Source organism: Pangasianodon hypophthalmus, chromosome 4 (genome assembly GCF_027358585.1).
Source record: "Pangasianodon hypophthalmus isolate fPanHyp1 chromosome 4, fPanHyp1.pri, whole genome shotgun sequence".
Lineage (NCBI taxonomy): Eukaryota > Metazoa > Chordata > Actinopteri > Siluriformes > Pangasiidae > Pangasianodon > Pangasianodon hypophthalmus.
In genome coordinates this window covers 33,247,128-33,319,216 of record NC_069713.1, presented here as the reverse complement: position 1 = coordinate 33,319,216, position 72,089 = coordinate 33,247,128, and the positions used below count along the sequence as shown (strand labels likewise).

The 72,089-nt window shown below is 40.2% G+C and overlaps 1 pseudogene and 5 gene segments (V, D, J or C); all 6 read left to right on the top strand.

Moving 5' to 3' along the window:
• The first annotated feature begins 5,169 nt into the window (after nucleotides 1-5,169).
• LOC117596945 (T cell receptor alpha variable 12-3-like) lies at nucleotides 5,170-5,659 on the top strand (annotated as a pseudogene).
• A 25,556-nt stretch (nucleotides 5,660-31,215) lies between these two features.
• LOC117596948 (T cell receptor alpha variable 12-3-like) lies at nucleotides 31,216-31,706 on the top strand (the record flags this gene model as incomplete). The annotated part of the segment is given in 2 exon segments: nucleotides 31,216-31,255; nucleotides 31,411-31,706. Coding segments are annotated over 2 exon segments (336 nt in total), but the record flags the coding sequence as incomplete, so codon positions are not given.
• An 11,030-nt stretch (nucleotides 31,707-42,736) lies between these two features.
• LOC128318170 (Ig heavy chain V region 1B43-like) lies at nucleotides 42,737-44,543 on the top strand. The segment is given in 3 exon segments: nucleotides 42,737-42,776; nucleotides 42,942-43,249; nucleotides 44,247-44,543. Coding segments are annotated over 3 exon segments (645 nt in total).
• An 8,077-nt stretch (nucleotides 44,544-52,620) lies between these two features.
• On the top strand, nucleotides 52,621-53,130 carry LOC117597127 (T cell receptor alpha variable 12-3-like; the record flags this gene model as incomplete). The annotated part of the segment is given in 2 exon segments: nucleotides 52,621-52,660; nucleotides 52,826-53,130. Coding segments are annotated over 2 exon segments (345 nt in total), but the record flags the coding sequence as incomplete, so codon positions are not given.
• A 4,181-nt stretch (nucleotides 53,131-57,311) lies between these two features.
• LOC117596951 (T cell receptor alpha variable 12-3-like) lies at nucleotides 57,312-57,812 on the top strand (the record flags this gene model as incomplete). The annotated part of the segment is given in 2 exon segments: nucleotides 57,312-57,351; nucleotides 57,505-57,812. Coding segments are annotated over 2 exon segments (348 nt in total), but the record flags the coding sequence as incomplete, so codon positions are not given.
• A 5,610-nt stretch (nucleotides 57,813-63,422) lies between these two features.
• LOC117597135 (T cell receptor alpha variable 21-like) lies at nucleotides 63,423-63,933 on the top strand. The segment is given in 2 exon segments: nucleotides 63,423-63,465; nucleotides 63,581-63,933. Coding segments are annotated over 2 exon segments (396 nt in total).
• The last annotated feature ends 8,156 nt before the right edge of the window (nucleotides 63,934-72,089 follow it).

Sequence of the window (72,089 nt, the reverse complement as noted above, 5' to 3'; positions counted from 1 at the left end):
CTAGTCTGGGGGCGCACACTACAGGAACATGATGAGCGATTGAAACAGATACTTCACAAAATCCGTGCCTGTAACATGAAATTAAACCCTGATAAGTGCCACTTTCGTGTCACCTCTGTCTCCTATGTAGGCCACCTCCTGACTGCTGACGGCATTAAACCGGACCCTGACAAGACTACAGCTGTCCGCCAAATGCCAAAGCCTGAGGACAAACAGGCCCTGCAACGGTTTCTCGGCATGACCAACTACTTATCGAAGTTCATTCCACACTATAGTGACGTCACAGGCCCTCTACGTGAACTGTTAAAGCAAGATGTGGAATGGTCATGGCATGATCTGCAGAATGCTGCCTTTCAAAAGCTGAAGGATGCTGTATCCAGTCCCCCTGTTCTGCAATACTTTGACGTCACTAAACCCCGCTGACGCATCCCAACATGGACTGGGCGCCGTATGTCTTCAGCAGGGTGCTCCTGTTGCTTTTACCTCACGCGCTTTAACACCTACTGAATCTCGGTATGCCCAAATTGAAAAGGAAATGTTAGCCTTGGTATTTGCAACTCAGAAGTTTCACGACTTCATCTACGGTCGACCCGTGACTGTGGAAACAGATCACCAACCCCTCATCACAATCTTAAAAAAGCCATTACACACTGCGTCAGCACGTCTTCAAAGCATGATGCTCAAGCTCCAACGTTACAGTCTTGATGTGATCTACAAACGGGGCAAGGAGCTCTTTGTCGCTGATGCCCTATCACGTGCTCATCTCCCTTCCACTGAGCCTCCCCTTTCGGATGACTTGCTAGAGGTAATGACGCTTCAAGTTCTCTCATCGCGACGGACAGAAGAGCTCTGATCTGTAGTTAAATCTGATCCCACATGCCAAAGACTTGTTCACATGATAATGCGTGGCTGGCCAAGCTCTTTCAAAGAGCTTTCACATGATCTCCGCCCATTCTTTGCCATGAGAGAGGAATTTGTTGTTGAGGATGGACTGATTTTTCGTGGACAGAGACTCCTAATACCACCATCGCTACAAAGTTACTATGTGAGTCAGCTACATCAAGGCCATCCAGGTCTGGTGGCCACAAAACAAAGGGCAAAAGAAACAATGTACTGGCCCACGATGTATGGTGATATAGAGAGAGCACTCTTTCGTTGTGCTCCTTGCAATGCCCTCAAGCCCCATCACTCAAGAGAACCTATGCAGCTGCACAATGTTCCTGACCTCCCCTGGATGTTCACTGCTGCAGACATATTTGAATGGCATGGTAAAATGCACTTGGTTCTAGTAGACTCGTTCTTTGGTTGGTTCGAGCTCGACCATCTACCTGACATGAGGAGTATCACGGTAATTGCGAAACTTAAGAGACACTTTGCAGTCCATGGCATTCCCCAGACGCTCATGACAGACAATGCACGGCAGTTTGTATGCAGTGATTTTACAGATTTTGCACGTGCATGGGATTTCGAGCACATTCGGAGTAGCCCTCACTACCCTCAGTCTAATGGCCTCGCAGAGCGTGCCGTGCGATCCGCCAAACATCTGCTGGAGAAGTGCCATAGGGAGCACAGTGACATACAGGCTGCTTTACTCCATCTGCGTAATATTCCACGTGCTGACCTGCCATCTCCTGCCCAACTCCTCCTCTCTAGGCGTACAAGAACTTTTCTTCCTGAGTTGAAAGACAGAATGACACCCTCTGTATGCCGTGGCGTTAAGACAGTGCTGACCAGGAGGAGAAAGGAAAGCAAAGCATACTATGATCGCAATGCCCACACCCTTCCACCTTTACAACAGGGTCAGACAGTAAGGATGCAGACAGCTCGGGGTTTCGATAAACTGGCAGTCATACAGGGCGCTGCCTCTCAACCTAACAGCTATGTGGTAACCTCTCAGGGCAGACAGTGCACAAGAAATCGACGTCTCCTTCCCCATGTTCAAGAGCCTGCACCCGCTGAAGGTGCGGAGGATGATTATAGGCCCCTTTCACCAGCTCCACCTCCTTCAACCCCCCTGTCACCTGCAGTGATGCCATCTCAGGGTGAAGCACCTGCCACTGGTGCTGCTGCTGCAATTGCCCAGCCTGTAGTGACTCGTTCAGGAAGAGTTAGCCGTCCCAATCCCCATTATCAGGACTATTTCACTCGTTAAGGACAGTCTTTTTAGTTGTCCACAATGTTACGTTATGTTGTACTTATTCCTTAGTTAATTTCGAATACTATGTTTGTATGTTTAGTCTCCAAGTGTTATTTAAGGGAAGGGATGTAGAGTTGTTAAATGTTGCCATAGCCCTTTAAGGTTGGTGTTATACGGGAGGAGGCGGGTCGTCAGGTTTTAGAAAAAAAGGGACACAGGCAGACAGGTGTAAAAAAAGGAGAGTAACCAGAAGGAAATAAACAATACGTTCTGTTGGCAATCCTGTTCTGCGTTGTATCAGTTCTTAAAACAATTTACAGTGTGTTTCATACCATCTGAAGAGCTTGTTTTCCTACAAGGGATTTTCTCAGTTCCTCATCACTTCTGCAGTTATAGATTAAGTTACGATACGTAACATAAGTTGTGATCCGGTGAGGTAGCGTGGTGAAGGGGAATGGAGCTATGGCAGAAGCACACGTCCCGGAACAGTACTTCGGGAAATACAGAGAGAGCTGGAGGGAAACACACACAACACAGCAGATTAGTAACAACTTGGAAACCAACAGAAGAACAACGAGCAGGTAAGGGTCTGTAGCCTAATAGTAGGTCAGACGCTGACTGAACGGAAACATGTGCTTATATGTGGTGCTGATTGGGCGTGATGACAAGTGACTGGTTAGAACTCTGGCGATGGTGGGCGTTGACTAGGGAACGGCTCCGGTCACTCCGTGACAGTACCCCCCCCCCCCATGGCTCGCTCCTGAAGGCCAAGGACCCCAACGTCACAGTGGCCTACCTCGACATCTGGGTGCTGGACTATGTGGATGTTTCTGATGGAACTAGTGGAGGAGCATGGGGTCTCAGGATGAACTCTTCATCTGGTATTGGAGCAACAGGGGGTTCTGTACTGTCAATGGGATCTCTGGATGAAAGAGACACAGGAGAGTGGTGAGGTTTCAGGAGGGATACATGAAAAGAAGGGTGAATCTTGAGGTGTGCTGGGAGCCGGAGTTCATATGTGACAGGGTTAATTTGCCTTACGAACTGGAACGGACCAATGTACTTGGGACTCGGCTTTCGGCAGGGCAGACAGAGCCTGATGTCCTGGGTGGAGAGCCATACCTTGTAACAGGGCTGGTAGGTGGGTGTTTCGTTTCTACGAGTGTCGGCATGTCTCTTATGGCAGCGTACTGCCCGCTGCGGCTGGTGATGGGCCTCTTCCCAGACTCTCTTGCTCTCCTGGAACCAGTGGTCCACAGAAGGTACCTCGGATGGTTCACCGGACCAAGGGAAGAGAGGAGGTTGGAAGCCGAGTACACACTGGAAGGGAGTGAGGCCGGTGATGGATTGTCGAAGTAAATTCTGTGCATACTCGGCCCAGACGAGGTACCGGTTCCAGGAGTTCTGGTGGTCATGGCAGTATGTTCAGAGGAAGCAACTGATCTCTACCTCTGTACGTTCCTCTCCGTCTGTCCATTGGCTTGGGGATGAAAGCCCGAGGTGAAGCTCACGGTCACACCTAGGAGAGAGAAAAAGGCCTTCCAAACACATGAGATGAATTGCGGTCCTCTGTCAGAAACTATGTCTTCAGGACATACCAAATTTACCAACATTTCTAAATATCTGGTTGAACAGGATTTCTGCAGCTTCGAATGCCATGGGAAGTCCCTTGAGTGGGATCAGCTTGCACGCTTTGGAGAACCTGTCATCAACAGCTGGTATGCAGGTGAAGCCATCTGAAGCCAATCTACCTCTAGGTGTGACCAAGGGCGTCGAGGAATGGGTAGTGGGAGCAGCTTTCCCTGAGGTAGATGACGTGGAACCTTGGAGATCATGCATTCTCTGCATCCCTTAACAAACCTCTGAATGTCAGAACGAATGCCAAGCCACCACTAACAGTCTTGTAGTAGAGGGGGTATGATCGATCCCCGGGAGACCAGTGTCCAAGGATGTGTGAGCTGCTTGAATCAGTTGGGTCCCGAGTTGTGCGGGGACACACATCACTCCAGCTGGGCATTCCGGCGGAGCAGGATCTGTAAGAGAAGCGGCAGCGATGAGGTCTTCCATATTCCACTGTATTGCTCCTCCGGTGAGAGTTTCTTTGAAAAGAAGGCACATGGAAGAAGTTTGCTGAGGTTATCCTGCTGCTGTGAGAGCACTGCGCCTACTCCAGAGGTGGAAGCATCGACCTCTACCACAAATGGCTTTGTGCGATCAGGGTGGACGAGGAGTGGCGCAGTGGTGAAGGTGTTTTTTAGGCATTGGAAAGCTTGTTCTGCTTCTGGGGACCAGGAGAGGGACTTAGGACTAGCTTTTAGTACCAAAGTGAGTGGAGCTGTGATCATGCTGAAGTTCTTGATAAACCGTTGGTAGAAGGGAAGGCCTCCGGTGAATCCGTGACAGTCAGGTTTACCAGGACAGGAACATGGACCCACTGGACACTGTGGATCAGAACCCCAGTAAACACTCTGTTCTGGACATTCTTGCAGCATTACAGCTACAACATTACTGCTACATTTGATTTCTTTGCTCTATTCTAGTTTGATGGAATCTGAAAAACACCTAGAAACAAAAATACAAAGCAGACTGTGTCAGATTGACTAGTTTTAAATGTTAGGTTTAGCAATGTAGAAACTAGTTTAAATTTAAATGGAACAGTTCCACTAGATGTAGAGACACAAATGATAACAAATATATCATGTGTAATTAAATTATTGACTCATTTCATTTTATATTGTGATTTAATACTTATTTTTTAAATAATTAAATTGTATGAAATATATTTTTGTGATTATTATCTTTTATCAGCAGTTCCTGCTTGTAGTTAGTGTTTTTGCTTAAAATATATTTAGGCCAGTTTCCCTAACTGCTGCTGAATGTAAAGCCAGGATGCTTCAGTAAGAATCAACAATCTGTCAGTAACATTGGTGACACTGTCATGTGATGCTGTGGGGCGGAGCTTCAGCAACCTTTATGATGTTAACATATCAGAGTACAGAAAGAATATTTTCATTCAGCTAAGACCATTCATCATGTTCACTGTTATATTCATGTGTCTGTGGCTTTCACTAGGTGAGTTCCACATTGACTTTTATTTCAGAAATTATTAATTAGTGAATAAGGATTAATTATTCTGTGTGGTGTTAAAAAATAAAATAGTATGATTTATGTAACATTATTATTCCTTATCATTTAAAATACATTACGTTCTCTTCTCTATGACAGGCGAATCCACGGCAGATCCAATAGAGCCACTTGTTACTTCTAAAGTTGGAGATGAAGGTGATGAAGTTACTCTGTCCTGCAGCTACAAAAAATTCAGTGGTACCGTAAACAACCTGCAGTGGTACAGACAATATCCAAAATCTAAACCCGAGTTCCTTCTTTATATTTTTGAAAGTGGAACTCTGAGTCCCAACCCTCCCCCAAGAATGTCTGCTAAAGTTCCTGGAGAATAACCGAGTGGATCTGCTCATCTCCTCTGCTGCTGTATCAGACTCTGCACTATACTACTGTGCTCTGCAGCCCACAGTGACAGGAAATCCAACTGCACTGTACAAAAACTTTAACACAGTTTTGTTCTACTGAATGTAGAGCAAATGCAAAGCTCAATAATTTACACCCCTTCAAACCTCTCTATCTCTGTCATCTTTCCTCTCTTTCTATCTGTTAATTATGACACAGTTTTGTTAAGCTGGCAGACAGAAGCCCTGCTGTTTATTCTTTCTTTCTTTCTTTCTCTGAAAATTTTCCATAGACACACTATGATGGAAATATCTTTACAACATCTTCAAATACATTAAATTACTGGTTATGGAAAAGTAAATATTTCACAGAAATAGCAAATGTTAATATGTATGAGCGAAGCTCCTCTGTGCTTTTAAAATGACAAACAATGCTCTCAATGCCCTCTAAGCCTCCACTGCAGATAATCAACTCACACATTTCAGGTGAAATAAAACAGTTACAGCAACATAACCTCATGTACAGATTATCACAGTACATCCCTCCACTCGTCTAATGTTAGCTACATCAAAGATACATTGATAGATTGTGTCTCACATTAATAAACCAAAAATATTATATCTACAGAACCCAAGGTGTTAGAACCTCACCCTGAGCAAGTATAAAACCCGGGTTTTCTGCATGCAAGACTGGAGTTTAGCTACTTTGTTTTTGGGGATGATGAGAACATTTTAGATTAAAATGCAGATGTCAGGAAATGATTCTAGACCAGTTGTATAAAAGTTCTTAAATCTTTTACTTAGAAGACAAATGTCCATAATCAACAAAAAGTGAGAAAAAAGAGATTAGTCTTATATTAAAAAAACTGTTGATGACATGAAGCATAAGCAAGCATGCAAAAAGAGAGTGAAAAAAATAAATCATAAACAAAGCAAAAGAAAGCAAGCAAGTTTATCTGCAAAAGATGTGGAAGTGACCATGGTACACTACTGACTGGCGTATGGAAAACAGTGTAAGAACTGTGAGAAAATGAATCAGATTGCTAAGATGTGCAGATCTAGTAAAGTGCATGCAGTTGATGACAATAACAACACAGAGTCTTTGTCATCAGAGGCTTTACAATCTTTGAATAATCTCAAACCTGCGCAAAAAGCCAAGGAAAGACTTCAACTCTTTTAAAGTTTGGGGTTTTGGCCAGGTCTTCAATGGCTTTGCTTTTTCTGGGTTTGTTTCCTATCCTTTGCGTGATCCAGTATGGCCTAAATAACACACCAAAGTCTGAAAGAAGCAGAATTTCTCAGGCGATAATGTGAGGCCATATCCCCTCAAACTGTTTAAAACATTTCTCAGCACTACCTCATGCTCCTCAAATATTGTGGAGAAGACAATCAAATCATCCAGGAATACCAGCACTTTGTTCAAATTTATATCTCCCATGCACTTCTCCATTAAGCACTGGAATGTGCTTGGGGCATTTGTGATCCGTTTTTGGCATACGATTGCATTCCCAGAATCCTAGGGGGCATATAAAAGCTGGAGAATCCTGACCTGAGGTACATCACCGAGAACCACTGAGACCCGCTGAGTGCAGAGAAAGATTCTTCCAGGTTAGGTGAAGCATAGGCATCTTTAATGGTTTGTGAATTAAGTTTCTGATAATCAATGCATAATCTCACGTCGCCATTCTTCTTGCGTACCACCGCGATAGGTGATGAAAACGGAGACTCGGACTCTCGGATGATGTCTGCATCTGGGAGGGATTGTAAGTCTTTCCTAACAGCCTCATAATCTCATGGATGCAGGGAATGGGAACACTGCTTGAATGGTGTTTCATCTGACAATTTGATTCTGTGATTGACCCTTGTTGCATGACTGTAATCTAGATCATGGTGTGCAAAAACATAAGAATAACTGTTCAGTTCGACACTCCGCATTCTCCACTCCTCCGAAAGAGGAGACTCTCCAAAGTCAAACTTCAAGTTTGAACTTGTGTATGCATTTTGCTGACTTGAACAAGCTGCTGTTTTCATTTGGTCAAAGTGGATATTTTGGATTATGTCTTGTGGAATAGTTAACTCAGCAATTACATTGTTAATAGGAATTATTATGTCATGGTCCATCTCGTTTCTTACTTGCAGAGATTTTAAAAGGGGAGATCTTTGGTAAGGAAATCAAACAGCTATCAGTGAAGATTCCACCAGGTAAGGAAGAAATTGATGGCTGCTCCAGGAATGCAAATTGTTCATGACCTGCAGATTTTATGTTCACACAGCCTTCAAGAACTTCTTTCTGACCAGCAGGAACAACCTTTGGCTCACGGCTTTTAAGCCTTGCTATTCCAAGGTTAACACTTGACCTCTGTTGGTGCCTCAGCTGTAGAATTTGAGGATTTGGGCATAATCATAGAATGGGGTGCTTTTGGAAGAGGTAATGTCAGTATTGCTCGTAAAGGGAATCCAGAGTATTTGTACAGTACAGTACAGTGTGATGAACACAGTGCTCATTGAATGCTGCATGAACTTTAGGCCTCTGATTGGAGCTTATCTGTTGTCTAGTTCCTGTCAGCTAATGCAAAGTTCAAATATTTTACACCCCTTCAAACCAGAAAACAGGAGAATTGCTACTTTTGGATGCTCTCTCTCTCTCGCTCTTTCTTTCTACCTGTTAATTTATTTACACTATAGACGTCACACAGTCTATAAGATTTTCATCATCACATAACAGGGGGAAACCGATCGTCTTTACAGCATCTTCAAATACATTCAATCACTGGTTATGGAAAAGTACAAATTTTCTTTAAATTAATTTTAGGGAATTCTGCATATCAGGAAATGTTAATATGTATTAACAAATTTCTATTGTGCTTTTAAAATGACATAAATTTAAAAACCTGGGTGAATTACAGATGCTCTCATTTTCCCCTCTAAGCCTCCACTACAGGTGACCAACTCCCACATTTCAGATGAAATAAAACTGTTACATCAGCATTAACACATGAAAAGAATATTACTGTAAATCTCTCCACTATATATATAGTCTTTGCACTATTACTAATTTATTAAAGAAGTATTCGTCCAGTCCTATCCACACAGGCCGCTCAGGTGTTTTTTTTTTTTTTATCATTTCGGGACTGGACTACTGCGACTCGCTCCTGGCAGCTCTGCTTCTGAGCTCCATTCGTCCTCTGCAACTGATCCAGAACGCAGCTGCACCACTGGTTTTCAACCTTCCTAAGTTCTCCCACACCACCCCATTGCTACGCTCCCTCCACTGGCTTCCTGTAGCTGCTGCATCAGATCTAAAACACTGATGCTCACCTACAAAGCCAAAAACAGACCAGCACCCACTTACCTCAAAGCTCTTATCACACCTCGCACTGCACCACGCTCCCTCTGATCCTCTAGCACTGCTCGACTGATCCCTCCATCTCTCAGGGTACAAGGAAGACCTGCATCAAGACTCTTCTCTGTTCTGGAGCCTAGATGGTGGAAGGAATGTCCCCAAGATGTCCGAACATCTGAGTCTCTGGAATTTCTTTACTGAAGGAGAATAACGATTAATCAATAACAAAAAGAAATGCACCTGTTATGGTGCAATAAGGTGCAATTTCATGTTTCAAGTATTTTAAAGTTGATAGTCTCTAAATAAAACAAGGCAGAATGTAATAACTTAGTATTAGCTAAGCAAAATTTAGACTTTAACATGTATCCATTTATCCAGTGGGATACTGGCTAATTTGGCCCATCAGATACATTTAGCAATGAATTTTGTTCTAAATTAAAACCATGTTGTGGAAGTAATTGAATGAAAAGATTCAGAAATAAAAGCACTCGCCTCTGTTATTCCACTAGGGGGCAAAATAAAGCAATAAACTCAGCTACTGAGAGAAAGGTGCTACTTTCCCTCTGCAACCATGTCTCTTTTTAAAGAAAGAAAAAAAAACAAGAAAAGTTCAAGAAGTTGAACAATTATAAATTTTGTACTCAAAATGTGGATTTTAATTTTTTTCCCCAATGAACTGCAGTCTATTTATCTGTTCTGTAGGTGATGTATTCATCTGTACACTGAGAATAAAGCTTTCAGAAAGATGCTGATAAATAAATGAACACATTTAAGAGTTGTTGTTGATGTTTTATTGGTCACTAAACTGATGACTGAATGTAATGTCAGGATGCAGCAAGTCAACAATCTGTCAGTAACATTGGTGACACTGTCATGTGATGCTGTGGGGCGGAGCTTCATCAACCTTTATGATGTTAACATATCAGAGTACAGAAAGAATATTTTCATTCAGCTAAGACCATTCATCATGTTCACTGTTATATTCATGTGTCTGTGGCTTTCACTAGGTGAGTTCTACATTGACTTTTTGTTCTTTCAGAAATATTAAGTGTTGAATTAGTGATTAATTATTGTGTGTGGTGTTAAGAAACATCAGAATGTGGGTGTGACTTATGTAGTTCTGGTTTGATTGTGTAAAGGTTAAAAACATTATGTTCTCTTCTCTATGACAGGTGACTCCATGGCAGATTCAATACAGCCACTTTTCCCTCGTGAAGTTGTAGATGAAGGTGATAATGTTACTCTGTCCTGCAGATACAACACTTCCAGTGCTGCAGCAAGCACCTACCTGCAGTGGTACAGACAATATCCAAAATCTAAACCTGAGTTCCTACTTTACATCACTGCAAGTGGATTTAAAAGTGACCCTCTTCCATCACGTCTGTTTCCTAAAGTTGATGATAAAAATAAACAAGTGGATCTGCTCATCTCCTCTGCTGCTGTATCAGACTCTGCACTATACTACTGTGCTCTGGCGCCCACAGTGACAGGAAATCCAACTGCACTGTACAAAAACTTTAACACAGGTTTATTATATTGAAAGCATGAACGAATGAAGACATTCTTTCACAATATGAGTGCAGAGCTTGAAGGGATCTTTGAGAAAAGGTGATGCAATCTTAATTCCTAGGGCATTGACTGGACAGAAGACGGGCTTTCTACAAGTTAGTTGTGGTTAACTTCAACTTTACCAGCCTCAGAGCAGGTTAGATGTGTAGAGTAAGTGATCTACTACAGCTAAAAAGAGAGCCACCTTTATGATACAGATAAGCCAGAGTTTAACCCAAAGTTAGCTCGCTAACCCTGAAATCCTGCTTCATGGTACAGCCCTCAGCATAAACAATTACTGAATATGAATGAGTGTGCAGTTCCCTCTGAAAGTATTGGAACACAAAGCCAGTTCATCTGTTTTTGCTCTATACTGAAGACATTGGCGTTTGAGATCAAAAGATGAATATGCGTTGATAGATCAGAATTTCAGCTTTGATTTCCTGATATTTACATCTAGACGTGTTAAACAACTCAGAACAAGGCATCTTTGGCAGCAGACTGCCCAGGTTTTAGGTGAGCAAAAGTATTGGAACAAAGAGTCTTAAAGTAAATGAAAGTAAATAACTCAATGTTTGGTTACATAATTCTTGCTTGCAATAACTGCATCAAGCCGGTGACCCACTGACATCACCAAACTTTTGCATTCTTCTTTTGTGATGTTTTCCAGGCTTGTAGCACAGCTTCTTTCAGCTGTTGTTAGTTTTGGGGGGTTTCTCCCTTCAGTCTCCTCTTCAGGAGGTGAAATGCTGCTCAGTTGGGTTAAGGTCTGCTGATGGACTTGGCCAGTCTAAAACCTTCCACTTTTTCCCCTGATGAAGTGCTTTGTTGTGTTGCAGTGTGCTTTGGGTCGTTGTCTTGCTGCGTGATGAAGTTCCTCCCAATTAGATTGGATTCATTTCTGTGTAAATTGGCAGACAGAATGTTTCTGTAGACTTCTGAATTCATTCTGCTGCTACCATCATGAGTTCCATCATCAATAAAGATTAGTGAGCCTGTTCCAGAAGCAGCCATGCAAGCCCAAGCCATGACACTGATCAATTTTCCCTCTTTTCCCAATTTCTAAATGGCTTGCTTTTCTCCCATAGACAGCTCTCTGGTCTTCATGTTGGTTTATCTTTTTTAACAACAAATGCAGTCTTCACAGCCAAAACCCAGGGATCAAATCAGGAGTAGACATTCACAGCTATTAATTGTTTCAACAATCAATCTAACAGGGCACACCTGGTCAACAACAAACACCTGCCAGTCACATGTTCCAGTATTTGTGATGACATTAAAAATGGGTGGGTTCTAACAAAAGGTGCCATGTTCTAAGTTGTTAAACACACCTAGATGTACACAACAGCACCAGGCTTATATTTTTGTATTGATTTTTAATCTTGAGCCACAACACAGGCCTCTAATTACAAAAGAGATGTTTAAGAGGTGAAGTGGGATGCAGTGTGTTGATCAGCAACAGTGGAATAGTTGTGTGTTGTATTGGTGACTCAGTTCACTGTCACTGATACTGTGAAGTGATGATCTGTACAAAGTTATGCTACAACAGCAGCACTTCCTGGGTGTGGCCTTCTAGAGACGTGTTCCCTCATGTGTAAAGTTCAGCACATACAGCACTATTATACAGAATCCTCACAGAGCTGTGTTCAGAAATGGCTCAACTATACAACTTACTGTACATAGTGAGATACACACCACTGATTCTCACTCTAGCTACAGGTAATTCACTTTCATTAATAAATTAATTAATATTAATTACTTCCCATATTTGAAGCATTAAGATAGTTATTTCCTGAGATAAAGTTTTAACTCGTTTACAAAAATACTTCACAGATTTATTTCTTTATGTTCTTCTCTACAGCAGGGAGTTTTGCAGATAAAATTTGGCCGACGGATGAAGATACCAACATTATCAGGAATGAAACAGACACTGTTACTCTGAAATGTTCATATGAGACAAGCGATGAATACATTTGGCTTTTCTGGTACAAACAATATCCTAACAGCGCACCACAGTTTTTACTGTATAAAGGCGCAAGGTCACAACGTGGAGAGCACAAACCCACTGACACTCGATTAGAGTCAAAAACAACCAGAGACTCTACTGAACTTACTATCAGAGGTCTAAAGCTCTCAGATTCTGCACTCTATCACTGTGCACTCAGAGTAGCAGCACAGTAACACAGAGTCAATGAAAGGCTGTACAAAAACATAACAATGGTTTATATGAAGTTTCTAAAACCACGTCAAAGATACTCCCTTTACCAACTTGTTATCAGTTAACCACAGACACAAACAGCATTTGTGGTAACATATGCAGTTGAAAGAAAGAGAAACTAAAATAAAGAGCATTTAAACATGACAACTACACATTAAATCACACTAAATTCATAAATCTATATTTTTCATGCTCCAAAATATATTTTAAGAAAAATATCACAACTATTGTGACTTATACTAATAAAGTGCTTTCTTCCCCCTCGTGAAGTTGTAGATGAAGGTGTTAATGTTACTCTGTCCTGCAAATATGACACAAGAGCTACAAGAAGCACCAACCTGCAGTGGTACAGACAATATCCAAAATCTAAACCCGAGTTCCTTCTTTATATTTTGGAACGTGGAGCTATGAGTCCCAACCCTCCCACCAAGAATGTCTGCTAAAGTTGATGACAAAAATAAACGAGTGGATCTGCTCATCTCCTCTGCTGCTGTATCAGACTCTGCACTATACTACTGTGCTCTGCAGCCCACAGTGACAGGAAATCCAACTGCACTGTACAAAAACTACACTTTTATTATACAGTGTTGAGCCTCATCAGCAGAATGAAGAGTCTACACACAGAGAGAAGGTCGGATTTGTTTAAAGTGAGAATGTGAAATAATGATTTAACATTTCAGTTTTCTTCCTTTCATTTTATAAAGTATATTTCTGATGCTCATTTGGCAGCTTATTCTCCTCTCAAAACAGTTCTTCCTGATTTTAGTCTGGTCCTTACTTAATTCTGACATCATCTCTATCATAGTATTCTGAAATTACATTCAAGCGTTCTGAAAGCGTCAAACATTATCTTAGGAGATCTTTCGTTTATTTTGAGGAGTTGAAAGTTCTGCAGTGTTCTGCCTAAAATGTTCATGTGAAGATGCCTTAATGTGAAGCTTCAGTGAAGCAGAGGTACTGACAGCCACACATTTTATTACTGCGATGTACTTTACAAAAAGATATAGGGATACTGAAAAGATATGGGGACACTGATCTTATTCTCCAAATCGTTGTATTGTAAGGCTACAAATAAAAATACCAGACAACCACAAAAAGGAACAAAAATGAGAAAAACTAAAACAAGGGACTAGACGGAGGCGAGGCAAAGAAAAGAAAACTCAACATGAAAACAAAAACCACTCACACTGCAAATAACACACCAGCAGCCACACCAACTACACACACAATGCTGCACAACTAAGGAGGGAAAACACAGAACTTAAATAGGGAAACTAATTAGAGGAACACAAAACAGGTGAGCACAAACAAGGAAGGAAGTGGGGCAGACAACAAAAGAAGAATTTCAAAAAATGTGAGTAAGGGAGTCCTCTGGTGGTCTGGAGGGGAATTGTCCATGGTGGACATGATAAACTGAAAATCTGCATAACTGAGAATTGTGCAAAAATAAAAAACAAAATATAAAACACAATGTCCTCCACACAAGAAGGTTGGGTCTGCTTACACACACCAGCTCACAGTGCAGCAGCTGCAAAGGAAACAGAAACAAAGAGACAGAGACAAGCAACACTGCATGCAGAACCACACCAGTTAAGAAAGCACATTACCTGCCTGAAATGTAAATGATTTCAAATGACATGTACATGTTATATCTACCTCCATCCATGTGGTATTTCAGTAACTACAGGGAATGGAGAAGTATTATGGCCCTGTAAAATGCCTTCAGGAGGCAGTAAATATGCTCAGAGCTCATTTACTCTTCATCTTGGTTGTGACCAAGATGGCGGCGCGTGCACAACGCGAGGCTCAGCCTCTCTTCAGTTTTTGCAAATTGGCAGCGATATTCCTTCTCATTTCGGGTTTGTTCATTCAGAACAGCTTCTCTTTAACATCCTACACCCGACAAGAGCTTTTGGATATTAGATTGCAATATTCCGACGGTTTTATCAGCAATCTTCGTCTCATCCCTGAGCTCAGTAGAACACCCGACGCTACGCAGGCTACCCGGCCGACCGGAAGCGCTCGAAGGCGGCGCAGAGACCGTAAACAAAGACGGGGGAAGCGTGGAGGTCTAAGAACTAAGCTAAAGCTAACACCACACCGGCTTTCTCTTCCCAGCATTTTCCTCGCTAATGTGCGGTCACTGGCAAGCAAAATGGATGTTACGACTTCGAATCACCAACAACAAGAGACTTATGGACTGTAACGTCATGTTATTCACGGAAACATGGTTACACAGCGGAATACCCGACAATGCTATTGAGCTAGCCGGACGCCTCACTCTCAGGGCAGACAGAACAGCAGAACTTTCCGGTAAAACAAAAGGCGGTGGTTTGTGCATTTATGTCAACAAGGCTTGGTGTACAAACTCTGTCATTGTTGGAAGACACTGCTCAGCTAACCTTGAGTTTCTCATGGTGAAGTGTAGACCATTCTATCTGCCGAGGGAGTTCACTTCAACTATAATAACAGCTGCATATATTCCCCCGGATGCTAATGCTAAGCTTGCCGTGAACGAACTGCATGTGGCTATTAGCAAACAACAAACTGCACACCCAGAGGCTGCATTTATTGTGGCGGGTGACTTCAACCACTCCAACCTCAAGAAAGTACTTCCCAAATTCTATCAGCATGTCTCCTGCCACATGAGAGGGGATAAAACTTTGGACCATGTCTACACCAATATTGCTGGAGCCTACACAGCAACCCCCCTCCCCCACCTGGGACAATCTGATCACCTCTCTTTGTTTCTCACCCCCAAGTACTCTCCACTCATCAGCCGTGTGAAGCCATCAGTGAGGACCATCAAAGTGTGGCCAGCAGGGGTGGACTCCGTACTCCAGGACAGGTTTAAAGACACAGACTGGAGTATGTTTGCTTCTCAGGCTACCTGTGGCTCTCACACAAACATTGAGTCTTACTCCCACTCAGTACTGGAATATATCTACACCACAATTGACAGTGTAACAACGGAGAGACAGATCACCACGTACCCCAATCAGAAGCCTTGGATGAACAAGGAAGTGCGGCTCCTGCTGGAGGCCCGTAACAATGCATTCAGATCAGGTGACGCACAGGCCTATAGTACATCCAGAGCGGACCTGAAGAGGGGCATCAAGAAGGCCAAGCTAGACTACAAGCTGAAGGTGGAGGAACACTTTGCAATTCCGACCCCCGACACATGTGGCAGGGCATTCAGGCCATCACAGACTATAAGCCCAGTAACTCCACACCGGCAGTCATGAATGTGTCCTTCCTCAACGAGCTAAATGACTTTTAAGCCCGCTTTGATAAGGGCAACAAGGAAAAGGCTGCCTATACAGAACCCTCTGATGACCATCAGACCCTCACACTCTCCTCCGCTGACGTCCATAATGCACTGAGCAGAATCAAAGCACGCAAGGCTGCTGGCCCTGATGGCATACCTGGACGTGTGCACAGAGCATGCGCTGAGCAGCTGGCAGGCGTCTTTACAGACATCTTCAACCTGTCCCTTGCCCAGACAGTAGTACCAGCGTGCTTCAAGACCACCTCCATTGTGCCAGTGCTGAAACACTTCTCTCCAGCGTGCCTAAATGACTATCGCCCTGTAGCACTCACACCCATTGTGATGAAGTGTTTTGAGCGACTGGTCCTGGCTCACCTCAAGACTTGCCTGCCCCCCACACTGGACCCTCACCAATTTGCCAATCGAAGCAATAGAAGCACAGAGGATGCTGTGTCCACAGCACTGCACTGTGTGCTCTCCCACCTGGAGAACAAGAACACATATGCAAGGATGCTGTTTTTTGATTTCAGCTCAGCATTCAATACAGTCATTCCCTCCAAGCTAATCACTAAGCTTGGGGATCTTGGCATCAGTCCCTCCCTCTGCACCTGGATCATGGACTTCCTGACCAACAGACCTCAGAATGTTAGGTCAGGCCACAACTGCTCCACCACCATCACAGTCAACACTGGCGTACCCCAGGGCTGTGTGCTGAGGCCGTTCCTCTACTCCCTGTTCACTCATGACTGCAAGCCTGTGTATGGATCTAACTCCATCATAAAGTTTGCAGATGACACCACGGTGATTGGGCTCATCAGTGACAACGACGAGTCTGACTACAGGGCAGAGGTGGAGCACTTAGCTGCATGGTGCGCTGACAATAACCTGCTTCTCAACACTAGCAAAACCAAGGAGCTCATTGTGGACTTCAGGAAGGAGAAGAGCGTGCCACATGATCCCATCCACATCAATGGCATGGCTGTTGAACGTGTCTCCAGCTTCAAGTTCCTAGGGACCCACATCTCAGAGAACCTGTCCTGGCCAACCAACACCTCCAGCCTGATCAAGAAGGCCCATCAGCGCCTCTTCTTCCTGAGGACACTAAAGAAAAACCGCCTCTCCGCTGACATCCTGAGCAACTTCTACCACTGTCCGATTGAGAGCATCCTTACCAACTGTATCACAGTCTGGTATGGGAATTGCTCTGTTGCAGACCGGAAGGCACTGCAGAGGGTGGTGAAAACCGCCCAACGCATCACAAAGACTCCACTACCTGCTATTGAGGTGGTCCAGAAGAAACGCTGTCTACGCCGGGCACGCAACATTCTTAAGGACTCCTCCCATCCTGCCCACGGTCTTTTCCAGCTCCTCCCCTCCAGGAGGCACTACAGGAGCCTCAAGACCAAAACCAGCAGGTTTAGGAACAGCTTTTTCCCTACAGCTGTCTCCCTACTGAACTCTGTCCCCCACTGAACTGTATATAACTTTATCTAACTGTATATACATATCTGTATATATTGTTCATACCTCATCTCTGTACTTGTACATATTGTTCTTACCAGGTCTTTCAATTGCCCATCTGTACATTAGTATAGCACATCTGTAGATTAGTTCATACTACATCTGCATATTAGCATTAGTATAGCACACCTGTATATTGTACATATTACATCTGTATATTCTTGCACTATCTTAATTTAATTCCACTTATCTCTCACTGCCCTTGTCTGTACATAACTGCTCTTAACTGTACATTCTGTTTATTTACTACTGATTATACATTCCGTTTATTTACTACTGTTTATATTGTACATTCCGTTTATTTACTACTGTTTATACACACTGTTTATACTGTACATACTGCATTTGCTGCTTTTTGCACTACTGATTAGATGCTAAACTGCATTTTGTTACTCTGTATTTATACATGTGTAATGACAATAAAGTTGAATCTAATCTAATCTAATCTAATCTCAAGTGACATCAATGAAATCTACAATATTTACAAAGTCATAACATGAATTAAAGAGACCAGACACCAGATTTATTGTTTTTTTATGCCCATATATTAAGAAATGTAAGTGAGTAACAGCACAATAATAAACTAAATCACATTCCAAAGCATTTCACTGCACATTATACTCTGTATGGTTGCGTGTGAGACCAATAAAATCTGATTTGATTTGATTCATCTGACCTGCAGGCTTCTGTAAGCACATTAAATGTTTATATTCATGAGAGAACAATCAGAAAAAAGACTGAACAAGTATGACTTTCATGGAAGAATGGCTAGGAAAAAGCTGCTTCTCTCCAAAAAGAATATGGAACGGGACTTAGGTTTACAAATTTGCATCTGAACAAAAAGCAAAAGCTCTGGAACAATATCCTGGACTGATGAGACCAAGGTGGAGATGTTTGGTCATCATGCACAGCACCACGTTTGGAGAAAACCAATCACAGCGTATCACCACAAACACCTCATACCAGCTGTGAAGCCTGGTGGTGGAGGGCTGATGATTTGGGCTTGTTTTGCTCCAGAGGACCTGGGAAACTTGCAGTCTCCACTCCACTTTATACCAGAATAAAATGAGATAAATGTGAGTCCATCTGTCCAGCAGCTTAAGCTGGGCTGAAACTGGGTCATGCAACAGGACAATGATCCCAAACACACCAGCAAATCAACTGAATTTCTGAAGAAGAAACAAATGAAAGTGTTGGAATGGCCAAGTCAAAGTCCAGACCTCAACCCCATTGAGATGCCGTGGTGGGATCTTAAGAGAGCTGTGCATAAACGAATGCCCTCAAACATCAATGAACTGAAGCAATGCTGTAAAGAAGAGTGGGTTAAATTTCTCCAAAACCATGTGAGAGACTCATAAACTCCTACAGAAATGTTTACTTCAAGTTATTGTTGCTGAACCTGTTTCCACATGTTACTGAATTAGAGGGTGTACTTATTTTTTCCCATCTGGATTCTGAATGTTGGTTTATTTTTAGGGAAAAAACGACTGCATATTGAAATCTGTTGTGTTTTGTTGTTGTGACCTGAGGTTACGTCTTTGTGTATAGAAGTTGGTGAGGAACACACAATTATCATTTAGGCTCTGATCAATAAAAACACAGAATTGAAGCAGGGTGTACTTTCTTTTTCCCATGACTGTAGGTATTATAGGCTGTCCATGTGTAATTCTCATCCCACCGTGTGAACAGCCAGGTATTCGGAGGTATGATATACCTATAGATATACCTACTGCTGCTACACTACCAAATAGTTTATAGTTTACAGCCCATGTTCTGTGTATTTACTGTTCTGTGTATTTATTGTTCTGTGCATTTATTGTCCTGTGTATTTATTGTTCTGTATATTTACTGTTCTGTGTATTTATTGTCCTGCGTATTTATTGTCCTGCTCTTGTCTCACATGTTGTGTGGCTGCACTTTGTGTAGTCTTGTGTGCTGTTGTGTGTTGCACCATGATCCCGGAGAAACGGCATTTATTTCCAATGTATACAAGCTATATAGAGGAATGACAATAAAAACTAACTTGACTTGACTTGTATGGTTTGCATGTTTAACACCTACAGCTGTTTAAACACCAGTGTTTTATTATTTGCCTTTAAAATTAGGCTAAGGACATTAGACAATGAATTTGTGATGGCAATCATGAAGAAGCCGTATATATTTTGAATGTTGGTTATTGTGACAGTGGGGACATTTTCAAGTGCCGGCTGTGCATGGGAGGACAGAGAGAAGGAGCGGGTAAGGAGCGGGTAAGTGGCTTTTGGACCCATGAGAGAGAGAAAGAACCAACACAGCAGAGCTGCCAGTGAACTTGTCTGTGATCAGGCTGGAGGAAGAAAAACTGCTGAAAAGTGCAAAAATAACAATAAGTAAATAAAAAGTCATCATCGCTCTTTCCGAAGCCTTCCTGCCATGTCCTCATTCCCTTCATTGCCTCCCGGGGTTTTCCTGTTAGATATGTTATGTCAGCTTTCTGCCTGTCTTTATCAGCAAAGGCAACAAAAATATGACCACATTCCTTGAGGCCTTTTTGCAGGTTTGCAGGTTAAAGCTGTGAAATAACTTTTTTTCTGTAAAAGTGAACTTGCTAGTCAAGCCAGTTTTTATGTCTGAGTCAAAATAGCACACATAATTTGGCTAAAATAAAATGTCATATTAGTGTTGGCCAATTTAAATTTAAACACCTACACTAATACACATGCTTATATTTTTGTATAGAGGTTTAATCTTGAGCCACAACACAGGGATCAGCAACAGTGGAATAGTTGTGTGTTGTATTGGTGACTCAGTTCACTGTCACTGATACTGTGAAGTGATGATCTGTACAAAGTTATGCTACAACAGCAGCACTTCCTGGGTGTGGCCTTCTAGAGACGTGTTCCCTCATGTGTAAAGTTCAGCACATACAGCACTATTATACACAATCCTCACAGAGCTGTGTTCAGAAATGGCTCAACTATACAACTTACTGTACATAGTGAGATACACACCACTGATTCTCACTCTAGCTACAGGTAATTCACTTTCACCAGTTAATTCTTTGTGTTAATTTCTACTCATGTTTTTATTAATCTAGTCATTTCACAAGTCAATATTTTGTTTACAAAAATACTTCACAGATTTATTTCTTTATGTTCTTCTCTACAGCAGGCAGTTTTGCAGATAAAATTGGGCCGAAGGATGAAGATACCAACATTATCGGGAATGAAACAGACACTGTTACTCTGAAATGTTCATATGAGACAAGCAGCAATGACATTCGGCTTTACTGGTACAAACAATATCCTAACAGCGCACCACAGTTTTTACTGTATAAAGGCGCAAGATCAGTATCTGCAGAACGCAAACCCACTGACACTCGATTAGAGTCAAAAACAACCAGAGACTCTACTGAACTTACTATCAGAGGTCTAAAGCTCTCAGATTCTGCACTCTATCACTGTGCACTCAGAGTAGCAGCACAGTAATACAGAGTCAATGAAAGACTGTACAAAAACATAACAATGGTTTATATGAAGTTTCTAAAACCACATCAAAGATACTCCCTTTACCAACTTGTTATCAGTTAACCACAGATACAAACAGCATTTGTGGTAACATATGCAGCTGAAAGAAAGAGAAAAGAAGAATAAAAATTAATCAGAGTAAATTTGGTAAACATTTTTTTATGCTCTAAAATAATTTTTAATGACAGTAAAAGAGGCATTGTGTCAGGTGTTACTGGTGCATACAATATGAACTTAAATTTATTCTCCTTTTCTCACCAGTTTTCTCCATGATTCATTGTAATACATTTTCAGTAAATTAAATAATTACGTAAAAGTTAATACATTTTATAATTCATTCATTCATCCATGTGTTTATTATGCATGTACGTACAGATGCATGTTACTCTGCTGGATGTGAGCTAAGGCAGCGGCCTTTTACGAACACTCTGACCAGATGTGAGTTTGATTGTACAGATACAACAAAGATGAAATGGATGAATAAGGAAACTATGGGTGGAACGTTGGATGTCAGTTTAACTGCATACAACTTTCATGATAAAGGGCCTAAAATGTTTCTTTTCTCTAAAACATGATTGTGGGATTATGGATGTCTTAGCCTTTGAGTTAACACTATTCTGTTCTCACTAGAACTGTGACATTCAGGATTTCCTGACATCAGATTTTTATAGGCCAGCATTAGTTAGGTTGCAGCTGCAGGCCAGTAAGCAGCAGTTTATGTTGTTTATCTTTATCTCCAAGATCCTAGGAAAGGTTGTAGCACAGCAGCTATGCTCATACCTACATAGGAATATAACTCATGAAATGTACGAGTCATAGCACAGAGACAGCGCTGGTTAAAGTGGTAAATGACCTCCTACTGGCGTGTGATTAGGGTTGTGTCTCCTTGCTTGTGTTGCTTGACCTTAGTATCGCTTCTGCACAGTTGTATGTTTCAGCAAAGCCAGATGACAGACACCAGCTTAATAAAGTTGAGGAATGTGTAAAGGACATTAGAAACTGGATGCTTATTAACTTTCTCTTACTTAATTCTGACAAGACAGAAGTACTTGTACTAGGATCACATGCAGCTAGAAGTAAGCTTTCTGATTACATAATAACTCTGAATCATTCATTTGTGAATGAAAAAAGACTTCTTATTCCCAGCATCCCCTTTTTAGTGCAAACTGGGGCATAGTGGTAGGGTTCAGTTAAAAAACCAACAAAGAAAACTCTTGGTGTGTTAAAGTCTTTCTCCTTTCTCCACAAGATGGCGTAGTCAGTTTTCTTATTGTGGGCCAAGTACTAGAACCCTGCTCACATCCCCCAGAGATGTTGACTTCTTTGATTATGAATACTACTTTGTGCAATAATATAGACTCTACAGTTCTTCAATCATACAGACATATATGTTTGCATTGCATAAAACCAGAGATTGTACATGATTTGTGATCTTATTGCAGTCTTGAACCAATCTTTGAAGCATCAGTAACATCTCTGATTATTTCTGATTCATCTCTGATTCATTAATAGAATGACTTGTTTCTTTTAATTAATAAAGAAAACTGAAATTGCAATAGGGCTATAAATACAATTTCTTAATAATGTGTGATAATATATTTGTCTCCTGCATGAACAAGCACATTACTGCTGCAATGAATAAAAGCAGCTCTGGACAGGTGGCACAAAAGGTAAGAGGGTACAGATGCAAATGCAGAGAAAGAGAGAGAGAGAGTTAGCAACAAATCAGCAGCTTGGTAAGTCAGGTACAGACACACTGAGCATTACTTCCCAATGAGAATGTGAACCAGAGTCCTATAAATACTGCAAGGTGTGATTGTTCTCAGGTGTGGGTGATTACTAATCAGGTGAACATGACCGAGGTACTATTTACTAGTAACTGTTATTATGATAATAGTAATAATAATTTGCTATACTAAATTATTTATCATGACCGATACTTGCTCACAGCAGTTTCTGATGTGGCTGAATCCCCTAATGCAGCGACACCACTTATAAAAACAAATATAACCGGAAATTAAAATATTTAATCATTTAATTAGTAGATTATATTTTACAGACTAGAATGATTCATTTTTCTTAATTATATTAATTCTGTACAAGACACAAAAGCTACACAAGACCTCGCTACAATAAAGCCCAGGGAAGAGAGACGCGTCAGCTGATCCAGGGAGAGATTCATGCAGAGGTGGAAGAGGAACGCTGTAGTAGGACAGTGGCTCTGCGCAAGCAGAGAGCTTGGACTAATTGGGACCATACAGCTGCCCATAAGATCACCTGGGCAGAGCTTTGGAAGTCAGAACCAGCTAGACTCAAGTTTCTGACCCAGTCAGTGTATGATGTCCTCCTAAGCACATCCAACCTGACCAGGTGCTGAAGGCCGTAGCTGACACCATCTGCACCGGAATCCAATAGAGCAAACATCAACTCCCAATAAGACACAACATCGCCTTTGTCAGAGCAGGAGAAAAACCTCAGCTGGAGATCAGGGCCTCAACTGGGCTGCTAGCCTCAGCTTGTGACTGGCAGCTGAAGGTTGACCTAGGGAAGCAGCTGAAGCTTCCGGAACATGTTGCAAGGGCGACACTCAGATTTGGTCTTAACACCTGACTATTCTAAGCAAGTGGTTATGTTGGAACTAACTGTCCCCTGGGAAGATGAGACAGAGGAAACCCAAGAGCATGAGAAGGCCAAATATCTCGAACTGAATCAGAATCAAAATCAGAATAAGCTTTTTTTGCCATGTGTGCTCACACACAAGGAATTTGACTTGGTATGAAGCTTCCAGAACACACATACCAATAAGATGGGAAGACATATAATAATAAAATTTACAAATAATAATAATATGAGAGAATATCTAACACTCTACAGTAGACACAATAGGCTTAAACGGAATAGATTATATGTACAGACATAATACAGCTATGTGCAAGGTGAAGGCAAAGAAGCATTAAGGATATGTGTACAGGTAATATAGCAAAAAATGAATTTAAATATTGCACAAAAATTGTTTCCACAGAGAGGTAATACACTAAGAAGGACCTAGAAGTAGTTTCATGAGGGAAATGGCTTGTGGGGAAAAAACTGTTCTTGTGCCTAGTTGTTCTAGTGGTCAGGGCTCTGAGGCGCCGGCCAGAGGGCAACGGTTCAAAGAGATTGTGGCCTGGGTGCAAGGTGTCTGAAATGATTTTACCTGCCCGTTTCCTCACTCTGGATGAGTATAGGTCCTGTAGGGTGGGCAGGGGAGCACCAATCATCCTCTCTGTGGTTCGGACTGTCCATTGAAGTCTTCTTATATCTGATTTGGTAGTTGAACCAAACCAGACAGTAATTGAGGTGCACAGAACAGACTCAATGACAGCTGAGTAGAACTGGGTCAGCAGCTCCTGTGGAAGGTTGAACTTTCTCAGTTGGCAGAGGAAGTACAATCTCTGCTGGGCCTTTTTCAAGATGGAGTTTATGTGGGTCTCCCACTTCAGGTCCTGTGAGATGGTAGAGCCCAGGAACCTGAAGGACTCCACGGTGGTGACAGTGCTGTCCAGGATGGTGAGCGGGGGCAACGCTGGGGGGTTCTTCCTGAAGTCCATGCTCATCTCTGCTGTTTTGAGCGTGTTCAGCTCCAGGTTGTTTTGACTTCACCAGACAGCCAGCTGCTCAACCTCCCTTCTGTATGCAGACTCATCACCATCTTGGATGAGGCCAACTACTGTGGTGTCATCTGCAAACTTCATGAGCTTAACAGAGGTGTCTGAGGAGTTACAGTCATTTGTGTAGAGGGAGAATAGTAGTGAGGAGAGCACACATCCCTGAGGAGTGCCAGTGCAGTGCTGACTGAGCAGGTGCTAGATGTGAATTTTCCCAACCTCACTAGCTGCTGCCTGTCTGTCAGGAAGTTGGTGAGCCACTGACAGATGGAGGTGGGCACAGACAGCTGTGTTAGTTTGGTCAGGAGGAGATCCGGGATGATGGTGTTGAATGCTGAACTGAAGTCCACAAACAGGATCCTTGCATAAGTCCCTGGTCTGTCGAGGTGTTGCAGGATGTAATGCGGTCCCATGTTGACTGCATCATCCACAGACCTGTTTGCTCTGTAGGCAAACTGAAGGGGGTCTAGTAAGGGTCCAGTGATGTTCTTCAGGTGGGTCAACACTAGTATCTCAAATGACTTCATGACCACAGATGTTAAGGCAACAGGTCTGTAGTCATTCAGCCCGGAGATCTTGGATTTCTTTGGGATGGTGGAGTGTTTGAAGCAGGAAGGGACTTTGCACTGCTCCAGTGATCTGTTGAAGATCTGCATATCAAGATGGGGGTGGGGGTGGGGGTTACAGGAGGTGTAGATGGTTGTGTGGAGAGATGTTGGTCAGAGTGGGTGTGGGGTGTGAGATTGCCTCTTTCAAATCTGCAGTAGAAATGGTTCAGATCGTCAGCCAGTTGTTGATTCCCAACAGATTGAGGGGATAATATCTTGTAGTTGGTGATGGCTTTCAGGTCGTTCCACACTGATGCAGGGTTGTTGGCTGAAAACTGTTTTTTTCATCTTTTCAGCTTTTTTTTAGCTACTCTTATCTCCTTTATCAGTCAGTTTTTGGCCTGATTGTACAGCACTTCGGTAAGCATCTTCTTTGGCTTGTCGAAGCTGTCTGAGTTTGATAGTAAACCATGGTTTGTCATTGTTATAAGTTAAATAAGTCCTGGTGGGAACAAACATGTCATCACAGAAACTGATATAGGATGTCACAGTATCAGTGAGTTCATCCAAATCATCAGCTGCAGTTTCACAAACACTCCAATCAGTGCAGTCGAAACAGGCTTGTAGATCCTGTTCTACTTCATTAGTCCATCTCTTCACAGTCCTTAATAAGGGCTTGGCAGATTTTAGTTTTTGCCTGTATGCTGGGACAAGATAAACTAGGCAGTTATCAGAGAGTCCCAAAGCTGCTCTGGAAACAGAACGATATGCATCCTTTATTGTGGTGTAACAGTGGTCAAGTGTGTTATTGTCTCTGGTGGGACATGTAATGTGCTGTCTGTATTTTGGTAGTTCCCGAGTGAGGTTTGCTCTATTAAAATCAGCAAGAATAACAATAAGTGAGTCGGGGTGATGTCGCTCCATGTCAATAATCTGTAATCTGATCAGCCAGCTTTTGCAGTGCCGTGCTCGTGCAGGCTTGAGGAGGGATGTAAGCATTCACCAGAATGAACGAGGAGGCTTGCAGTTGATGAAGAGCGCTTCTAAGTTAGGATGCATACCTTCTTCAACTGGTAGAGGAATGTAGAAGGAAAGGGTGGAAGCCCCACTGTGACCACATTGAGGTGGACTGTAGGGGCTTTGCAGGGCAGTCTCTACATCAGATACTTAGCTTCCTTGGCATCAGAGGGTTGCAGGAAAGAAGAGCCACCAAGAACATCATCGAAGCTGTAGAAAAAGCATTGAGGTGACTGAGGATCAAGAGGAGTGATGATCTGTACAAAGTTATGCTACAACAGCAGCACTTCCTGGGTGTGGCCTTCTAGAGACGTGTTCCCTCATGTGTAAAGTTCAGCACATACAGCACTATTATACAGAATCCTCACAGAGCTGTGTTCAGAAATGGCTCAACTATACAACTTACTGTACATAGTGAGATACACACCACTGATTCTCACTCTAGCTACAGGTAATTCACTTTCATCAGTTAATCAACTGTATTAATTAATACAATGTATTTTCATTAGTTACTTAATTGTATTAATTAATACCCATGTTTTTATTAATCTAGTCATTTCACAAGTCAATATTTTGTTTACAAAAATACTTCACAGATTTATTTCTTTATGTTCTTCTCTACAGCAGGCAGTTTTGCAGATAAAATTGGGCCGACGGATGAAGATACCAACATTATCAGGAATGAAACAGACACTGTTACTCTGAAATGTTCATATGAGACAAACAGTGAATACCTTGTGCTTTACTGGTACAAACAATATCCTAACAGCGCACCACAGTTTTTACTGGTTAAAGGCGCAAAGTCAGCATCTGATGTTGATTACACTCCTGATGATCGTCGATTAGAGTCAATAACAACCAGAGACTCTACTGAACTTACTATCAGAGGTCTAAAGCTCTCAGATTCTGCACTCTATCACTGCGCTCTCAGAGTAGGAGCACAGTAATACAGAGTCAATGAAAGACTGTACAAAAACATAACAATGGTTTATATGAAGTTTCTAAAACCACATCAAAGATACTCCCTTTACCAACTTGTTATCAGTTAACCACAGACACAAACAGTATTTGTGGTAACATATGCACCTGAAAGAAAGAGAAAATAAAATAAAGAGCACTTAAACATGACAACTACACATTAATCACACTAAATTCACAAATCTACATTTTTAATGCTAAAGTATTTTATTGACAGTATCAGAGCTAGCACTCCAGCTTTACTGAAAACATATTTTCAGAGGCCAACATTTGTTAGGCTGCAGCTGCAGGACACTGAGCAGCTGCTTGTATTGTTTATAAGGCAGAGGGGGTTTGTATGTGATTTTATAATATGTCTAATACCAAAGTTAAGGAGTTTTAAAGGTCTTGGCCTCAAGATCAACACAAGCCTGCAGCTGTTGCAGTTATCAAAGGCATGGACTTATACTAATAAAAGCTAATCTGCACATCTAATAGGTTAAAGATAAAGTAACAGACATTGCGGGGAAATGAATTTGTGAATCTGAGCATTTGGACACTTTTCTTTCTCTGCCATGCAACAGTTCTGTTCTCCTCCCTAACTCAAAACGTGGAAAGGTGGTTGAAGGTCTCGGTAAGCGTACCCAGGTGTTACACAAAGGGCTTTAGTCTCAATGTGCAGAAGTGTTAGTGGGTAGAGCTGTGCATCAGGACTGGAATCCCACCAGCACAACATAAAATCACTGAATCAAAAGTCAGAAAAACAAAACTGTCCCACTGTCCATAAACATTAGGTGGATTTGCTATGATAACCTGCCCCTGTGTGTGTGAGAGAGTGTGTGTTAATGTGTGTGTGTGTGTGTGTGTGTGTGTGTGTGTGTGCATGGTCCCCAGTGATGGAGTGGTGTCCCTTCAGGGGTGAATTCCTTACACCCAGTGTTAGTCTCCAGATCCACTGCAACCCTGACCAGGATAAAGTGGTAACTGAAGAGAAATGAATGAACTGAGGGATCTGCTCAGAAAACCTTCTATTAGTGAACTGTGTAATATCATCATAAGATTCAGCAGAGTCAACAGAAACACAATGAACAACAACAAGCATCAGAAACTGTATTATCAGCATTTTAATTCATTACTTTCATAAATGGATTGTTACACCACATATGTAATATCAGATGAAATGAGGTTTGAGTTTACAATATTATAAGTGGAAGTAGTGATGAAAGAATTTACATGACTAGGTGTAATTATAAGTGGGTGGAGCTAGATGTGTAAGATACAGTTTAGACAGTTTCACAGAGACAACACTGCCATTCATATCTACTGCAAGAGAGACACTCACAACAACCATGTTACTCTTCCTCTCTGTTTTCATAGCTCTTACTGTTGTTGGTAAGTCATTTACATTCTTGTAAAACCATTCTTGTTATTGACATTGATTAAGTCTACAATAAACATGACATTAAGTTCCATTTGAATGTTCTTAAGTGATTAACACTGAAATGGTATCAAAGTATATGGCAATGTCTTTTTTTCAGCAGAGGCTGTAGATGAGCTCATTAAACCAGACCAAACCGTCATACCTTCACGTGAAGGCAGCAGCACCACACTGACCTGCACATATGATGACTCGGCTCTCTATCTCCACTGGTATCGACAAAAACCTCAATCAGGACCAGAGTTTCTGCTGATGATTCAAAAGTCCACAGAAGCTGTCACTAAAGCTGAACAACTTGACCCAAGACTATCCATCAGACTCCATAAAAATGAGAGGAAAGTAGTTTTGGAGCTCTCCTCTGCTTCAATATCAGACTCTTCACTGTACTACTGCGCCATGGAGCCCACAGTAACAGGAAACACAACTACACTGTACAAAAACTCCTTCACATCACAAAAGGGAGGTTTTTCTTTTTCTCAGGAGGGGGAGCTGTTTGGCTTTTTGATTCAAATAAATATTAGTTTTCAAGTACTAGCATTTGATGTTAGTCTAACTTTGAATATCTATTCTTTTAAACATATCTTTATTGGTCTTATACATTCAACACATTGTATATATGTAACTGAAATTTTCGTCAAATCGAACATGTGGCAATATGAAATATAAATAAAAGTAGTAAAAATGGAGTACAATCACAAATACATGGCAGCGTATAGCACATATTCTCACCATAGATTAGTTAATTACACCGTAACTTCACTCTTCCAAAGCCTCTTCAACGTCACCATTTTTAACCAATTCCTAAATCTCCTCCCAGATGTCGTAAAATTCAGAAGCTTTCTTCCTCACTGCATATGGCAGTTTCTCAAGAGCCAAACTTGAGATTACGTTTTTCAACCAGTGTCCAAGGGAGGGACAACTAACATTCTTCCAACACAGGGCGATCGAGCGTCTAGCTTGTAGTAGCCATAGGTCAACCATTTTCCTTTCTGTGTTAGAGAGAGAACAGTTGTCTGGGTAAATGCTTAATGTACACAGTTTAGGACTTAGTGGTACTGGGGAAGAGGTAGTTTGGGAGATATAACGACTCATAATTCATTTATGAACCTCCTCACATTCCCACTGAATGTCCCTCCATTTTCACAGGCTCAAAAGTAATTGGACAATTGACTGATAAGCAGTTTCATGGCCAGGTGTGGCCTGTTTCCTCCTTATTTCATCACAAATTAAGCAGTTCGTCCAATTAATTTTGACTCTGCAAAAAAGGGCTGTAATTCCAAAAAATTTAAAATAAAATGAACATAACTGCTGCCTCTCAGCCAGTGTTTTCAAGATAGGCTCTGGATCCACTGTGCACTTACTAAAGAGGAATGAATGTATGTAGGCGTATATAGTTAGTTATGGATGTATGCTGTTTTTTATAATGCTGTTTAAGATTAAAATCCCTTTGATGAGGACGGCTTCCCTTTTGAGTCTGGTTCCCCTCAATGTTTCTTCCTCAGATCGTCTCAGGGAGTCTTTCCTCACCACAGTTGCTCTGTGTCCCAATGTCATAGTAGATCCTGATAACGTGTCCAGTGAACTTTCTGATCTTTCTGTAACAAGTTCAACATCTGAAGGAAATCTGATAAAATATTATTAGGTGGCTCCTGTTGTCAGCTATAAACAACAGTTTCTTGATTTGGGAAAGACGTTGTTGTTTTGAAAGATAGTTCCCTAGCTTACTCACTTACATTAGATAGAAAGCTGAACTCGAGTGAAGCAGCTGAGGCTCTGTACAAGTTCAGGAGTTAAATAAAGTTATGTTCTGCAAATTACTATTTGTTATGATTTGTGAATGAAAAATAACTTCTTATTCCCAGCATCCCCTTTTTTAGTGCAAACTGGGGCATAGTGGTAGAGTTGAGTTAAAAAAACCACACAAACAAAACCCTTATTGTGTTAAAGTCTTCCTCCTTTCTCCACAAGATGGCGTAGTCAGTTTTCTTATTGTGGGCCAAGTACTAGGACCCTGCTCACATCCCCCAGAGATGTTGACTTCTTTGATTATGAATACTACTTTGCACAATAATATAGACTCTACCAGTTCTTCAATCATACAGACATAGTACCTTTATATATAATGATCTGAATTAAAAACAGAGATTGTACATGATGTTTAATCTTATTGCAGTCTTGCACCAAAGGCCAAAAGAAGTGTAGAAAGTATTCAGAGTATTGAACATCATTCCAAATCCATGGGCATTAATATGGAGTTGGTCTCCTCTTTGCTGCTATAACAGCCTCCATCTTCTCTAAAGGTTTTCCACTAGATTTTGGAACGTGGCCATATGGATTTGTTCTCATTCAGCTACAAGTGTGCAAGAGGTCAGGTACTTGTTCACTGCAATATGTGGTCGGGCCAATGCCCCTAATGTAGCAGCATCACTTTCCTCATGTGATGCTGAATGTAAAGCCAGGATGCTTCAGTAAGAATCAACAATCTGTCAGTAACATTGGTGACACTGTCATGTGATGCTGTGGGGCGGAGCTTCAGCAACCTTTATGATGTTAACATTTCAGAGTACAGAAAGAATATTTTCATTCAGCTAAGACCATTCATCATGTTCACTGTTATATTCATGTGTCTGTGGCTTTCACTAGGTGAGTTCTACATTGACTTTTATTTCAGAAATTATTAATTAGTGAATAAGGATTAATTATTCTGTGTGGTGTTAAAAAATAAAATAGTATGATTTATGTAACACATTATCATTCCTTATCATTTAAAATACATTACGTTCTCTTCTCTATGACAGGTGACTCCATGGCAGATCCAATAGAGCCACTTGTTACTTCTAAAGTTGGAGATGAAGGTGATGAAGTTACTCTGTCCTGCAGCTACAAAGGCTTCAGTGGTACCGTAAACAACCTGCAGTGGTACAGACAATATCCAAAATCTAAACCTGAGTTCCTTCTTTATATTTTTGAAAGTGGAGATATGAGTCCCAACCCTCCCCCAAGAATGTCTGCTAAACTTCCTGGAGATAAACGAGTGGATCTGCTCATCTCCTCTGCTGCTGTATCAGACTCTGCACTATACTACTGTGCTCTGCAGCCCACAGTGACAGGAAATCCAACTGCACTGTACAAAAACTACACTTTTATTATACAGTGTTGAGCCTCGTCAGCAGAATGAAGAGTCTACACACAGAGAGAAGGTCGGATTTGTTTAAAGTGAGAATGTGAAATAATGATTTAACATTTCAGTTTTCTTCCTTTCATTTTATAAAGTATATTTCTGATGCTCATTTGGCAGCTTATTCTCCTCTCAGCACAGTTCTTCTGATTTTAGTCTGGTCCTTACTTAATTCTGACATCATCATCTCTATCATAGTATTCTGACATTACATTCAAGCGTTCTGAAAGCGTCAAACATTATCTTAGGAGATCTTTTGTTGGTTTTGAGGAGTTGAAAGTTCTGCAGTGTTCTGCCTAAAATGTTCATGTGAAGATGCCTTAATGTGAAGCTTCAGTGAAGCAGAGGTACTGACAGCCACACAGTTTATTACTGCGATGTACTTTACAAAAAGATATAGGGATACTGAAAAGATATGGGGATACTGATCTTATTCTCCAGCTGCATTAGATGTGAACTGACCAATATTGTCAATATGAAGAATGTCTTGGCTAAAAGCTTTGTCATTTTGAATTCTGGAAGAAATGTAGAAAGAGAACACCACTTCCGCTGTATGTTTCTCTACATTAGGGCTGCTAAATTCTGGTGCTGGAGGTTTGGAGTCCAGCAGTTTGGTGATTTCCATGCTGTAACGCCTAATTCAACTCATTCTTTAACAGCTTTAGTAGATCCTCTAGGACCAGAATTTGACCTCCGTAATCTACAGAACCAGTAAAATAATGCTTTTTTTTCTGGAGGAAAAAGTGTAAAACCAACAAAAACCACTCACACTGCAAATAACACACCAGCAGCCGCACCAACTACACACACAATGCTGCACAACTAAGGAGGGAAAACACAGAACTTAAATAGGGAAACTAATTAGCGGAACACAAAACAGGTGAGCACAAACAAGGAAGGAAGTGGGGCAGACAACAAAAGAAGAATTTCAAAAAATGTGAGTAAGGGAGCCCTCTGGTGGTCTGGAGGGGAATTGTCCATGGTGGATGTGACAAACTGAAAATCTGTATAACTGAGAATTGTGCAAAATAAAAAACAAAATATAAAACACAATGTCCTCCACACATTGTGCAAAGGAAAGGAAACAGAAACAAAGGAAACAGAAACAAAGACACAGAGACAAGCAACACTGCACACCAGATGATTAACCACAGGATTAACCTCACTTAACTACAGACACAAACAACATTTGTGGTAACATATGCAGCTGAAAGAAAGAGTAAATAAAATAAAGAGCATTTAAACATGACAAGTAGAGACAGTCATTCTAAATTAACAAATTTACATTTTTCATGCTCAAGTAATATTTTACAGACTTTACCAGAGCCATTGTGCTATTTTGAATTAAAGCTATTGACCTTTTCTGGCAGTTTTCCTCATGATTCACTGTAATTTATTTCTTCATTTATTCATTGATTTCTTTTTTATGCATTTACACACAAATGCATGTTACTCTGCTGGATGTGAGCTAAGGGCAGTGGCCTTTTCCCAGCACTCTGACCAGACATGAGTTTGATTGTACAGATACAAAGATGAAATGGATGAATAAGTCAGGAAAGCGTACATATCAATGGGTAATAGGTTGAGGGGAAGTAACCAGCTGTGGCCATAAATGATGTGAGGACATAACGTGAACTAGCTCAGTATTTCTAGGGTTTCTAAGAGTTTATAATGTAATTTTATTGCCTCTTTTTCATCACTAAAACGACTGGCACAGATACACAGTAAACAGCATAAAATGAGATCTAAAAGCCTGCAATGGACTAATATAACTGCAGAGGGACTTTAGTCAGTCCCTCCTTCCTGCTCATTTACATTCAAGCACCACAGTGTGAAGGCAGTTGGCTGAAAACAAAACACACCACTTTTCCATTGTTTGTCATATTGTGTTTCTGAGCACTGTCCAGGTGTGCGGATGTTACCATTGAAGACGAGTCACTCTGAAAGCTACGGTTACATTTCAGGGAGATGCTGTGTGTCAGAGTACAGAGGAGCTGAAGAGGAGACCAATTAGAGCTGGAGCTTCAAAAGAGATTGGGATGACACTAACTGGAAAACCACCCACAGCACTAATCTTCAATCTTTGGATAAACTGGAGGATCCTTTAGTGGAATCTGGTTGCAGAGATGAAGCTCCAAGTCCTGGAGTTTTAAAAGTAATTTTCCTGCCAGCAGTGTAAACAATAAAGAAAACATGAGAATGAAATTATGAGCCTGCAGCTAATGATTGAGGAAAAAGTAGGCACTGATGATGATGTGCTGCAAAAGGTCATTTTACACCTAAAGGTGTAATGCTATGTTCTCAAAAGGCCAGAGAAATATACCAACAAAGGACAGTGGACGATATTCTTTATTCGGGTGCAACAGGCATCATTCAAAAAAAGCGAGAGGAACAGAACCTCAGGTTTATGTTTATGAACTGGTTGTATGAAAGCCATTAAAAGCGGCCACACCACTCCCAGTAGCAACCTTCTTAACCCTTTCAGGCACAGTGGCTGCTGTGGGAAACCACCTGTATTTTTCTCAGTCAATTCTCAGTTTGCATTAAAGTTTACAGAAGGAACCTCTACCATTTTTGAAAAGGCTAAGTGTTGTTCAGGGGATGGCAGAAAAGGAGCACACAGGAAGAGATGCAATAACTGTATTTTCTCTTGAAAGTTGCTGAAGCATCCTCATCAAAAATTGCTTTTCTGCTGATCGAAGTTACATTAACATTTATGGCATTTGGCAGACGCCCTTATCCAGAGCGACTTACAAAAGTGCTTTCAAGTCTATCAAAAAATACATTCAATACATTTTTCGTGTTTCAGAAAACACAAAAAATACATTCTGAAGTTATTTTTTGTTCATACATCTGAACTCAGACCAAGGCATTCATGTTGCTCTTCTGTGTTTTTATGGTTATTATTAATCTCCTCTGCTGCAGGGACTGACTCTGTAGTGTACAGCTGTGCCATGGAGCCCACAGTGACGGCAAACCCAGATACATAGTACAAAGTGTTTCACACGACAGATTGATATTTTCATATGAAGTGAGGAGTACACTCCTTTTTTGTCAGTAATCTTCATTGAAAAATTCAACAGTCTTCACTGTGCATTGTGCTAACTAGCAAAAAAAATCTGATTCATATTATAAAAAAGGGTTTTCTCAGTTCCTCATCACTACTGCAGTTATAGATTTTCCCGAGCCGTCCCTATGGCCTGAGAATGTCATCCATCAACCCCAATAATCAGAGCTTCCTTTGTATGAGGAGTTGTTAGCTCAGCTACAACCTAGTCTGTTGGTTAACTGCTCATTATCTCCTTCTTGCACTGATCACTGACTTCTGAAGACCATGCTGTCAGGTTCCCCAGGACAGGAACATGGACCCAGTGGACACTGTGGATCAGAACCCCAGTAAACACTCTGTTCTGGACATTCTTGCAGCATTACAGCTACAACATTACTGCTACATTTGAGTTCTTTGCTCTATTCTAGTTTGATGGAATCTGAAAAATACATAGAAACAAAAACACAAAGCAGACTGTCAGATTGACTAGTTTTAAATGTTAGGTTTAGCAATGTAGAAACTAGTTTAAATTTAAATGGAACAGTTCCACTAGATGTAGAGAAACCACGGATAACAAATATATATAATGTGTAATTAAATTATTGACTGGTTTCATTTTTTAAATTATAATTTAATAATTAAACAATATTTTTTAAATAATTACATTATATGAAATATATTGTTGTGTTTATTAGCTTTTATTAGCAGTTCCTGCCATTCAGCTGTATTAAACACAGGATGGAAATTTGACTTTAGGAAAAAACTGGTGCATGAAGCTAACAGGCTCCTGTGTTTCATATTAATACACAACAAATAACAACAACAAAATCTTAGGGAAGCCAAACTGACCTCAAAGCAGGGTTTAAATAGGCAGAACACAGGTGACCATAATGACTAATCAAACACAGGTGGAGATCATTAACCCAGAATGCAATTTGGAAAGAAATACAGATTCGTAAAATGTCCCCATCTGCTGACCAAAACAGTTACGTGAGGCTGAGCATTTACACGCAAACTAAATACTAAGAAACTCTGAAATTCATGTAAATGTTTCAAAGATTCTACTTTTCACTCGAGTTGTCAATAATATAATTTGTACTGAAAATTGTGGAATCAGAAAAGAATTCAGAACAGAAGCATTTTCACTAGTGGACTCAGATTTTTGGACCCTGCTGTGTGTGTTTTCATGGCAGCCCAACTGGGGCCCAGTAACAGCCCATGTATGAACACACTCTCAGCACATGCCCATGTGGAGCCCAAATGGCCCGTATTCAACCCATGACCCATGTGACCTGAGAAATGTTCTAATGTAGCACACCACATGGATTACATAAATTAAACTCTTCTAGTGGAAGTAACTGAATGAAAACATTTGAAGAAAGCGCTAGTCCCTGTTATTCCACGAGGAGGCAAAATATAGCAACAAACTCAGCTACTGTCAAAATGTGCTCATTTGTATGTTTCTAAAAGAACCAGTTTAGGGGTTACACAGCAATGAGGTGAATACTTACGCAATCACAATATTTACATGTTTTATTGGTAATAATTTTTGCAAATTGTAAAGATTTTTTTTCCCCACATCAGTTTTATGGACTATTTTGTGTTCAAGAGGGTGAAGGATAAAGGAATGCACATGCTATATATAATTTATAACAATAATGTGATTTTTTTTAATGAATTGCAGACTATTCATCTTTTGTGTAGGTGATGTTTCCATTTGTGCAGTTAGAATATAGCTTTCTGTTGACTTTGATTAAAAAGACAGTTTCTCCATGTGATGCTGAATGTAAAGCCAGGATGCTTCAGTAAGAATCAACAATCTGTAAGTAACATTGGTGACACTGTCATGTGATGCTGTGGGGCGGAGCTTCAGCAACCTTTATGATGTTAACATATCAGAGTACAGAAAGAATATTTTCATTCAGCTAAGACCATTCATCATGTTCACTGTTATATTCATGTGTCTGTGGCTTTCACTAGGTGAGTTCTACATTGACTTTTTGTTCTTTCAGAAATATTAAGTGTTGAATTAGTGATTAATTATTTTGTGTGGTGTTAAGAAACATCAGAATGTGGGTGTGACTTATGTAGTTCTGGTTTGATTGTGTAAAGGTTAAAAACATTATGTTCTCTTCTCTATGACAGGTGACTCCATGGCAGATTCAATACAGTCACTTTCCCCTCGTGTAGTTGTAGATGAAGGTGATGATGTTACTCTGTCCTGCAGCTACAGTGTTTCAGTAAACACCCTGTACTGGTACAGACAATATCCAAAATCTAAACCTGAGTTCCTTCTTTATATTTTTGAAAGTGGAGCTATGAGTACAGATCTCCCCCCAAGAATGTCTGCTAAAGTTCCTGGAGATAAACAAGTGGATCTGCTCATCTCCTCTGCTGCTGTATCAGACTCTGCACTATACTACTGTGCTCTGCAGCCCACAGTGACAGGAAATCCAACTGCACTGTACAAAAACTTTAACACAGTTTTGTTATACTGAAGGGAGAGCAAATGCAAAGTTCAATAATTTACACCCCTTCAAACCTCTCTCTCTCTCTATCTCTGTCATCTTTCCTCTCTTTGTATCCGTTAATTATGACACAGTTTTGTTAAGCTGGCAGACAGAAGCCCTGCTATTTATTCTTTCTTTCTTTTTTCTTTCTTTGAAAATAAACATTTTTCATAGACAGACAATGATGGAAATATCTTTACAACATCTTCAAATACATTAAATTACTGGTTATGAAAAAGTAAATATTTCACAGAAATAGAAAATGTTAATATGTATGAGCGAAGCTCCTCTGTGCTTTAAAATGCTCTCAATGCCCTCTAAGCCTCCACTACAGATATTCAACTCCCACATTTCAGGTGAAATAAAACTGTTACAGCAACATAACCTTATGTACAGATTATCACAGTACATCCCTTCACTTGTCTAATGTTAGCTAAATCAAAGATATGTAGATAGATTCTCTCTCACAGTAATTAACTAAAAATATTACATCTGCAGAACTCAAGGTGTTGGAACCTCATCATGATTAACTATCAAACCCGGGTCATCTGCGTGCAAGACTGGAGTTTAGCTACTTTGCTGTCAGGGCTGATAAGAAAAGTTTAGATTAAAATGCAGATGTCAGGAAATGATTCTAGACCAGTTGTATAAAAGTTCTTAAATCTTTTACTTAGAAGACAAATGTCTGTAATCAACAAAAAGTGAGAAAAAAGAGGTTAGTCTCATATTAAAAAAACTGTTGATGACGTGAAGCATAAGCAAGCATGCAAAAAGAGAGTGAAAAAATAAATCGTAAACAAAGCAAGAGAAAGCAAGCAAGTTTATCTGCAAAAGATGTAGAAGTGACCATGGTACGCTACTGACCGGCGTATGGAAAACAGTGTAAGAACTGTGAGAAAATGAATCAGATTGCTAAGATATTCAGATCTCGTAAAGTGCATGCAGTTGATGACAACACAGAGTCTTTGTCATCAGAGGCTTTGCAATCTTTGAATAATCTCAAACCTGCGCAAAAAGCCAAGGAAAGACGTCAACTCTTTTAAAGTTTGGGGTTTTGGCCAGGTCTTCAATGGCTTTACTTTTTCTGGGTTTATTTCCTCTCCTTTGTGTGATCCAATATGGCCTAAATAACATACCGAAGTCTGAAACAAGCAGAAATTCTCAGGCAATAACATGAGGCCATATCCCCTCAAACGATTTTAAACATTTCTCAGCCCTACCTCATGCTCCTCAAATATTTTGGAGAAGACAATCAAATCATCCAGGAATACCAGCACTTTGTTCATATTTATATCTCCAATGCACTCCTCCATTAAGCACTGGAATGTGCTTGGGGCATTTGTGATCCGTTTTTGCATACGATTGCATTCCCAGAATCCTAGGGGGCATACAAAAGCTGGAGAATCCTGACTTGAGATACATCACCCAGAACCACTGAGACCCTCTGAGTGCAGAGAAAGATTCTTCCAGGTTAGGTGAAGCATAGGCATCTTTAATGGTTTGTGAATTAAGTTTCTGATAATCAACGCATAATCTTGCATCGCCATTCTTCTTGTGTACTACCACGAAAGGTGATGAAAATGGAGACTCAGATTCTCGGATGATGCCTGCATCTGGGAGGGATTGTAAGTCTTTCGTAACAGCCTCATGATCTCGTGGATGTATAGGACGGGAACACTGCTTGAATGGTGTTTCATCTGACAATTTGATTATGTGCTTGACCCTTTTGGAGCACCCTTGTTGCATGAATGTAATCTAGAATAGTTAACTCAGCGATTACACAGTTAATAGGAATTATTATGTCATGGTCTGTCTCATTTCTTACTTGCATAGGGATTTTAAAAGGGGAGATCTTTAGTAAGGAAATCAAACAGCATAACCATAGAATGGGGTGCTTTTGGAGGAGGTAATGTCACATTATTGCTCATAAATGGAATCCAGAGTATTTATCCCTATTATGGCTGGTACACTGCCATTGGACCGTGTATCTGATACTATCAGGGCTAATATCTGCATTTGAGGTTCTGAGTTAATGAACTCTTTACACAACTGAACACGGAACTGCACACATCCAATATATGAGACTCTTTGACCGGTGGCTCCTTCAACTTCTAGCACATCATTCACAGGTTTAATAGGGTGTTCGGAGAGGTACTGATCATGGAATGATTGGGAAATTGTTGTGACCTGTGATCCATTATCAATTAAACAGTTGCAATCAACTCTTTCCAGTTTAACATTGGCTGTAATTTCACTTCCAACCAACCCTTCTGGAACTGCAGTGTGAAGAGCATAGTGCTCATTAAATGCTGCATTAACTTTAGGCCTCTGATTGGAGCTTATCTGTTGTCTAGTTCCCATCAGCTCCTCAACGGGAATTCCTCAGAGTTTAAAGAGTGGGATGTTTTCTGTTTAGCTCCATCGTCCCTCTCTCAAACCTCTTGCTTTTTCTGCAGCTCTTTTCTCTTTGCTGAACCAAGTACTGGATTTAGAGGATTACTGCAGCTGTTGGTGATATGGCCGTCTTCGCCACATTGAAAGCAATAGTAAGGCCTAGGTTTTCTTGCTACTCTAACAGGGTTGGTTAATGTTTGCTTCTTGAACGTGGGGTCTTCGATTGGTTTTGGTTTCTTTTCCTTCATTACTTTAGTTTTCTCTGATGCCTCTCTTTTGGATGTGGTGAAAGCTGCAAGTTGGGCTTGGAGGTCAGCTTTGTTTTTGAATCTGCTTCAGTGCTGAAGATGAACTATCAACCTGCTTACTCACATCATAATCATTCTGTCTTCTTTTGTCCTAAGCAGCAACAGCAGCTCTTCAAGGGTAGGGGAGCGATGCTTCTTTTGCTCAACCTGTAGTGTGGCGATTATAGTATTGTTCCAGCACCCCGTACAGAGTTGCTTGAATAGTTGCCTGTTTGCATCACCAGCTCGATGACTTTCCTTTTCAGAATGGTGTTCAGCACTATCTGTAAATGCTGCAGGCTTCTCAACAGAGTTCTGATTGGTATTAAGGAATTTTGCAAAAAGCTCATCCGCATCTTCAACTGTTTCATATGCCGAGTCAACTCCATAGTTGGAGCAAGGATTGTTTACCCAAAAAGGGCCTTAATTGTACAGTTCTGCAGATGAAGGTGAAACTTTAGGCTCCGTATATGATTCTACATGAAAGGGAGGGTTTGATTCAGAGCAATGATCAGGCTTTTGATCTGTGCCTGGGCTATACAGAGGTTCATGAGCTGGTGAAGACATTTCTACTGTCTCTTTAAGTGGGGAGACTGAGACAGATTCTTGAGTTATTTTTTTTTTCTACAGTTGGCTCACACTCTCCAAGAGACTTTGTGATTCTACCAAGCTTTTCTTTGAGGACATCCTCAAAGGATTTAACACTCAGTTTAGCCAAGCTTTTTAGAGCTTTCCAAAATAGTCATGATTATATAACCATAATTAACCACAGATTTTTATTTGTACAAGATTTTTATCAATAGACCTTCCAAATTCAGATGTAGAGCTTGATCTTCACTGAGCAAGCCAGAGATGATAACAGCAAAGAAAAACTCCATAGAGTCCATATGAGGAAGAAACCTTGAGAGGAACAAAACTCAAAAGGAAACTCATCCTCTCAAGGGTGAATCTGGGTAGTGTGATATTGAACCATAAAATATATAACACAAATATTTATTATGATTCTTTATGTCTATGGTTTTAATGGTAAGTGTGTACAAAATGAATTAGAAAAATGTGTGTGCGTATTCTGGAGAATACACTACCAGAATGCATGATACTATATATTAAAACAGGCAAGCAGTTTAAGCATTATGAATACTGTATGTCTGATCTTACACAACATCCAGAAATATGGGCAAATCTTATCATCACAATCTTTGTATTTGGACTGTCCTCAAATTTACAGATAAGAGGCTTCAATGCTGTAATTAGTAGAGAGACAAACACTAATGTCAGTGTCTTGTAAGCAATAAATAAAATAGATATAAAAATAGCAAATATCAGGCAAATTTCCCAAAATTTAATAATCATGCTGTCCACACTGTCCATACAATACTCACATTTAATGGACAAGTCTAGCTACATGAAGACCAGCAGGAATTCAAACACAATAACAGAAACACAATAACTGAAGTTAACAATTTGTAATCAACTGGAAAGTGCTGCAAAATTGAAATAATTGAAGTAATTGAATGAAAAGATTTGGAGGTAAAGGTGCGAGTGTCTGTTTTTCCACTAGGGGGCAAAATAAAGCAATAAACTCAGCTTTCACTCGGTAACTACGTCTCTTTCCAACAGGACCAAGTGAGGGGTTTCACAGCAACAGGGGTGAATACTTTACAATTACAGCTTTGACGTTTGTTACTGGTAAAACTTTCTTGCAAACTATATTACTTCCCCACCCCCTTCAGTATTATGAGGTACGCCATGTGTCCAAAAGTTTGTGCACCCCCGACCAATACACCCATATGTCCTTGTTGAACATCCAGATTTATTCCCCCTTTGCTGTTATAATGAGCTCCACTCTTCTGGGAAGCTTTCCACTGTCTGTTGGAGCGTGGCTGTGGGGATTTGTGTTCATTCAGCTACAACAGCATTAGTGAGGTCAGGTGCTGATGTTGGGATGTCGAGGAGGTCTGGGGTGCAGTCGGTGTTCCAGTTCATCCCAAAGGTGTTCAGTGGGGTTGAGGTCAGGGCTCTGTGCAGGACACTCGAGTTCCTCCACTCCAACCTTCACACACCATGTCTTCATGGAGCTCGCTTTGTGCACAGGGGCATTGTCATGCTGGAACAGGTTTGAGTCTCTTAGTTCCAGTGAAGGGAAACTGTAATGCTACAGCATTCAAAGACATTCTATACCATTGGAGAAGAACCACATATGGGTGTGATGGTCAGGGGTGCACATACTGTGGATTTAGTTCTAATGAGTTTCAGTCAGTTGATCTGTTTTGTAGGTGATACTGCATATACATTTATACATTTAGAATAAATCTTTCAGTTAGATTTTGATAAATTGAGACATTTAAGAAGAGTCATTGGTCACTAAAATGAATTTTTTAGTTCTAGCACAATTGACATTGGATTAATTGTAATGTAGCCTGTTACCTAAATTGAGTTTGACAGCCCCAGTATAAAATATAAATTAAAACCTTTATGATTAGATGATCATTTTATAGATTACATTTATCAACTTCTACTATTTTCCTTTCAGTTTGACTTTGATACTGAGTATAAAACCAGGATGCTTCAGTAAGAATCAACAATCTGTCAGTAACATTGGTGACACTGTCATGTGATGCTGTGGGGCGGAGCTTCATCAACCTTTATGATGTTAACATATCAGAGTACAGAAAGAATATTTTCATTCAGCTAAGACCATTCATCATGTTCACTGTTATATTCATGTGTCTGTGGCTTTCACTAGGTGAGTTCTACATTGACTTTTTGTTCTTTCAGAAATATTAAGTGTTGAATTAGTGATTAATTATTGTGTGTGGTGTTAAGAAACATCAGAATGTGGGTGTGACTAATGTAGTTCTGGTTTGATTGTGTAAAGGTTAAAAACATTATGTTCTCTTCTCTATGACAGGTGACTCCATGGCAGATTCAATACAGCCACTTTCCCCTCGTGTAGTTGTAGATGAAGGTGTTAATGTTACTCTGTCCTGCAACTACAAACCCAGCAGTACTGCAACAAACAACTACCTGCACTGGTACAGACAATATCCAAAATCTAAACCCGAGTTCCTTCTTTATATTTCTCAAACTGGAGCTCTGAGTTCCAACCCTCCCCCAAGAATGTCTGCTAAAGTTGATAATAATAATGATAATAAACGAGTGGATCTGCTCATCTCCTCTGCTGCTGTATCAGACTCTGCACTATACTACTGTGCTCTGCAGCCCACAGTGACAGGAAATCCAACTGCACTGTACAAAAACCTTTGTTATATTGAAAGCATAAATAAGTGAAGACAAAAGTTCTACTACATACAACCTGCACTGGTACAGGCAATATCCAAAACCTTTGTTCCTTCTTTATATTTCTCAACATGGAGATCTAATTCCCAACATCCCCACACGAATCTCTGCTGAAGTAGATAATAATAATGATAATAAACGAGTGGATCATCAAACAGACATACAGTGATTCATATCTTGAGGAAATCTAGAGTAGCTAGTCCATCTGTCAGTATGATTTGTGAGGAATCTGGGGTGATGTAAATTGTACAAATAAAAAACACTGCCTAATAAAATACAGGGTAGTTGCCCTAGATTTGTAGAATCAGATGATATCAGATTTGAACTTCCTGTCTGTGCAGATTATAAACGATGAGTGACGCCTTAGATGAGGGAACAAAAATACAAACTTAATGTCTCTTGGCTATGTCTTTAGCTAGAGCTCTAAACTCACACTCAGGAAAACACTTCTTATTGGTTCCTCAGAAATGGATTCCTCTAAAATGATCAATTTGTAGACATACACTGACAATTGTCAACAGTGAGAGGTGCTACTTTATAGCACCAGAGTCTCCTCTGCAGGCATCACATTTAGAACTGGGAAGAAGTGGTGGGCACAGGACGCAGTCGAACAGGGAAAAGCGAGTCTGAGACAGAGGGAGCTTGGACTAATTGAGACCATACAACTGCCCATAAGATCACCTGGGCAGAGCTTCGGAACTCAGAACCAGGTAGACTCAAGGTTCTGATCCAGTCCTCCCAAGCCCATCCAACCTGCATTGCTGGGGTCTAGCCAACACCCTGGCATACCCACTGTGCCTGAGAAGAGGTTCCTTTGAGCACATCTTGAGCTGCTGCCTTGGGAGAGGGAAGGTACAGGTGGTGCCATGACAAATGTCCCCATTGGGGGACGAATAAAGGATTATCTTATGACCAGGTGTTGAAGGCCGTAGCTGACACCATCTGCACCGGAATCCAACACAGCAAACATCAGCTCCCAATAAGACACAACATCGCCTTTGTCAGAGCAGGAGGAAAACCTCAGGTGGAGATCAGGGCCTCAACTGGGCTGCTAGCCTCAGCTCAGGACTGGCAGCTGAAGGTTGACCTAGTGACCGCAATGAGGTGGGCTGTAGGGGCTTTGCAGGGCAATCTCTACATCAGACACTCAGCTTCCTTGGCACCAGAGGGCTGCAGGAAAGAAGAGCCACCAAGAACATCACCAAAGCTGTAGAAAAAGCGTCAAGGTGGCTGAGGATCAAGAGGGCTGATCCGTGGCGTGGCGCGCTACTTGAACACAAGTCAGGGACTGATCACCCCGGGCTGGGTCGCCTGGGTGAGGGTGTCTGATGATCCAAGTCCTGAAACACCCTATGACCCCGGGTTCATCACTGATGATGTGTCCTAGTCGCACGATCTGGTGTTTCAAGAAACAAGAAACTGTAAATTAAATGATTAACAAACAAATTATTGACAACTTTATGTAAGTAAATAAATAAGTCGATAAATTAGTTTATATCTGTTGCTAAAGGTGATGCATTGATTTTAACAGGCAAATAAAAATTCCCTTTTTTTTAACTAATCACTTTTTTTTTCTTTTTTTAGTGTACAAATAAGAAGTAGAAAACACCCAAACTGGCAGAGGCTTAGATTTTTGTATAGATGTTAAATTTTCAAACACAACACAGGCTGTCACTGATACTGTGAAGTGATGATCTGTACAAAGTTATGCTACAACAGCAGCACTTCCTGGGTGTGGCCTTCTAGAGACGTGTTCCCTCATGTGTAAAGTTCAGCACATACAGCACTATTATACAGAATCCTCACAGAGCTGTGTTCAGAAATGGCTCAACTATACAACTTACTGTACATAGTGAGATACACACCACTGATTCTCACTCTAGCTACAGGTAATTCACTTTCACCAGTTAATCAACTGTATTATTTAATACTCATGTTTTTATTAATCTAGTTTCTTACTTTCATATGTTATTTTGTTTACAAAAATACTTCACAGATTTATTTCTTTATGTTCTTCTCTACAGCAGGCAGTTTTGCAGATAAAATTTGGCCGACGGATGAAGATACCAACATTATCAAGAAAGAAACAGACACTGTTACTCTGAAATGTTCATATGAGACAAACGGCAATAACATTTGGCTTTTCTGGTACAAACAATATCCTAACAGCGCACCACAGTTTTTACTGTATAAAGGCGCAAGGTCAGCAACTACAGAGCTCAAACCCACTGACACTCGATTAGAGTCAAAAACAACCAGAGACTCTACTGAACTTACTATCAGAGGTCTAAAGCTCTCAGATTCTGCACTCTATCACTGCGCTCTCAGAGTAGCAGCACAGTAATACAGAGTCAATGAAAGGCTGTACAAAAACATAACAATGGTTTATATGAAGTTTCTAAAACCACATCAAAGATACTCCCTTTACCAACTTGTTATCAGTTAACCACAGACACAAACAGCATTTGTGGTAACATATGCAGCTGAAAGAAGGAGAAAAGAAGAATAAAAATTAATCAGAGTAAATTTGGTAAACATTTTTTTATGCTCTAAAATAAATTTTAATGACAGTAAAAGAGGCATTGTGTCAGGTGTTACTGGAGCATACAATATGAACTTAAATTTATTCTCCTTTTCTCGCCAGTTTTCTCCATGATTCACTGTAAAACATTTTCAATAAATTAATTAATTAAGTTAAAGTTAATTATGCATGTACATACAGATGCATGTTACTCTGCTGGCTGTGAGCTAAGGCAGTGGCCTTTTACGAACACTCTGACCAGATGTGAGTTTGATTGTACAGATACAACAAAGATGAAATGGATGAATAAGGAAACTAAGGTGGAACGTTGGATGTCAGTTTAACTGCATACAACTTTCATGATAAAGGGCCTAAAATGTTTCTTTTCTCTAAAACATGATTGTGGGATTATGGATGTCTTAGCCTTTGAGTTAACACTATTCTGTTCTCACTAGAACTGTGACATTCAGGATTTCCTGACATCAGATTTTTATAGGCCAGCATTAGTTAGGTTATGGATATGGATATGGACAGCTGTAATTATAATCAAGGACACGGGAAGTAGAGGTGCCGAGAGTGCTGCAACACCCTGATTTCAGGATTCCTTTAACTGCAACTGCTAAAATAACAATAATAATAATAATGGATGCACAAATAAAGAAATCGGATAACAAACTTTGAACTTGATACCACAGCAATTTGCCAATGATTACAGCAACACATCACGCTTTTTCGAGTCTTCGGGCAGAAGAGTTTACATTTTCCACTTTATCTGTAACATGAAAAGCAGCATTTTTTTGTCTTATTAACTTGAAGAGAGAAAAAGCAAGGCTGCTGAGGGAACAACTGTTTATAGCTGCTATAACGTAAGTGCTAACAGGAACTAACTCCTGTGTCAGGAAACCTTCTTTTACAAAGTGCTGACACTCCTTCCCTAAACATTACATGAATGTCTCCTAACAGAAAATGTAACCAGATCAATGATCATCTGTTTCCTTTGTTCTATAACAACATGGTTTAAATGGGTTTATTAAAAGGCTTAGATCTGTGGCACCTCTGCCTCTAAAAATAAAAAAGTGGAAAACCACATACAGCAATCTAAATAACACTCCTTAAAACATATCAGATAATCTGATTGTACCTCATGCTAAAAATTCTTTGTGTTGTAAGACTTCATATTAAAAGGTAAAAAAAACACATTAAAAAACACAAACACAAGCTTGGCAGCTGTCATTAATAACTAATATGTGATGGCCTAAGGGGAAATATAGAGGCTATAACTGTGATTTTTAGGGATTATTTGTAGTCAGTGGACTTCAAGGTATGCTCTAACGTGCTCAATTCCACTGTCGCCATCATCCACCATGGAATCAGTGTTTTCTCTTAAATAGGTCTCTTCTTCTGCAGACATTGTTCGCATGTTCTCCGTATCACTGTTGGAGTGAGGGAGTGATTCTTCTGGTTTGGAGTGGAAGTGTTGTATATCCGCCGGTGTATTGTTGTCTCCACTGTATTGCTCTTCCTACTGGATCAACAATCCTGAGTCTCTCACATGACCTTCTCGCTACATTTAACCTTCTACTGCTCAAACTTCCACATATATGTATATATATTTCTTCTACATTTGGAGTAGATGCCAGCACTTCTAATATCACTAAGAGTCTAACTCTTCATCTAACAAACTACTAAATTTTTGGCAATGCAGGAGTGTGTGTACTTATACACAGTAAAGAGGCAGCTGAGGTCCAACTACATTCAACTTCCTGAAGCAGCTGGATTTGACAGTCATGTATATCGTACCTACACACAAGGATATAACAGAGGAACTGTTAGGTTAACACACCCTGGACAAGTGCTTAAATGAAAGGATTTACACACACACACACAGCTAGCTAGCTCTGTACATTTATCTATTGGCTACATCTCTCTCTCTTCTCTGCTCTGATCCCTCGAGCAGGCCTGCAGTCAGTTTACTTGCTCTTTCCTGTGATGCCTGAGGCTCTAAAGCCTGTGACAGGAAGCTATTCGGCTAACAATAGCTAGCTAAAACAGAAGTTGTGGTTGAAATGGAAATGGATGCTCCACTCCAAACTGTCAGTGTGCTGCCACACATTCACTCGCTCTCCACAACAATAAGTGCAGTTCTCATAGCCAGTGGTGGCAGGTTAGCTGCTTATTTTAGGTAGCTCGCTAAACCACACGGCAAAGTTCACAAGTCTGAAACAAAAATGCTCTACTATTCCAGGAATAATGCTATTCAATATTGTTAATTTGATGAGCAGTGCTTTCTCTGTTGATCTAGTGTGTTCATCATGTGTGTCTTTGCAGGTCTGTTTCATTTATTTTTGAGCCTTATGGGAAAACTGTATCAGGAAATCCTGCGAGTCGGATGCAACTGCAGAATCCTTTTATTTTAAACAACTAAAAATAACAGACAATACCAAAAACAAACCAAAAAGTAGAAAAACTATAACAAGGGACTAGACTGAGGCGAGGCAAAGAAAAGAAAACTCAACATGAAAACAAAAACCACTCACACTGCAAATAACACACCAGCAGCCACACCAACTACACACACAATGCTGCACAACTAAGGAGGGAAAACACAGAACTTAAATAGGGAAACTAATTAGAGGAACACAAAACAGGTGAGCACAAACAAGGAAGGAAGTGGGGCAGACAACAAAAGAAGAATTTCAAAAAATGTGAGTAAGGGAGCCCTCTGGTGGTCTGGAGGGGAATTGTCCATGGTGGATGTGACAAACTGAAAATCTGCATAACTGAGAATTGTGCAAAAATAAAACACAAAATATAAAACACAATGTCCTGCACACAAGAAGGTTGGGTCTGCTTACACACACCAGCTCACAGTGCAGCAGCTGCAAAGGAAACAGAAACAAAGAGACAGAGACAAGCAACCCTGCATGCAGAACCACACCAGGTGATTAACCACAGGATTAACCACAGACACAAACAACATTTGTGGTAACATATGCAGCTGAAAGAAAGAGTAAATAAAAAGCATTTAAACAAGACAAGTAGAGACAATCATTCTAAATTAACAAATTTACATTTTTCATGCTCAAGTAATATTTTATAGACTTTAACAGAGCCATTGTGCTATTTTGAATTAAAGCTATTGACCTTTTCTGGCAGTTTTCCTCATGATTCACTGTAATTTATTTCTTCATGTATTCATTGATGTGTTTTTTATGCATTTACACACAAATGCATGTTACTCTGCTGGATGTGAGCTAAGGCAGTGGCCTTTTCCCAGCACTCTGACCAGACATGAGTTTGATTGTACAGATACAAAGATGAAATGGATGAATAAGTCAGGAAAGCGTACATATCAATGGGTAATAGGTTGAGGGGAAGTAACCAGCTGTGGCCATAAATGATGTGAGGACATAACGTGAACTAGCTCAGTATTTCTAGGGTTTCTAAGAGTTTATAATGTAATTTTATTGCCTCTTTTTCATCACTAAAACGACTGGCACAGATATACAGTAAACAGCATAAAATGAGATCTAAAAGCCTGCAATGGACTAATATAACTGCAGAGGGACTTCAGTCAGTCCCTCCTTCCTGCTCATTTACATTCAAGCACCACAGTGTGAAGGCAGTTGGCTCCAAACAAAACACACCACTTTTCCATCGTTTGTCATATTGTGTTTCTGAGCACTGTCCAGGTGTGCAGATGTTACCATTGAAGACGAGTCACTCTGAAAGCTACGGTTACATTTCAGGGAGATGCTGTGTGTCAGAGTACAGAGGAGCTGAAGAGGAGACCAATTAGAGCTGGAGCTTCAAGAGAGATTGGGATGACACTAACTGGAAAACCACCCACAGCACTAATCTTCAATCTTTGAATAAACTGGAGGAACCTTTAATGGAATCTGGTTGCAGAGATGAAGCTCCAGGTCCTGGAGTTTTAAAAGTAATTTTCCTGCCAGCAGTGTAAACAATAAAGAAAACATGAGAATGAAATTATGAGCCTGCAGCTAATGATTGAGGAAAAAGTAGGCACTGATGATGATGTGCTGCAAAAGGTCATTTTACACCTAAAGGTGTAATGCTATGTTCTCAAAAGGCCAGAGAAATATACCAACAAAGGACAGTGGACGATATTCTTTATTCGGGTGCAACAGGCATCATTCAAAAAAAGCGAGAGGAACAGAACCTCAGGTTTATGTTTATGAACTGGTTGTATGAAAGCCATTAAAAGCGGCCACACCACTCCCAGTAGCAACCTTCTTAACCCTTTCAGGCACAGTGGCTGCTGTGGGAAACCACCTGTATTTTTCTCAGTCAATTCTCAGTTTGCATTAAAGTTTACAGAAGGAACCTCTACCATTTTTGAAAAGGCTAAGTGTTGTTCAGGGGATGGCAGAAAAGGAGCACACAGGAAGAGATGCAATAACTGTATTTTCTCTTGAAAGTTGCTGAAGCATCCTCATCAAAAATTGCTTTTCTGCTGATCGAAGTTACATTTACATTTATGGCATTTGGCAGACGCCCTTATCCAGAGCGACTTACAAAAGTGCTTTCAAGTCTATCAAAAAATACATTCAATACATTTTTTGTTTTTCAGAAAACACAAAAAATACATTCTGAAGTTATTTTTTGTTCATAAATCTGAACTCAGACCAAGGCATTCATGTTGCTCTTCTGTGTTTTTATAGTTATTATTAATCTCCTCTGCTGCAGTGACTGACTCTGTAGTGTACAGCTGTGCCATGGAGCCCACAGTGACGGCAAACCCAGATACATAGTACAAAGTGTTTCACACGACAGATTGATATTTTCATATGAAGTGAGGAGTACACTCCTTTTTTGTCAGTAATCTTCATTGAAAAATTCAATAGTCTTCACTGTGCATTGTGCTAACTAGCAAAAAAAATCTGATTCATATTATACAAAGGGTTTTTCTCAGTTCCTCATCACTACTGCAGTTATAGATTTTCCCGAGCCGTCCCTATGGCCTGAGAACGTCATCCATCAACCCCAATAATCAGAGCTTCCTTTGTATGAGGAGTTGTTAGCTCAGCTACAACCTAGTCTGTTGGTTAACTGCTCATTATCTCCTTCTTGCACTGATCACTGACTTCTGAAGACCATGCTGTCAGGTTCACCAGGACAGGAACATGGACCCAGTGGACACTGTGGATCAGAACCCCAGTAAACACTCTGTTCTGGACATTCTTGCAGCATTACAGCTACAACATTACTGCTACATTTGAGTTCTTTGCTCTATTCTAGTTTGATGGAATCTGAAAAACACACAGACAAAAACACAAAGCAGACTGTGTCAGATTGACTAGTTTTAAATGTTAGGTTTAGCAATGTAGAAACTAGTTTAAATTTAAATGGAACAGTTCCACTAGATGTAGAGACACCAATGATAACAAATATATCATGTGTAATTAAATTATTGACTGGTTTCATTTTTTAAATTATAATTTAATACTTAAACTATATTTTTTAAATAATTAAATTATATGAAATATATTGTTGTGTTTATTAGCTTTTATTAGCAGTTCCTGCCATTCAGCTGTATTGAACACAGGATGGAAATTTGACTTTAGTAAAAAAACTGGTGCATGAAGCTAACAGGCTCCTGTGATTCATATTAATACACAACAAATAACAACAACAAAATCTTAGGGAAGCCAAACTGACCTCAAAGCAGGGTTTAAATAGGCAGAACACAGGTGACCATAATGACTAATCAAACACAGGTGGAGATCATTAACCCAGAATGCAATTTGGAAAGAAAAACAGATTCATAAAATGTCCCCATCTGCTGACCAAAACAGTTACGTGAGGCTGAGCATTTACACGCAAAATAAATACTAAGAAACTCTGAAATTCATGTAAATGTTTCAAAGATTCTACTTTTCACTCGAGTTGTCAATAATATAATTTGTACTGAAAATTGTGGAATCAGAAAAGAATTCAGAACAGAAGCATTTTCACTAGTGGACTCAGATTTTTGGACCCTGCTGTGTGTGTTTTCATGGCAGCCCAACTGGGGCCCAGTAACAGCCCATGTATGAACACACTCACAGCACATGCCCATGTGGAGCCCAAATGGCCCGTATTCAACCCATGACCCATGTGACCTGAGAAATGTTCTAATGTAGCACACCACATGGATTACATAAATTAAACTCTTCTTGTGGAAGTAACTGAATGAAAACATTTGAAGAAAGCGCTAGTCCCTGTTATTCCACGAGGAGGCGAAATATAGCAATAAACTCAGCTACTGTCAAAATGTGCTCATTTGTATCTTTCTAAAAGAACCAGTTTAGGGGTTACACAGCAATGAGGTGAATACTTACACAATCACAATATTTACGTTTTATTGGTAATAATTTTTGCAAACTATATTGTTTTTTTCCCCACATCAGTTTTATGGATTATTTTGTGTTCGAGAAGGTGAAGGATAATGAAAGGCACATTCTATATATAATTTATAACCATAATGTGATTTTTTTTAATGAACTGCAGACTATTCATCTGTTGTGTAGGTGATGTTTCCATTTGTGCAGTTAGAATATAGCTTTCAGTTGACTTTGACTAAAAAGACAGTTTCCCCATGTGATGCTGAATGTAAAGCCAGGATGCTTCAGTAAGAATCAACAATCTGTCAGTAACATTGGTGACACTGTCATGTGATGCTGTGGGGCGGAGCTTCATCAACCTTTATGATGTTAACATATCAGAGTACAGAAAGAATATTTTCATTCAGCTAAGACCATTCATCATGTTCACTGTTATATTCATGTGTCTGTGGCTTTCACTAGGTGAGTTCTACATTGACTTTTTGTTCTTTCAGAAATATTAAGTGTTGAATTAGTGATTAATTATTCTGTGTGGTGTTAAGAAACATCAGAATGTGGGTGTGACTTATGTAGTTCTGGTTTGATTGTGTAAAGGTTAAAAACATTATGTTCTCTTCTCTATGACAGGTGACTCCATGGCAGATTCAATACAGCCACTTTTCACAACTCCTAAAGTTGTAGATGAAGGTGTTAACGTTACTCTGTCCTGCAGATACGAAACTACCAGTACTGCAGCAAACACCTACCTGCACTGGTACAGACAATATCCAAAATCTAAACCTGAGTTCCTACTTTACATCACTGCAAATGGCCGTAAAAGTGACCCTCTTCCATCACGTCTGTCTGCTGAAGTTGATGATAAAAATAAACGAGTGGATCTGCTCATCTCCTCTGCTGCTGTATCAGACTCTGTACTATACTACTGTGCTCTGCGGCCCACAGTGACAGGAAATCCAACTGCACTGTACAAAAACTTTAACACAGTTTTGTTATATTGAAAGCATGAATGAATGAAGACATTCTTTCACAATATGAGCGCAGAGCTTGAAGGGATCTTTGAGAAAAATTGAGGCGATCTTAATTCCTAGGGCATTGACTGGACAGAAGACGGGCTTTCTATAAGCTAGTTGTGATTAACTGCAACTTTACCAGCCTCAGAGCAGGTTAGATGTGTAGAGTAAGTGATCTACTACAGCTAAAAAGAGAGCCACCTTTATGATACAGATAAGCCAGAGTTTAACCCAAAGTTAGCTCACTAACCCTGAAATCCTGCTTCATGGTACAGCCCTCAGCATAAACAATTACTGAATATGAATGAGTGTGCAGTTCCCTCTGAAAGTATTGGAACACAAAGCCAGTTCATCTCTTTTGCTCTACACTGAAGACATTGGCGTTTGGGATCAAAAGATGAATATGAGTTGACAGATCAGAATTTCAGCTTTCATTTCCTGATATTTACATCTAGACGTGTTAAACAACTCAGAACAAGGCATCTTTGGCAGCAGACTGCCCAGTTTTTAGGTGAGCAAAAGTATTGGAACAAAGAGTCTTAAAGTAAATAACTCAATGTTTGGTTACATAATTCTTGCTTGCAATAAGTGCATTAAGCCGGTGACCCACTGACATCACCAAACTTTTGAATTCTTCTTTTGTGATGTTTTCCAGGCTTGTAGCAGCAGCTTCTTTCAGCTGTTGTTAGTTTTGGGGGGTTTCTCCCTTCAGTCTCCTCTTCAGGAGGTGAAATGCTGCTCAGTTGGGTTAAGGTCTGCTGATGGACTTGGCCAGTCTAAAACCTTCCACTTTTCCCCTGATGAAGTGCTTTGTTGTGTTGCAGTGTGCTTTGGGTCGTTGTCTTGCTGCGTGATGAAGTTCCTCCCAATTAGATTGGATTCATTTCTCTGTAAATTGTCAGACAGAATGTTTCTGTAGATTTCTGAATTCATTCTGCTGCTACCTTCATGAGTTCCATCATCAATAAAGATTAGTGAGCCTGTTCCAGAAGCAGCCATGCAAGCCCAAGCCATGACACTGATCAATTTTCCCTCTTTTCTCAATTTCTAAATGGCTTGCTTTTCTCCCATAGACAGCTCTCTGGTCTTCATGTTGGTTTATCTTTTTTAACAACAAATGCAGTCTTCACAGCCAAAACCCAGGGATCAAACCAGGAGTAGACATTCACAGCTATTAATTGTTTAAACAATCAATCTAACAGGGCACACCTGGTCAACAACAAACACCTGCCAGTCACATGTTCCAGTAATTGTGATCACTTTAAAATGGGTGGGTTCTAACAAAAGGTGCAATGTTCTAAGTTGTTTAACACACCTAGATGTACACAACAGCACCAGGATTATATTTTTGTATATAGGTTTAATCTTGAGCCACAACACAGGCCTCTAACTCCAAAAGAGATGTTTAAGAGGTGAAGTGGGATGCAGTGTGTTGATCAGCAACAGTGGAATAGTTGTGTGTTGTATTGGTGACTCAGTTCACTGTCACTGATACTGTGAAGTGATGATCTGTACAAAATTATGCTACAACAGCAGCACTTCCTGGGTGTGGCCTTCTAGAGACGTGTTCCCTCATGTGTAAAGTTCAGCACATACAGCACTATTATACACAATCCTCACAGAGCTGTGTTCAGAAATGGCTCAACTATACAACTTACTGTACATAGTGAGATACACACCACTGATTCTCACTCTAGCTACAGGTAATTCATTTTCACCAGTTAATCAACTGTATTAATTAATACCCATGTTTTTATTAATCTAGTCATTTCACAGGTCAATATTTTGTTTACAAAAATACTTCACACATTTATTTCTTTATGTTCTTCTCTACAGCAGGCAGTTTTGCAGATAAAATTGGGCCGACGGATGAAGATACCAACATTATCAGGAAAGAAACAGACACTGTTACTCTGAAATGTTCATATGAGACAAACAGCAATGACATTTTGCTTTACTGGTACAAACAATATCCTAACAGCGCACCACAGTTTTTACTGTATAAAGGCGCAAAGTTTTATACAGTAAAGTACAATAAAGGTGCAAGGTCAAATAGTTATGCTAGCACTCCTACTGACACTCGATTAGAGTCAGAAACAACCAGAGACTCTACTGAACTTACTATCAGAGGTCTAAAGCTCTCAGATTCTGCACTCTATCACTGCGCTCTCAGAGACGTAGCACAGTAATACAGAGTCAGTGAAAGACTGTACAAAAACATAACAATGGTTTATAAGAAGTTTCTAAAACCACATCAAAGATACTCCCTTTATCAACTTGTTATCAGTTAACCACAGACACAAACAGCATTTGTGGTAACATATGCAGCTGAAAGAAAGAGAAAATAAAATAAAGAGGGTTTAAACAGGACAACTACACATTATACACACTAAATTCACAAATCTACTTTTGTCTTGCTCAATAAATATTTTACTGACTTTACCAGAGCCATTGGATCAGGTGATGTTGGTGTGTAATATTTTGAATTAAAGCTATTGATCTTTTCTGTTTAGTTTTTCCCACAATTCATTGTGTTTAATTGTTCATTCATTCATTCATTCTGCATGTACATCCAAATGCATGTTACTCTGCTGGATGTGAGCTAAGGCCTTTTCCCAACACTCTGACCACACATGAGTTTGATCGTCCAAATACAAAGATGAAATGGATGAATAAGGAAATGGCAGCAGCACAATGTACACAATCATGCAGATACAGGTCAAGTGCTTGAGTTAATGTTCATATCAAATATCAGAATGTGGGGAAAGTGTGATCTCAGTGACATCGACTGTGGCATGGTTGTTAGTGTCAGATGGGCTGGGAAATCTCCTGGGATTTTCACCCACAACAGTCTATAAATAACCGCTCTTTACAACCATGGTGAGCAGAAAAGCATCTCTGAAAGCAGAGTGTGTCAGATCTTGAGGTGGATGGTCTACAACAGCAGAAGACTAATCTGAGGCTACAGTGGGAACAGACTCACTGAAACTGGGCAGCTGAAGATTGGAAAAGCATCACCTGGTCTTTTTCTTCAACTGTCTAGAAAGTAAACGACTCTACACTAGTCCCTACCAGGCACTTTAACTTCACATGGTGGACCCAAAACTGCAACAAGTTCAACATCTGAAGGAAATCTGATAAAATATTATTAGGTGGCTCCTGTTGTCAACTATTAACAACAGTTTCTTGATTTGGGAAAGACGTTGTTGTTTTGAAAGATAGTTCCCTAGCTTACTCAGTTACATTAGATAGAAAGCTGAACTCGAGTGAAGCAGCTGAGGCTCTGTACAAGTTCAGGAGTTAAATAAAGTTATGTTCTGCAAATTACTATTTGTTATGATTTGTGAATGAAAAAAGACTTCTTATTCCCAGCATCCCCTTTTTTAGTGCAAACTGGGGCATTGTGGTAGAAAAACCACACAAACAAGCAAAAACCCTTGGTGTGTTAAAGTCTTTCTCCTTTCTCCACAAGATGGTGTAGTCAGTTTTCTTATTGTGGGCCAAGTACTAGGACCCTGCTCACATCCCCCAGAGATGTTGACTTCTTTGATTATGAATACTACTTTGCACAATAATATAGACTCTACAGTTCTTCAATCATACATACATAGTACCTTTATATATAATGATCTGAATTAAAAACAGAGATTGTACATGATGTTTAATCTTATTGCAGTCTTGCACCAAAGGCCAAAAGAAGTGTAGAAAGTATTCAGAGTATTGAACATCATTCCAAATCCATGGGCATTAATATGGAGTTGATCTCCTCTTTGCTGCTATAACAGCCTCCATCTTCTCTAAAGGTTTTCCACTAGATTTTGGAACGTGGCCATATGGATTTGTTCTCATTCAGCTACAAGTGCGCAAGAGGTCAGGTACTTGTTCACTACAATAGGTGGGGCCAATGCCCCTAATGTAGCAGCACCACTTTCCTCATGCAATGCTGAATGTAAAGCCAGGATGCTTCAGTAAGAATCAACAATCTGTCAGTAACATTGGTGACACTGTCATGTGATGCTGTGGGGCGGAGCTTCATCAACCTTTATGATGTTAACATATCAGAGTACAGAAAGAATATTTTCATTCAGCTAAGACCATTCATCATGTTCACTGTTATATTCATGTGTCTGTGGCTTTCACTAGGTGAGTTCTACATTGACTTTTATTTCAGAAATTATAAATTAGTGAATAAAGATGAATTATTCTGTGTGGTGTTAAAAAATAAAATAGTATGATTTATGTAACATTATTATTCCTTATCATTTAAAATACATTACGTTCTCTTCTCTATGACAGGCGAATCCACGGCAGATCCAATAGAGCCACTTGTTACTTCTAAAGTTGTAGATGAAGGTGTTAATGTTACTCTGTCCTGCAGCTACAAAAAATTCAGTGCTACCGTAAACAACCTGCAGTGGTACAGACAATATCCAAAATCTAAACCTGAGTTCCTTCTTTATATTTTTGAAAGTGGAGCTCTGAGTCCCAACAGACCCCCAAGAATGTCTGCTAAAGTTCCTGGAGATAAACGAGTGGATCTGCTCATCTCCTCTGCTGCTGTATCAGACTCTGCACTATACTACTGTGCTCTGCAGCCCACAGTGACAGGAAATCCAACTGCACTGTACAAAAACTTTAACACAGTTTTGTTCTACTGAAGTTAGAGCAAATGCAAAGCTCAATAATTTACACCCCTTCAAACCTCTCTATCTCTGTCATCTTTCCTCTCTTTGTATCCGTTAATTATGACACAGTTTTGTTAAGCTGGCAGACTGAAGCCCTGCTGTTTATTCTTTCTTTCTTTGAAAATTTTTCATAGACAGACAATGATGGAAATATCTTTACAACATCTTCAAATACATTAAATTACTGGTTATGAAAAAGTAAATATTTCACAGAAATTTGTCAGCAAATGTTAATATGTATGAGCGAAGCTCCTCTGTGCTTTTAAAATGACAAACAATGCTCTCAATGCCCTCTAAGCCTCCACTGCAGATATTCAACTGCAGGTGAAATAAAACTGTTACAGCAACATAACCTCATGTACAGATTATCACAGTACATCCCTCCCACTCATCTAATGTTAGCTACATCAAAGATACATTGATAGATTGTGTCTCACATTAATAAACCAAAAAATATTATATCTACAGAACCCAAGGTGTTAGAACCTCACCCTGAGCAAGTATCACACTCGGGTTTTCTGCATGTAAGACTGGACTTTAACTACTTTGTTGTTGGGGCTGATGAGAACAGTTTAGATTAAAATGCAGATGTCAGGAAATGATTCTAGACCAGTTGTATAAAAGTTCTTAAATCTTTTACTTAGAAGACAAATGTCCATAATCAACAAAAAGTGAGAAAAAAGAGATTAGCCTTATATTAAAAAAACTGTTGATGACATGAAGCATAAGCAAGCATGCAAAAAGAGAGTGAAAAAAATAAATCATAAACAAAGCAAAAGAAAGCAAGCAGGTTTATCTGCAAAAGATGTGGAAGTGACCATGGTACGCTACTGACCGGCGTATGGAAAACAGTGTAAGAACTGTGAGAAAATGAATCAGATTGCTAAGATGTGCAGATCTAGTAAAGTGCATGCAGTTGATGACAATAACAACACAGAGTCTTTGTCATCAGAGGCTTTACAATCTTTGAATAATCTCAAACCTGCGCAAAAAACCAAGGAAAGACTTCAACTCTTTTAAAGTTTGGGGTTTTGGCCAGGTCTTCAATGGCTTTGCTTTTTCTGGGTTTGTTTCCTCTCCTTTGCGTGATCCAATATGGCCTAAATAACACACCAAAGTCTGAAAGAAGCAGAAATTCTCAGGCGATAATGTGAGGCCATATCCCCTCAAACTGTTTAAAACATTTCTCAGCACTACCTCATGCTCCTCAAATATTGTGGAGAAGACAATCAAATCATCCAGGAATACCAGCACTTTGTTCAAATTTATATCTCCCATGCACTTCTCCATTAAGCACTGGAATGTGCTTGGGGCATTTGTGATCCGTATTTGGCATACGATTGCATTCCCAGAATCCTAGGGGGCATACAAAAGCTGGAGAATCCTGACCTGAGGTACATCACCGAGAACCACTGAGACCCGCTGGGTGCAGAGAAAGATTCTTCCAGGTTAGGTGAAGCATAGGCATCTTTAATGGTTTGTGAATTAAGTTTCTGATAATCAACGCATAATCTCACGTCGCCATTCTTCTTGCGTACCACCGCGATAGGTGATGAAAACGGAGACTCGGACTCTCGGATGATGTCTGCATCTGGGAGGGATTGTAAGTCTTTCCTAACAGCCTCATAATCTCATGGATGCAGGGAATGGGAACACTGCTTGAATGGTGTTTCATCTGGCAATTTGATTCTGTACTTGACCCTTGTTGCATGACTGTTATCTAGATCATGGTGTGCAAAAACATCAGAATAACTGTTCAGTTCGGCACTCATCCGCATGGATATTTTGGATTATGTCTTGTGGAATAGTTAACTCAGCGATTACACAGTTAATAGGAATTATTATGTCATGGTCCATCTCGTTTCTTACTTGCAGAGATTTTAAAAGGGGAGATCTTTGGTAAGGAAATCAAACAGCTATCAGTGAAGATTCCACCAGGTAAGGAAGAAATTGATGGCTGCTCGAGTAATGCAAATTGTTTATGAATTGCAGATTTTATGTTCATGTATCCTTCAAGAACTACATTCTGACCAGCAGGAACAACTTTTGGCTCACGGCTTTTAAGCCTTGCTATTCCAAGTTTAACACTTGACCTCTGTTGGTGCCTCAAATGTAGAATTTTAAGGATTTGGGCATAACCACAGAATGGGGTGCTTTTGGAGGAGGTAATGTCACAGTATTGCTCATAAATGGAATCCAGAGTATTTGTCCCTATTATGGCTGGTACACTGCCATTGGAACGTGTGTCTGATACTATCAGGGCTACAACAGCAGAAGAGCACATCAGGTTCCACTCCTGTCAGCCAAGAACAGGAATCTGAGGCTACAGTGGGGACAGGCTCACTGACACTGTACAGCTGAAAATTTACAGAAAGAAGTTTAGCTAATAACAGAAAAAAACTGACTCTGTATGGAATCAAACTCTGCGTTATGCTATGAATCCAGCACAACCCTGCCCAGGATAAAGTGCTTTACCAAACATTACTTATTTTACTACTCAAATATCTCAGATTACGCTGAAGTCAGATTTAATTGAAAAGTTATTCATTAATATTAGTGATCCAAGATTCCATCCTGAACATTTAAACAAAAAAAAGATAAAATTATATATATAAAAAAACCACACCCAAACTGGACAGCATTTGTGGTAACATATGCAGCTGAAAGAAAGAGAAACTAAAATAAAGATGGAGTAGGCCAGGTGTTACTGGTGTGTACTGATTAAATTATTGAACTTTGTTGGCCAGTTTTCCACATGATTCATGCCAATCAGTTTTCTTTCATTTATATGTATAATCACTAATTAAGATTTGTCATATATTCTACAGAAGAGGCACGATATTGTACAACTTGTTTGGAGAAATATCGTGGACAACTCGGAATATTCAGAAGTGTCTAAACTAAGAGGTGTAGTAAATATGGCAATGTTACTAATATGGAAAGATTTTTGGATGGTAGATTGTGCCTTCATGATTAGATAAGGAATTTGTGTCATCAGCGTTCCTACTGAAACGCACGAGTGCATCACACTTACTAATTTAATTATACAGATCAGGATAACAATCATGATTTTATTTTGTACTGTTCCTCATCCCACTGAAATGAATTTCTGGTTACAGCACCACTAGCACAGCGTGCTTCTGAATCGACATCACGCAGACACAGGGATTGATCGTAATCGCATTTCAGACCGCGGTCAAGTCAGCCACGGTAGAAACTGGAGTGTGTGTATACAGTATACAGCAGTTTACACTAACTACCCTTCAGATGGGGAAAATAGGCTGCTGCTCGTTGCTTTTAGTTAAGCTCCATGAGATGTGAGCGCACTGTACGATGGCAGTTGCTACGCTACGGATCTGCTGTGAATTCTGGATAGTGTGAAACTGTTCAGTAGTAGTGTACTACAGGCCATTTCAGGATTTATATCCAAGTTCTCACAGGCCAAATGAAACAAGGCCTTGTGTTTGACACATGTGACCTAGAACGTCTGTAGTGGTTCTGAGTTGCCTTGCTTCCTCCTGTGGCATTTTGTTTCCTGGTCTGATTTTAAATTACTGATATATATATATATATATATATATATATATATATATATATATATATATATATATATATATATATATATTGCATGTAATAAAGCCTGTAATACTTGTGAATGTTGTTTGTCTTGGCTGTGTGGTGCAGTAATTACAAATAAAAGCCCTGGTGTCACTAGCGCCCCCTGGTGACACATATTCTGATCAACAGTGTCAGCTGCAGGAAGGGTGGAGCTCCACAGGCTACTACAGTAAACTGCACTCATTCACCTTTATCTTTCAGCAGCTTACCATCTCTATCATGCTGCTCTTTAATCTTTTCCTCTTAATGCTTCTTCTAGGTATGTTCATCTTAATATTAGTTCTAATATGTTTTCATATTTCATTCATTTGTTTATTTCTTTTCTCCTTTTTCCCCCAGGAGGCACATCAATGCAAATGACTGAGCATCTTATAGCAGAAAATCATGCCTTGGAAGGTAATGATGTCATTCTGTTCTGCAGTTTCACTGCTACTACAGGTGATTATATACAGTGGTATCGCCAGTATCCTAAATCCAGACCAGAGTTTCTTGTCTCCATCTATCCATCTGATACTGGAAGGCAATCTGCAGAAGCTGATAAAAAAGCTGAGGATCTGAAGATTTCCTCTGCTGCAGTATCACACTCTGCAGTGTACTACTGTGCCCTGAAGCCCACAGTGACAGGAAACCTGCTAACTTTGTACAAAAACCTCTTGCCAGGCAAACAAAGTGTTTACAAAGTGCTCTCAACTCAAACACTGCATTTCTGTATCAGTAGAAATCATAACGCAATGGAAAACACAGTAACATTAAAATGTGTCATCAGTGCATGTACAGTAACTGTATCTGTGCACTACACTGTACTGATTGGAATTCATGATATTTTAATGTAATTTATTCCAACAGTAAGAAACTATAATAAAATGTACAGTATAGACACTGTAGAGATTACACTATACAGCTGGAAACCCTGCTGCCAAGATTTTACTGTAATCTTCCAGGAAATGTTTTACAGTGTGCCACCTAAATGTGGAGTTTTTCCAGATAGTAGTGTTACACCCCAGTCTGGGGTTGGGGACGGAAACAGAAATGGTGTGACTGGAAAATGCTGAATGAACCAAGGGCTCTGCCAAGCCTTACACCTGGGGTCTGATTTATCAAAGTGTGCGTAAAACAAGTACTACATTTGTGCATAAGAGCCAAACATACGCACAAGAAAACTGCTATTTATCACACGTGTGTATGCGCAGCTGTATGCAACATTGACAAATCTCACACATTCTAATTTAAATAAACCTGATTTGTGACATGCAAAGCAACATTCATCAGTGATTCATAACATTTTGACACTTTTTTTTCTTTTTTTAGTGTACAAATAATGTAGAAAACACCCAAACTGGCAGAGGCTTAGATTTTTGTATAGATGTTAAAATTTCAAACACAACACATGCTGTCACTGATACTGTGAAGTGATGATCTGTACAAAGTTATGCTACAACAGCAGCACTTCCTGGGTGTCAGTTAACCACAGACACAAACAGCATTTGTGGTAACATATGCAGCTGAAAGAAGGAGAAAATAAAATAAAGAGCATTTAAACATGACAACTACACATTAATCACACTAAATTCACAAATCTACATTTTTCATGCTCCAAAATATATTTTAAGAAAAATATCACAACTATTGTGACATATACTAATAAAGGCTTCTGCTTTCGTAGCCCCATTCCAATACAGCTTATGTATGAAGCCCATCTGCCAGCCAAATGAATGATTTTAATGTCCTCAAATTAACACAATAATCTGATAGGCTACCTGTGCAGTATGAGAGGAAGCAGAGTTGTGATGAATAAATGAATAAATATGAGTGGGTGGAGCTACATGTAGAGACATCAGAGACAATCTCAAATACACAACACTGGCATTTATTTCTAAAGCTAGAGGTCTGAACTAAACACTCAGGATAACAATGTTACTCCTCTTCTTGCTTTTCTTCACTATTGCTGATATCGGTAAGTCATATACATTACACATGAATTATACATGTTTATAATTACCAAGAACCACAATTTCCACTTTAATTTATTATTAATAAATGGTGATTCTATTATTGTAATGTTTTTATAGCAGAGGCTGCAGACAACAGCATTAAACCAGAAAAACCCTCCAGATCTGTAACTGAAGGCAGCAACATCACACTGTCCTGCACATATACTGGATCAGTTTACAGTCTCCACTGGTATCAACAAAAACCTGGATCAAGACCAGAGTTTCTCCTGCTGATTAATGAAGCCAGTGGACTTGTCACACATGCTGAACCACCTCATCCACAATTGTCTATTAAACTTGATAAAATGGGAAAGAAAGTGGATCTGCTCATCTCCTCTGCTGCAGTGACAGACTCTGCACTGTACTACTGCGCTCTGACGCCCACAGTGACAGGAAACACAACTACACTGTACAAAAAGCACTACACATGACTGGAGCACAGCCATGCTTTTCTCACAAGATGGAGCTATTTACATCTTTACATTCACTTCTTCAGTTCTCTATCTATGATGTTCATTTGTTTTTGAAGGTCAACCATCATTTTTTGTAACCATGATAATGGCTAAGCTTCTGAATTAGACCTAAATAATAATTCTCACTAAATTTGAAGCTTTGGACATTTTACTTTCTTTACCATACAACAGTTATTTTGTTCCTTAATCCAAAGCAGGAAAGGTGGATGAAGGTCATGGTATTCATACCCAACTGTTTGACACAGGAGTTTGTGTGCAGAAACGTTACTAGATAAAGCTGTACATCAGGACTGGAATTCAGCCAGACACAACAAAAAAGTCACAGAGCAGGTGATTTTTACTCCAATGCAGGTGGGACAGGAGGTTACATCCACACAGAGAAGACCGATTCATCAGTTGTGCTCAAATCACTGCTCATTTTGATGTCATACACAGTTTCATGAGTCAGACAAAGATTCATTCATACATCATTTCAGGAGCTCACATATGCACTCGTATAAGGGCTAAAGCACTCCAGACCATAAACAGTATCAGAAAAACAGAGTCATGACTGATGAGGCAAAAAAAAAAATCTGCACAGTATAAGATGGCAGCTATTCCATCTTAGCAATCACAACTATCAGACTTGCCATGACCTAAAAATGGTATTAGATTGATGATTAGGTGATCAAGTGTTCTAGAGTTTTGGGCAAAAACATGTCCAGCGTTCGCCTGTTAGTACCACTAGAGACACATCCACAGCTGCCGAGAACGTTTTGCACCATTTTGTGTATAATTTCTAAAAAGAATGAAAAAGGTTGTATGGGCTGCCATAGACTAATATGACATGTATAACAATAACGACAACAATAACAGTAACAATAATAATAATAAATCAATAATAATACTTACAACTGCAAGCTGCATTTTCGGGGTCCAAGCACCCAGACTCTGTGTGCCGCACATTCACGGATATGCAACAATTGTTGTTTAAGCAATCGGGGAAAGCAGCACCTTCACTTTAGGCAAAGGGATTCAGCAGTAGAGAAAAAACATGTTTTGATAAAATCCAAAATGGTCAACAGGAAATACACATGAATTTCAGATGTTGGTGTGCATTCACTTCAGCATACTCTGGGGAATTATAGGAAAAAAGAACTGTGAATTTAGGACAAATTCTTTAAATGATATAAGGAAAAAAATGAAAGTTGTTACAGTTCCTGACCACAAGGTGGCACAGTCAAAAAACCTTCTTGGATACATTCAAGGCATGGTCCTGAAGATACTTATCAAGTTCCGTGATGATGTATTGCTGAGATATACCCTCACATCGTGTTTTTTTGGTTTTGCCAGCGCCTTAAAATTCCTTTGATAAATTTTGTTCAGACAGATCTCAAGATGATGTGAGCCAAATGTGAGCCAAAAGATTGGACAAAATTTGGTGTAGGAGTAGCAAAAAATGGCAGTTAGATGTATGCATTTTTAGCATGGTATTGAACTTTTGACCAGCAGGTGGCCCAGTCACAATATTTGTTGCATAGCCTCAGAACATGATCTTGAAGATGCCTACCAAGTTTTATGTCAGTGCACAAAGTCATTGCTGAGATACAGCCTCACTTCCTGTTTGGCAGTTTCGCCATCAGATTTGTTGGCCCATTATGGACAAACCTTTTGGAATATTCAAAATTCTTTTGTTAAGTTTTGTGAGGCTTACTCTGAAGATGACGTACCAAATTTGGTGATGATTGGACAAAATTTGTTTTTGACATAATCCAATGGTAGAAATTTACAACGTAGGGTTGGACTCGTCTCGATCCAGGGAATCCAGTGATGCCTTGCTTTTAAATTTTGGAAACACGGTACAAAAGTTATGTCCATAAATGCACTTCCAAATTAGGCCCAAATTTGACCCAATGGTGGCACTACAGCATTGGCAGCATTTGGTCCAATTTGGTCAGAATGTTTCTTAGAACCTCCTCATTCAGTCTACCAAATTTCACAGCTTTTTACCAGACGGTTCTAAGGAACCTGCCATAGACACCCGAGCCAGAAGAAGAAGAATAAATATAGCTGCAAGCAGCAATTACGGGGCCAAGCACTACAGAGGCAATGTAAGGAGCTAAGAAAGCATCAGAGCAGGGTCATGAGTTTACATATGAAGTTTCAGTGCAATAGGCAGTAGTGTTGCCAAGATGTTGCATAAAAGACTATGTGGTGCTTATGTCAACTTTGATGATGCGTTATATGGAAATGGTTTGAGATATCTAAAAGTTTTTTTGCCAGCATGCTCTGATGATGATCTCTGTGAAATTTGGTGAAGATTGGATAAATGATCTAGGAGAACCCTGAAAAAGTAGGTTTTGGCAGACAGACAAAATGGCGTACTGTGGAAAAGTGTATATCACTGGTTTCTGTAGGACCTAAGGAATCGAAAGAGGTGAGATTCATGGCCATTGGATGAAATTCAGAGAAGCTATAAGCATGTATATTTACAATGGTACATATAAACTTTCATCACAATACCAAAGAGTTGCACAGATACAGCCTCAGGTCCTTGTGTTTCTCTGAAAAACTACATTAAATAAAACAATTAACATGCATGCAAAATGTGACAACGCCAAGCGATTTACAATCACATTCGCACCGACTACAAGTTGTGGTAACAGTATATTTTAAGGAACACAATATTGGCATTAAGTAAAGTCTTATTATCTGTCCATTAAAATGCAAATTACTCATTTCACTATAAAATTATTGTTTATCCATAAAGATATATATTGCTTCATAACCAGGGCACAGTGATCATCACAGAAATTTTTACTTGCATGATACATAATAAATATTTTTTTCTAAAGCCATTGTTGTGCACATTCATGAAGAATTAATCATCTAAATTAAAAAGATATTAATGTGATTTGAAATGTGTTATTGCTGTAGGTTCTAGGAAGCATCTTGACTTGGCAGTTTATTGCTTTAAAAGCTAATAAGAGTTTAATAAATCGCTAACATGACAATACACCGATCAGCCATAACATTAAAACCACTGAGAGGTGAAGTGAATAACACTGATTATCTCATTACAGTCGCAGCTGTCAAGGGGTGGGATATATTAGGCAGCAAGTGAACAGGCAGATAAAATGATTTTAGATAAAAGTCCCTTGATAAAACATATTTACAAAATTGCTTTACTAATTCTGAAAAAAATCTAGGCTAAGAGTGAGAGTAGGGGTGACACAGGGTTACAACAAATAAACGAACGTCAGTGTGTTTCATACCATCTGAAGAGCTTGTTTTCCTACAAGGGAATTTCTCAGTTCCTCATCACTTCTGCAGTTATAGATTTTCCCGAGTAAGTTAGGTAACGTAACATAAGTTGTGATCGGTGAGGTAGCGTGGTGACGGGGAATGGAGCTATGGCAGAAGCACACGTCCCGGAACAGTCAGCGTCTAGGGAAATACAGAGAGAGCTGGAGGGAAACACACACAACACAGCAGATTAGTAACAACTTGGAAACCAACAGAAGAACAACGAGCAGGTAAGGGTCTGTAGCCTAATAGTAGGTCAGACGCTGACTGAACGGAAACGTGCTTATATGTGGTGCTGATCAGGCATGATGACGAGTGACTGGTTAGAACTCTGGCGATGGTGGGCGTTGACTAGGGAATGGCTCTCAGTACTGTCAATGGAATCTCTGGATGAAAGAGACGAAGGAGAGTGGTGAGGTTTCAGGAGGGAGACGTGAAAAGAAGGGTGAATCTTGAGGTGTGCTGGGAGCCGGAGTTCATACGTGACAGGGTTAATTTGCCTTACGAACTGGAACGGACAGATGTACTTGGGACTCGGCTTTCGGCAGGGCAGACGCAGCCTGATGTCCTGGGTGGAGAGCCATACCTTGTCACAGGGCTGGTAGGTGGGTGTTTCATTTCTACGAGTATCGGCATGGCTCTTATGGCAGCGTACTGCCCACTGCAGCTGGTGATGGGCCTCTTCCCAGACTCTCTCGCTCTCCCGGAACCGGTGGTCCACAGAAGGTACCTTGGATGGTTCACCGGACCAAGGGAAGAGAGGAGGTTGGAAGCTGAGTACACACTGGAAGGGAGTGAGGCCGGTGGTGGATTGTCGAAATGAATTCTGTGCATACTCGGCCCAGACGAGGTACCAGTTCCAGGAGTTCTGGTGGTCATGGCAATACATTCAGAGGAAGCAACTAATCTCTTGTACCTTCCTCTCTGTCTGTCCATTGGCCTGGGGATGAAAGCCCGAGGTGAGGCTCATGGTCACACCTAGGAGAGAGAAAAAGGCCTTCCAAACACATGAGATGAATTGCGGTCCTCTGTCAGATACCATGTCTTCAGGACATACCAAAATTACCAAAATTACCTGATTGAACAGGATTTCTGCAGCTTCGAATGGCATGGGAAGTCCCTTGAGTGGGAACAGCTTGCACGCTTTGGAGAACCTGTCAACAACAGCTAGTATGCAGGTGAAGCCATCTGAAGCCAATCTACCTCTAGGTGTGACCCAGGGCGTCGAGGAATGGGTAGTGGGAGCAGCTTTCCCTGAGGTAGATGACGTGGAACCTTGTAGGTTCTTATGGTCTGTGAGGAGGGTGAAAGGGTGCTGGGCTCCTTCCAACCAGTGTCTCCACATGGAAGAAGTTTGCCGAGGTTATCCTGCTGCTGTGAGAGCACTGCGCCTACTCCAGAGGTGGAAGCATCGACCTCTACCACAGATGTCTTTGTGGGGTCAGGGTGGACGAGGAGTGGCGCAGTAGTGAAGGTGTTTTTTAGGCGTTGGAAAGCTTCTTCTGCTTCTGGGGTCCAGGAGAGGGACTTAGGACTAGCTTTTAGTACCAAAGTGAGTGGAGCTGTGATCATGTTGAAGTTCTTGATAAACCGTTGGTAGAAGGGAAGGCCTCCGGTGACTCCGTGACAGTCAGGTTTACCAGGACAGGAACATGGACCCAGTGGACACTGTGGATCAGAATCCCAGTAAACACTCTGTTCTGGACATTCTTGCAGCATTACAGCTACAACATTACTGCTACATTTGATTTCTTTGCTCTATTCTAGTTTGATGGAATCTGAAAAACACCTAGAAACAAAAACACAAAGCAGACTGTGTCAGATTGACTAGTTTTAAATGTTAGGTTTAGCAATGTAGAAACTAGATGTAGAGACACCACTGATAATAAATATATAAAATTAAATTAAATTATTGACTGGTTTCATTTTCAATTGTGATTTAATAATTGTATGATACTTAGTTTAATATTTAAATTATGTGAAATATATTGTTGTGATTATTAGCTTTTATTAGCAGTTACTGCTTCTAGTTTGTGTTTTTGCTTAAAATATATTTAGGCCATTTTCCCTAACTGATGCTGAATGTAAAGCCAGGATGCTTCAGTAAGAATCAACAATCTGTCAGTAACATTGATGACACTGTCATGTGATGCTGTGGGGCGGAGCTTCATCATCCTTTATGATGTTAACATATCAGAGTACAGAAAGAATATTTTCATTCAGCTAAGAGCATTCATCATGTTCACTGTTATATTCATGTGTCTGTGGCTTTCACTAGGTCAGTTCTACATTGACTTTTTGTTCTTTCAGAAATATTAAGTGTTGCATTAGTGATTAATTATTCTGTGTGGTGTTAAGAAACATAACTTCTTATTCCCAGCATCCGGTTTTTAGTGCAAACTGGGTCATAGTGGTAGGGTTCAGTTAAAAACCACACAAACAAACAAAAACCCTTGGTGTGTTAAAGTCTTTCTCCACAAGATGGCGTATTCAGTTTTCTTATTGTGGGCCAAGTACTAGGACCCTGCTCACATCCCCCAGAGATGTTGACTTCTTTGATTATGAATACTACTTTGCACAATAATATAGACTCTACCAGTTCTTCAATCATACATACATAGTACCTTTATATATAATGCTTTGTATAATTTACATTCAGCAAATGTGATCCAATATGGTCTAAATAACATTCTGAAGTCTGAAAGTAGCAGAATTTCTCAGGTGATAATGTGAGGCCATATCCTGTCAAATGATTTAAAACATTTGTCAGCCGTACTTCATGCTCCTCCAATGTTTTGGAGAAAACAATCCAATCATCCAGGAATACCAGCACTTTGTGCAAATATATATGTACCCTGCACTCCTCCATTAAGCGTTGGAATGTGCTTGGGGCATTTGTGATCCGTTGTGGCATACGATTCCATTCCCATAATCCTAGGGGGAATACAAAAGCTGTCTTTTTCGATTTCTGTTTCGTAGAATCCTGATTGAGGTACATCATGGAGAAAGACTGAGACCCTCTGAGTCCAGAGAAAGATTCTTCCAGGTTAGGTGATGCATAGGCATCTTTAATGGTTTGTGAATTAAGTTTCTGATAATCAACGCATAATCTCACGTTGCCATTCTTCTTGCGTACCACCACGATAGATGATGAAAACAGGGACTCTGATTCTCGGATGATGCCTGCATCTGGGAGGGATTGTAAGTCTTTCCTAACAGCCTCATGATCCCATGGATGTATGGGACGGGAACACTGCTTGAATGGTGTTTCATCTGGCAATTTGATTCTGTGCTTGACCCTTTTGGAGCATCTCCAAAGTCAAACTTCAAGTTTGAACTTGTGTCTGCATTTTGCTGACTTGAACAAGCTGCTGTTTTCATTTGGTGAAAATTTTGGATTATGTCTTGTGGAATAGTTAACTCAGCAATTACACAGTTAATAGGAATTATTATGCCATGGTCCATCTCATGTTTTACTTGCACAGAGATTTTAAAAGGGGAGATCTTTGGTAAGGAAATCAAACAGCTATCAGTGAAGATTCCACCAGGTAAGGAAGAAATTGATGGCTGCTCCAGGAATGCAAATTGTTCATGACCTGCAGATTTTATGTTCACACAGCCTTCAAGAACTTCTTTCTGACCAGCAGGAACAACCTTTGGCTCACGGCTTTTAAGCCTTGCTATTCCAAGGTTAACACTTGACCTCTGTTGGTGCCTCAGCTGTAGAATTTGAGGATTTGGGCATAATCATAGAATGGGGTGCTTTTGGAAGAGGTAATGTCAGTATTGCTCGTAAAGGGAATCCAGAGTATTTGTACAGTACAGTACAGTGTGATGAACACAGTGCTCATTGAATGCTGCATGAACTTTAGGCCTCTGATTGGAGCTTATCTGTTGTCTAGTTCCTGTCAGCTAATGCAAAGTTCAAATATTTTACACCCCTTCAAACCAGAAAACAGGAGAATTGCTACTTTTGGATGCTCTCTCTCTCTCGCTCTTTCTTTCTACCTGTTAATTTATTTACACTATAGACGTCACACAGTCTATAAGATTTTCATCATCACATAACAGGGGGAAACCGATCGTCTTTACAGCGTCTTCAAATACATTCAATCACTGGTTATGGAAAAGTACAAATTTTCTTTAAATTAATTTTAGGGAATTCTGCATATCAGGAAATGTTAATATGTATTAACAAATTTCTATTGTGCTTTTAAAATGACATAAATTTAAAAACCTGGGTGAATTACAGATGCTCTCATTTTCCCCTCTAAGCCTCCACTACAGGTGACCAACTCCCACATTTCAGATGAAATAAAACTGTTACATCAGCATTAACACATGAAAAGAATATTACTGTAAATCTCTCCACTATATATATAGTCTTTGCACTATTACTAATTTATTAAAGAAGTATTCGTCCAGTCCTATCCACACAGGCCGCTCAGGTGTTTTTTTTTTTTTTATCATTTCGGGACTGGACTACTGCGACTCGCTCCTGGCAGCTCTGCTTCTGAGCTCCATTCGTCCTCTGCAACTGATCCAGAAAGCAGCTGCACCACTGGTTTTCAACCTTCCTAAGTTCTCCCACACCACCCCATTGCTACGCTCCCTCCACTGGCTTCCTGTAGCTGCTGCATCAGATCTAAAACACTGATGCTCACCTACAAAGCCAAAAATAGACCAGCACCCACTTACCTCAAAGCTCTTATCACACCTCGCACTGCACCAAGCTCCCTCTGATCCTCTAGCACTGCTCGACTGATCCCTCCATCTCTCAGGGTACAAGGAAGACCTGCATCAAGACTCTTCTCTGTTCTGGAGCCTAG